Source organism: Diuraphis noxia, unplaced genomic scaffold (assembly GCF_037042655.1).
Source record: "Diuraphis noxia isolate RWA-SAM2 unplaced genomic scaffold, SU_Dnox_SAM2 contig0001, whole genome shotgun sequence".
In the NCBI taxonomy this organism is placed as follows: Eukaryota; Metazoa; Arthropoda; class Insecta; order Hemiptera; family Aphididae; genus Diuraphis; species Diuraphis noxia.
The window spans coordinates 48,770,455-48,842,543 of record NW_028301711.1 but is presented as its reverse complement, the minus strand read 5'-3'; the positions used below and the strand labels follow the sequence as shown (position 1 = coordinate 48,842,543).

The following is a 72,089-nucleotide window of genomic DNA, read 5'->3' as shown; positions in this document are numbered from 1 at the left end:
CAAGGTTTTGTTACCAGCTGCAAATCTCTTACAATTAGATTATGTAAAAAGTGCATGTGCTGAGTTTTTACGAACACAACTGAATCCTTCAAATTGCATTGGTATCAAAGTATTTGCTGACTTATATAATTGTACAGATTTGATGTCAAGTTCTAACGCATTCATTAACAAACAGTTTTTGTATGATTATACATCACCTAATCATTTAGATATGTCAATAAATCATATAAATTATGATCATAATTTTCAGAGAAGTGGTCAAAAGTGATGAGTTCCTATGTTTGTCTTATGAAAACGTGATTCAGATTATCTCCTCTGATGATCTTGCTGTTCCATTTGAAGAAAAAGTAAGCTAACTAAAATGTTTAATTGTTAGATGAAAGACGACTTATCTAAATACAAAGATTTGTATTTTTTAACCTAGTAATCTATTTATATTACTTTTATTTAAAACAGTTCTGTCATTTTCTAAGCTATTCTGTATTAACCAGCATTTAATTTTGTTTATATAACCTTACATTGCCTGAGAAAAAATTTAAAGTACAAAATATAAACTATTAGGTATAATATTAGTTTAAATGTACATTGTACTTAGAGATGTGAGCTTGAACATTTTGTAGATTCTGAACGAAGTGATGAATGTATTGATTTTACAATGATGTGTGTTTTTTTTTTCTTTGTTTTTTTGTTTAAGTGTCTGTGTACAACATAACTAGTCGAAATAATGCTTCAATTTCAAACTTTGGGGGTGGTTTCCGATGTAAAAGTGAATATCCTTGGTGCATTATACAGGTCAAAAGTAAACATTTTTACACAGTTTTCAAAAATATCGAGAAAAACAAAAAAAAATGACAGAAAAACGGGAATTTTTACGCAAAATCAGTTTTCGACCAAATCGATTTTTTTATATGGTTGTAATTTAAAAAGTAATCACTTTAAATACTTGAAATTTCACCAAATGTTTATGTTAGTGTTATCTATATACAGTTTAATTTGCAAAAATTTTTGACTTTTTTTGAGTTATTTATAGACCACTGAAATTTTCGATTTTTTTGAGAATTTTTTTTTGAAGTGTCGGTAAAAAAATTTTGGACGACCAAAAAAACTTGAAAATTTAATACAAGGTTCCTTATGAGTTGTTCTTATTGTAGCTAAAAAAAATTAAAAATCGTAAGTCACAATTTTTTTGTTATAAACGTTTATAGTTCAAAATTTTACGAAATCTGTCGAAAACGCGAAAATTTGCAAGTAATTTTGAAGTTGAAAATTCATAAAATTTTTTGCGTTTATAACTAAGGATTAAAAATACAATACTAAGTTCTCCATAAATTTTGCTTCTAGTAGGTATAGAGATAACTCGAAGCATCATTATAGGAAAAATTTTAAGTGCGTTTGAATTTTAAATTTTTGCGAAATAGCGTAACGATAACGATTTATCCTGAAACGATTTTAAATATTTGTTATTATTCAAAAAGTATAAGTCCTAGGTACTTGAAAATTTTACCAGTTATTAAGATTGGAATTTTCTTCACATGATTTAATTTTCAAAATATTTTGACTTTTTTTGAGATATTTATAGACGACTGAAATTTTCAATTTGTCTGAAAATTTTTTTTTTAAGTGTCGATAAAAATTTTTCGGCCCTATCAAAATACTTGAAAATTTAATACAAAGTTCCTCATAAATAATTCTTATAGTGATTAAAAAATTATAAGAATACATAGGCACGATTTTTTTTTATTAGCATTTGACGTTCAAATATTGACTTTTTTTTTTTTTTATTAAAAGAAACTTTGTAAACAATTAGCTTCGACAATTATGATTATAAATATTACATATGAAAGCAAGATTAACAACAAAAATAACATTACAGATAAATTAAATTTTTAAACCAGTCTGGTTGAAGAAGGATAAAAGTGAGGTAATAATTGGTACATTTGGTGAAGAGAGAATGGATTGAGTGTCGAGTTAAAAATATTGACTTAATTCGTAAAAATTACTGCAATTTTCAAATTATCTTAGATCGAAATTCATAAAAGTTTTTCTTTTTAATTGTAAGATTTGAGAATTTAATACAAGGCTCATAATATATTTTTACAATAGCAGTTGAAAAATAAAATAAATGTATAGCCACAATTTTTTTTTTACATGTATTCAAATTTTAATTTTGACAACATACGTAAACATCACAAAAATTCGTAAATTATTTTATCCTAGAAATTCATAAAAAATTTTCCTTTTATACCTAAGATTTGAAAATTTAATACAAGGCTCCTAAAATAGTTTTACAATAGCAGTTGAAAAATACAAGAAATGTATAGTCACATTTTTTTTTTACAAGTATTTAAATTTTAATTTTGACAACATAGGTAAAAATCACGAAAATTCGCAAATTATTATAAGCTAGAAATTCATAAAAAATTTTCTTTTTAAATCTAAGATTTGAAAATTTAATACAAGATTCCTTAAAAATTTGTCAATCTTTATCACAAAAATAATGTCAACCGGAAATTCAAATTAAATTTTTATTAGCACTTGAATTTCAAATATTGACAGAAGTTCGTCAAAACCATGAATATTTGCAAATGATTTTGTAGTTCAAAATTCATAATATTGTTCGTGTTTATATCTAAGGTTATAAAATTTAACACCAAGTTTTCCATAAGTTTTGCTTCAAATAGCTATAGAGAAAATTTGAAGCGTCATTATAGGAAAAATGTTTTGAGCGTTTGAGTTTTAAATTTTTATGAAATCGAGGTAATGATAACGATTTATCCTCAAACCAGGTATTCGTATATCTATGATAATAATATAAGGTATTATGAATTATGATGACTACATGATAACTACACTAATTGATTAACCATGCCTTATGCAAAATGCGTCTTAATTGAAAAATCAAATATTTGTTTCAAAATAGAATATATGACAATATTTAAATATAATATATCCTAGACTGACAAATCATCTCCGTTCATTCATTTAGTACTCTTTGTTTTAAAATATCACAATTTCTTTATTCAAAGCAATAAACATGGCAATTTGATGCATTCTTTTACCTCATATTCTTGAATAACTTGCGCATTTGTAAAACATTTTGGACCTTGCCTAAAACAAATTGCTTCAGGCCTTGCTCCACCTTATGGCTCTGTATGTAGTGTATATTGTTTATTCATGAAATTAATCGCAATAAACCAATGGTCTGTAGTTATTAAATAAGAAATAATGTGTTAAATTGAATTCAACTACCTTGTAGGTTAGTTAATGTTACTAGTATATAAATAATAAAATGTAATCCAAATATTATTGAAACCATCATAAATTTGAAATTGGATTAAATTGCTATACTTTACTATCTAGTTTGCTATAAAAAGAGGTAACCCTAGATCCATTATCAGACTCTGTAATATAACAGATTGAATTATAAATGAACAGGTCAGGGCAAAAAAAGGTAGAAGCTCCACTGATGTTACGTAATTGGATATCTTTTGTCATATTTTAATTTAATTGTATTTATTTCTTATGTAGGTATTTGAAGCTGTTATTAATTGGGTAAAATATGATTTGAATCAAAGAAAAGATTTTTTGCCAAATTTAATGGAACACGTACGTTTGCCATTAATAGCATCAAAACCAGATGTATTAAAAAATATAGTTGAAGAACCTCTTCTTAAAAATAATCCTGAATGTAAATGTTATTTTTATAAATATGCCTTCATTATGAATTTATGTATTCAATATTATTTATTATTATGATTATTATAATTTTGTTAGGTAACAAATTTGTATTAGAAGCTTTAAATTTTCATTTACAAAAGTCAATTCAGCATTTCATCATTTCTCATTCAATTCGTTGTAAACCTAGACAGTTCGATAGTTTAAAAAAAGTATGATTCTATTTTAATTTATTTATTATTGCAATTATTTAATTCATTTAATTATATTAGATCATTCTAACATTCAATTGGTCTGATACAATGCCAAAGTGTTATACAGAATGGTATGATCCAGCGACCAACTTGCGGAGGAGCGCACCAGAAATGAAAGATAGTCGTAGGAAATCGGGTGTAGGTGTCATAAGAGATCAATTTGTTTTTGTTCTGGGAGGGGTGAATAGCTCAAGTGCTCAATCTGTTAATATGCTTGATGTATCTTCACCCTCACCATGCTGGGTACCGATGGTCAACATGTTAGTTAGTCGAGCATATTTAGGAGTTGGTGTTTTAAACGATTGTATATATGCAGTAAGTTATACCAATAGAATACACATCTTATATTATACATATACATATATATATACAGGGTGTCCCACAGAGATCTGACATTCTGACAAATGAAATAAATTTTGTTCTAATAAATATTTTTTTAAAATTTCTTTTAAATATAATTCATAGACACTTGCGCTACATTTTTTATTTTTTAATACTGAAAATAAAAAACTTAAAATTGATAAAAAAAATTTTCGAAATATTCAATATAGCCAATTTGTAAATCTGATTTTTAGAAAAATTGATATGGTAAAAACACTTATTTAAGTCAAATGGCTGAATTTTTGCAATTTTTTTAAATATCAATATTTCCGTTAAGTAAATTACGATCTAGTTTATGTTAGAAACCTTGTAATTTCAAATAATAATAAAGTTTTTTTTAAATATTTTATAAGAACATTTTTAAATAAGTGCATGTTAAAATTATTTTTTTATTGTATTTATTTTAATAATATGTGATGTATAAACTATAAATTATTATAATTTACCTAACGAAAATATTGATATTTAAAATTTTTTTAAAAAATCAGCCTTTTGGCTTAAATAAGTGTTTTTACCGTATACATTTTTCTGAAAATCAAATTTACAAATTGGCTATATTGAATATTTTGAAAAAATTTTTATCAATTTTAAGTTTTTTATTTTCAGTATTAAATAATAAAAAATAAAAAATGTAGCGCAAGTGTCTATGGATTATATTTAAAAGTAATTTTTTTTAAATATTGATTAGAACAAAAGTTATTTCATTTGTCAGAATGTCAGATCTCTGTGGGACACCCTGTATATATAGGCATTATATTCATTATATTCAATTCTAGGTTGGTGGATTTCATGGTTTTGTCTCAGTAAATAGTGTAGAGGTCTTTGATTCCAGTATTCAAAAATGGAGAATGGTAACTAGTATGACGACTAATAGAAGTCTTTTGGGTGTTGGTGTACTCAATGATCATTTATATGCAGTATGTAAATATTTTGTTTTTTTTTTTTTTTTATCTTAAAATTGTACTTGATACATTTCATTTACTTCTGTAGATAGGAGGCTTTGATGGTTATGATAGCTTGAAGTCTGTTGAATGTTATGATCCCTTACTTGACACATGGACACCAGTTGCAGAACTATCTGTATGTCGCAACAGTGTTAGTATTGGGGTCTTGGACGGAGTAATATATGCTATCGGTGGTATTGATGGATCGGTGAATCTTAAAAGTGTTGAGGCATACAGACCAAGTGATGGAGTATGGTCTTTCATTGCTGATATGCATTTATGTCGAAACAATTCTGGTGGTGACTATTAATAATTTGATAATAAAAAATATTGCAATTAAATAACTTTTTTATAGGAGTTGTGTCATTAGATGGTTTATTATATGTTATTGGTGGAGAATCTGAAGAATCAGTTTTTGATACTATAGAAGTGTACAACCCAAAAACGAATACCTGGTCTTTGAGAAAATTGTCAAGAAACAACAATAATGTTGCTGACATCAAAGTTCATTGTGGAGTAGTCGTTAATAGACCACCATATTTAACTAATTAATATTTTATGCATTATGTTCTATTTTTCTCATTATATTACATATTTATTTATGTATAATTTATAGGTAACCATTTATTTATTTTATAATTTTTTGATTTTGTGAGTGTGCAATAAAAAGGTTTTTTTAATTTAAATCAAGTATTATATTCAAATTAAATAAATACAATATAATATATTTAACAGGTATGTTCATAATATTATATAATATTTATTTTTCACAGTAATGCTTGGCTTTAAGCTTCATATTATCAAGTAAGAAACATAGACCTTATACTTATAGATGTAAAATGCAGTAGTTTACTCGTGTTGACGATATGCTACATAGCAATCAAGCACCAAAGCACATCGCACATGCGCACTTATGACACGCAATAAAAATCCATATCAATATATTGTACAAATATTGTACGACTGCTGTTATCATTATTCCTTCCATACCTGTTATTCGTTTTTTTTACTTTTTTTTCCACTTTTTGTCCATTACGGCAGTGCAATGTCCACCTCAAATTATGTGTATGTATTTCAAACTTGTATATATACCACCTGTTTACATATATGTTTTCATTGAGGATTAAGGTCAGAACAAGGGCAGTAAAGCACTAAAGCTAGTTCGCCACGGTTAATATCATTAAATAATAATTGTGAATTATGGATATTTTTAAATCTATTATCAGAGGTGGATAATGGCATATTTAAATATTTTGTATTTTGTTTAAACTCCATAATATTTAAAGAATACTAACCTAGGCCCTTAACGATATTTAATAACTTTTTTGTGTTTTAGACTTGACTACTTCAATTAATTCTCAAATTAAAAATTTGTAACTATTACATTTTATTTCTTTTCTTCTATATCATTCCAGTGTTTGATACTTGGTAGGCACTAGTCTGTTGTAGGTAGTCTATAGAGGAATACTAATAGGATAATAGAGTTTTAATCTATGAGACAGTCACAGTTCTCAGTAGTTGTTTTTCGCGCGCCAATATTATCTCAATAGTGATTGTGTAGAAATTAAAAAAAAATAATCTTGTTCCGAAGAATAGGCATCGCTGCATCCAAACTTCTCCTGACTGTACTAGCACACAGAGAAAGATATAGAATCTATATGTTCCATCTATAAGTATAAGCATAAGGTCTATGGTAAGAAATTAAAAAAAAAAATTCTACATCATAGCAAACTGGCAACTGCATATATAAGTATCATGTCAATATATTCAATAATGTACCTACTCATTGTACTATCATTAAAAGAGATAGTAAAAATATAACTAGCTAGGCATAATTTATAAATCGTTGTTTTTTACCCTGAACAGTGAACATTAGTATTATGGTATAAACCTACATTTCAAAAAATTAGATATAATAAAGTTATATCTATTTTGTTTTACGTGTAAGATAATCTGACAGCCTATAATACTATGTATCTATAGGTATACTATTTTTTTTTTAATAATATATTTTATTACAAAATATCTGATATTTATTTACTTTATTTTTATATTTTTATATTGAAAATATATTTCAAGATAAAAACTTCAAAGACTCATAAAAATAGAACGTGACTAAAGAAATTTGTTTTTTTTTTTAAATTTATTCTGAATAACTTTTTGGTGGTGTCCCGATAATATTGAGCGCTATAGCCTATAATATACGCCGGTATCTATACACAGTAATACAGTATACACACCGCTAGAATTCGTTCGCACTGGTTGCGAATACCTATAAAACCCGCCGGATAATCTGTATGTTTGATTAATATTATGTTCGACAAGGTTTTATTAAATACAATTTCCGATGATGATAAGGCAACAGTAGACGTATGTGTTTCTTACCACTGGGTAATTATTTTTTAATATTTTAATGTCATAATAATGTTCAATGTACACTGAACACTATTCTTTTTTACTTTTATTAAATGTGTTTTCAATTTATTGTATTAAAGATTTTAATTTTTTTTTTTTATAATAATGGAATTTATTAAAAGTGAAAATGGTTGAGACCTTCTGTGTTACAATGGATATTTTAATATTTATATCGATTTGACAAAAATAGTAGTTGCCAGTTGGCGATGTATCATATGTATCGAATGTTTACGAAAATATGTCGTGGTCATATTAATTTGACGGATGATTTGACAGAAATTATTAATGGCAGTGAAAAAGAGCACAACAATACACCCGATATTTCAAAAGTTTAAGCGAGAAAAGCAGTGCAAATTTAAAAAAACGGCTAAACATACTGAACTTAGTACTCAAGCGATGTTTTAGTACCTACTCAATAAATTCCACGGATATTAATTTTTTCAACTACAGAAAATCTATAATGATTAATTGTACATTTATTTACAATGCATATACATTTTTTATTTGATATTTTGTCTTGCCTTAGATTGACCACACTATATGACTAAATATGAATTATAAATCTACATAAACGTTATTTACAATAAACATATAATATATATTATATATATAACATACTATGGCTTATACTAAGGTTTATATTGGGCTATATTGTCTGCGCTCAATTTCTTGGAACCTGCATTACTATTTACTTTGTAATTTGTATTCAATTTTCAAGATTTTTGACAAAGTATTAATTTTATATAATTTACAATGGTGTAAGCAGTCACAAAAAATTTTACCTATAATTTATTTTATTTATTTTTACTAGCCCAAGAAAGCTGGCAATTTATTTTATGTTTTTTACTTTACAAAAATTATATAACTGTATACTTTAGGATTCAAACAACCTCCCTTACCCTAAAATGTATCACGACAATTATTGGTTATTTTCACAAATAAATACTTATTTTTTTAAATTAATATTTTGTAATTTTGTCGTTAATTTTGGTGAATATAAGTATAAACAACAGTGCTTTCATTATTTATAAATGAATACATTATTTTTCAAACAACTTAAAATTAGTAATACCAAAATTTAAATTTTAAATATTATAAAAAAAATACTTAAATAATTGAATTGATTTTAAATATTAATAAACAAAGATTATAAAAGCCATCAATGGCAGCCTGGCGGTGACAGCTGACAGTGTCTGTAGTAGCGCAATGTCGTATCAACAAAATGAGTAAAATAAATAATACAATGACGTCGATTAAAATCATGATGGTTAAGGCTCTGTTAAACAGAACGCGTTAAAGCGGTAAATGGCTCGTCGGCGTGGTGCTTTCACGCGCGTAAATAACGCCGCGTTGAAACAAATTACAAAATCACGCGACGTGAAGACGACGCTTTCTGTTTGACAGAGCCTTAAAGGCGTGTATCGCTTTTGAAAATCGCTTATATGTCTGCAGTACCGCCACCTATTAAGTTTCTATATTATACTAATTCCGATCATAGATAATAAAATAATGGATAGGCCATCAGGCCTTATCGCACGGGCATAAACTATGAGGTTACAAGAGGTTTTATCAGTATAAAAATATAAAAATAGCTATGAAATAAATGATAATACACCTTGCGGCCCGTTCCACATCCACACACAGACTTCTATATACTATACGCGACGTATCGTACGCGCGCGTTTTCAGTTACATATTTAGTTAAATGCATACGCGCCACTCCGACGATGATGCGTTTCCCTTGCCAGTGAGAGCACTATATAAAAAGCAGTCTCTCTCTCATCCACATTCCGGCGCACCACAATCCCCTATGTTGTTAATATAGGAACGGCCTATCCAGTGGCGCCGAACCCTATGTTAAGGTCGGGCCATGGCCTGACATATTTTGAAAATTTAAGATATAGGGGCCGCTTCATATTGACCATTTTCCTCTCCACGGTATGCCATTTTTTCCGATATTAAGATGTTGGGCCTCTTGAAATATTTTTCGTCCTACTAGATTTTTAGGACTTCGGCGCCACTGGGCCTATCCATTCTTTTATTATCTATGATTCCGATGCAATTATTTTTATACTTTACTGTAGTAGTCCTTTACACAAAATAGGAAAGGGAATTGGAATCACTTACACAGTTACACGCAGTCTCGTCTGACGTATACTTATCATATTTATAGAAAAGCATTGTTGAACTTTACTGTGGTTTGTGTGCGGAGGTTCGCGGGATATTATACCGAACATAAACGATACTCGGCTTGTCATCAACCGACGGCTAGAACGCCCGAAACCACCGATGTTATTTTTAAATTTCTAGCAAATTAAAATAATAAATAATAATTAATGATATTATAACTATTTTATTTTGTAATATTATTAAAATTTGATAGAACCGGTTTACAACTGAAACTGTATGCAACGCTTATATGCACGCCACGTCACTGCGTATATGAATGTATGTTGTCATGATATATATATATATATATATTTCGGTGCACACGAATTGCGTACCAAAACAGGATGACGAACCCTTTTGAACGAATTGCGCCCCGGATGCAATTCGTGTTACCTTTTCATCACTTAACATTTTTTGAGGTTTCCAGTGGTTTTAAAATTTATTTTTAATTTTGATATTTTTAAATTTTTAACAAAATAATAATAATTAAATATTTATTATTAACATAATATTATTATATGAAAACTTATTATTAGTCGTTTGTACTTTTAGGCAAGGCTGGGCAAGTTAATGATTTTTTTTAACTCAGTTAAGTTAAGTTAAATTAAAATCTAAATCAAGTTAATTGTTAAAAGTTAATTCAAAATGTTCCATCAATTGAATTAAGTTAAGAGTTAACCAAAATTTAATATTAACTTTTTAACTCAAGTTAAGTTAAAAAAAGTTTCTTGTTTGCTTATAGGTAAAATTAAAATAATCGGTACCTAAAATCTTTCATGTTATTAGACCAAAGAACTATTACTATTTTATGTGTGCAAAAGCTAACAGTACACATTTTGTTAGCATATACTTATAACCTTATAAAATGTGTACCTACCAGCAATTTGTATTCCTACAATAGTTCACAAAATTAAATTAAATTAACTTAACTTGTTTAAATGTAAAATTAACTCAAGTTAATTAAAAGTTAATTCAAAAGCTCCTAAAGTTATTAATTAAGTTAGTAAACATAAAAAAAAAACTTATTAAGTTAAAAAGTTAAATTAACTTAACTTTTTAACTTATTAACGCGTTAATGCCCAGCCTTGCTTTTAGGCCGGAGCTATACACGGCGTTTTCGCCGCGTTTCGAACGCAGCGTATTTCGCGGCGTTTTCTATAGAATTAAAAATAAACCAATGCATTTTTAGGACAAGCGGCGGTATACGCAGTGTAAAGCAATAGCTCAGACCAGATGGATATTTTCGAAAAAAATATTAGGGACTATACGGACTTCCCAATCGATAAGTAATTATGGACTTATGACTTATAATTTATATGTTTTATGTTTATGATAGTATTATATTTTTTACAGTTCAATTTTAACTTTTTTATAAATAGGTATGTGATTAATTATGACATATAATTTATATTATTATGACATTATTATATTTTTACAATTAAATTTCATTATTTTTATATGACCTGGCATATCTTCATTGTGACAATATCGTTTTAGGAACCACTTACAATAATTAACTGTAGATAAAAAACTAACACGAATTGCATCCGGGACCAGAGGCGTATTTAGGCACAGGCCCTATAGGCACGGGCCTAGAGCGGCAACATTGGAGGGCGGCAAATTTCAACAATTTTTTTTTACAAAATTAGAAAAATTATTTTTCATTTGATGAAATCAAACTCAACTAATTTTTGTTCGCTCAAAATTAATCATATATCTACATATATCTCAATGTATCTTTTTAATATAATATTATAATATAATAAATTGTATATTTAAATACGTTTTAGAAATAATTGTAGGAAGGATGAAGGGGGAGGAAGGCGGCGAATTGGAAAGTGCCTAAAGGCGGTAAACCCTTAAATACGCCACTGTCCGGGACGCAAATCGTTCAAAAAGGTTCGTCTACCTGTTTTGGTACGCAATTCGTGTGTACCCATATATTTATATACCTATTATATAATCTGTGTATAAGTATGATCCCTTAGTATGATCCCTGTGGTTGTTTTTTTGTTGATTTGGTCCCCAAAAACTGTATTAAGTGAACAGGGGCACATGCAACGGAAATCATCTCCGGGACTTCGCGGCCCGGCGCGCGGTGTGAGTTCCGTTTCATCAGCACACAACATCGAAAACTCATCTCCGCCAACTAAAACCCTGGTACCACTGGTACCAGGTACAAATAAAAAAGTCATTGTCGGCTGGTTTGTTGCCGTAAAGTGGGTCATAATTTTCAGTGTTATTTTGTTTGGAGCAATTGAAGCAGTGGCATATTTACGGGGGGGTCCCCGGGTCCCCGGGTCTCGACCCCCCCCCCCCCCCCCCCAAAAAAAAAAAAAAATGTTTAAAAAATTATAATTAGCTTGCTACATAATGGTATTGAGAAAAATAATATTAATTTATATTATGTATTTTAATGTTTGTATTACAATATTTTTAACCTTTGGTTATTTTTTTTTATCGCATCGTCGCCATCCGACGACAACAACAACGACAATAACGACGTAATATACAATATTCCTATATAATTATATTAGTACGCTATATATTATAGACGATAGTAGACTCGTATGTATTTAATTATAATATTATAAACTTATACTTGATATTTAGACCCCCCCCCCATAAAAATTGAAAATACGCCACTGAATTGAAGTATATTATTTTGTATTTATTTTATATGCCTATTAACATAGTACATTTTTGTGTATTTATACCAACAAGCGAGAATACACAAAATAAAAAACAATATTATATAAAAAAAATATTTGAATTTGTTCACTGCTCGTCTATGATGTTTTGTAAGAAATGCTTTTTTTATTTTACTTTTCAGCAACACTGTAGTACTGAGTGCATTTTGAAAAAAAAATAAAACGCACTTGGTATCATACCAATAATTAAGCGATACAACAAATCGAAAATTCATTTTTTAAATCCAGTGAAGATAAAGAGGAATTTCAGCATGTTTTCAAAATTAAAATCGGAAATATTGGCACTGGGTGAGTATTATTTTTCTTTCACTATTTGGGTCTTTTGCAGTCTTTTTTGATCGTACAACATAATGACGTGTGAGAGTGTGACTAAGCACATACACGCTTCGGATTTCCAAGAATCTATTTAAATCTAATCTAATCTGTTTTAATACTAGGACTAAATAAACCTAACCTAATCAGTAATCAATAGCAACTGTTTTAATAATGTAATATATAAATTATAAAAACAAAAAAAAAAATTCAATTTTCAAGAGTCAGTCGAAACAAAATATACGTGTCAGCCGCCTCATAGGCTATAGCAACCTGTATTAGACTTATAAAAATCTGAAAACATTTCTCGAATCTCTAGGAATCTACTGTTATAATATATTTTTATTAGGTATAACTCGGAATAACAAGCATACTAACTCACTATTAGCTTTGTAATTTAAAAACTAATAAGTAAGATTGACGAGTAAAAAGATTATCACATGGATCGATTGGATCGTCGTACACAGTGGTTTGACGGAGACTCAATATTGATAAATTAATGAAAATAAATATAATATACGAAAGACGGATTGCATGCACAAATAGTGCATTAACATTTAATGAATCTATAATGAGCTAATGATTTCTTAAAGCTATTGCGGACACTGTACAATCTTTCCGTCAAAAACTGTACATTTAACTTCAATTCGGGCCGATCATTGAATTGAAGCGATAAGACTTCCGACAATATATATGAACTCGGCATGAAGTCTACTATATATCGGTCGGGTGTCGGGTCACATTTTTTAATTTTGCCCCTTACATTACACAAATTTGATTTACATTTTTATATTTTTTAGTACTTATAGTGTTTGAAATATTAAAACAGAAAAAGTGGTCTGACCGATGTCAAGTAGACATCAAACAGTTCAAACTGAATTCAAATTAATTTTCAGAAATGTCAGAGATATCGGACTAATTGAAGTAAAATTAGTAGTATTAGACTGAAAAATGAACAGTAGCCGTTATAACCGACTTGTGAGTGCGCAAACGAGAGTCAGCCATAATAACGAATTGGACGGGTGTAATGACCGTAGGGTGTAAGATACTAACAACACTCACTTAGATGTTCATTTAACACAGAAACACCAGAAATTGCCTACCGACAACTCCTTAATTACGGCCAATACCTCATCGCCTTACACGATTTAGTAACTCATAATATTGAACTTCCCTAATTTTTTGTCAAATTAAATCTCAGTAAGCAATTGTATTAATTGTATTAATAAATTATTTATGCAACTTGTCGTGCTGCCAATAATTGTACATTACATATTATTATGTTTCCTAGGAACGTGGTCATACTTATTCCATTTGAGAAAAACATATTTTAATTGATACGAACGATTTATTAATGTGAAATTGTATGAATTTATAATTTTATCTACAAGATGAATGTAACAAAAGACAAAAAGTCAAAGATTCATGATAACCAAACGCGATTTCAGATTCTCAGAAATCCCGAAAAAACTTCTAAGTTTGAAAACCACTCTGAAACTCCATTAGTAAGTAAACATTATACCAACGTTTCTCAACCAAGGAGTCGCGTAGGTCAAAAATAATAAAACGCTGAATTAAAATTGATATTGATAATGATAGGATATTTTTACTGTTAAAATTTTTACCTAATATAGATGGAGGGAGAGGGGGTCAGGAAGTGATTGGCCATATTTTATAATACCTATTTTGGGAGTCGCGACACTAAAAAGGTTGAGAAACAATGCATTATACTAATAATCATAGGAAGTATTATTAATTTAAGTTTAATTTGCTTTTATAAAATTTATAATAAATTAAACAGGATCATTTTTTCACTTATTAGTCATTTCCAGTTACAAACAATTAATGATTTTTTTGTTAAAAAAAAAAAAGATATTTTATTAATTTGATATATTTATAAGACTGTATTATAATATATTTTAAGCAAAACAATGTGGGCAAATGAGAGATCCAATTCTATACAAAAGGTGGGTTATGGTAATGGATTTCTTAAATTTTACTTCAATGATAAAAAATCATGATGATAATATTGCTATAAAAATAATTCATACGTTAGTATTTTAGTAAAAAAAAGTAGGTCGAATTAAAATAAATAACATTGCGTGTATAAAATATGATAATATACTTAAAAAGTTCTTAGGTGTCTCGAACGATAATTTAAAAAAACTAGCTACTGTAATTACGCATTATTTTTCGATTTAATATCTATAAAAAAAAATCTAGATTTTAAGAGGATATGATACCCACATATTATAAGTATATTGTCACATTGTTATACAAAAAAGTTATTGAAGTTTGAAAAATATCAGATTTTTAAAAGTATTATAGCTTTTTTCTTATTAAATATATCGAACAAATAAAAAGGCTACGTCACAGAAAATATTATCTTCTACATTGTGTTAACTTTTGACGTTTCTCCTAACCTCCTAAGAGTAAAGACTGAGTGGTCTATCCCGCTACCTTGTTTTACATTTTCAACCTTTTTCTATAAAAATTGAACATTTTATCCGATTTTAAATACAACATAATTTGCAAATTTCCGTGATTTTGATGAATTTTGTCAAACTGTAAATGTTTTAGATTCTGAACGAAGTGATCAATGTATTGATTTTACAATGATGTGTGTTTTTTTTTGTGTCTGTGTACAGCATAACTAGTCGAAATAATGCTTCGATTTCAAACTTTGGGGGTGGTTTCCGATGTAAAATTGAAGATCCTTGGTGCATTATAAAAGTAAACATTTTCCAACAGTTTTCAAAAAAATCGAGAAAAACAAAAAAAATATGACAGAAAAACTGGAATTTTTACGCAAAATCAGTTTTCGACCAAATCGATTTTTTTATATGGTTGTAATTTAAAAAGTAATCACTTTAAATACTTGAAATTTTCACCAAATGTTTATGTTAGTGTTATCTATATACAGTTTAATTTTCAAAAATTTTCTATTTTTTTTGAGTTATTATAATAGACCACTGAAATTTACGATTTTTTTGAGAATTTTTTTTTGAAGTGTCGGTAAAAAAATGTTGGACGACCAAAAAAACTTGAAAATTTAATACACGGTTCCTTATGAGTTGTTCTTATTGTAGCTAAAAAAAATTAAAACTCGTAAGTCACAATTTTTTTTAATAAGCGTTTACAGTTCAAAATTTTACGAAATCTGTCGAAAATGCGAAAATTTGCAAGTAATTTTGAAGTATAAAAATCATAACATTTTTCTGTTTATAACTAAGGATTAAAAATATAACACTAAGTTTTCCATAAGTTTTCCTTTAAATAGCTATAGAGAAAACTCGTAACGTCGTTATAGGAAAAATTTTAAGTGCGTTTGAATTTTAAATTTTTACGAAATAGCGTAACGATAACGATTTATCCTCAAACGATTTTAAAAATTTTTTATTATTCAAAAAGTATAAGTCGTAGATACTTGAAAATTTTACCAGTTATTAAGATTGGAATTTTCTTTACATGATTTAATTTTCAAAATATTTTGACTTTTTTTGAGTATTTATAGACAACTGAGATTTTCAATTGTTCTGAAAAATTTTTTTTGAAGTGTTGATAAAATTTTTTTGGCCCTATCAAAATACTTGAAAATTTAAAACAAAGTTCCTCATAAGTTATTCATATAGTGATTAAAAAATTACAAAAAGCAATATGCACGATTTTTTTTTTATTAGCATTTGAAGTTCAAATTTTGACTAAATACATAAAAATTACGGCAATGTTCACATTATCTTAGATCGAAATTCATAAAAGTTTTTCTTTTTATACCTAAGATTTGAAAATTTTATACAAGGCTCCTAAAATATTTTTACAATAGCATTTGCAAAATAAAAGAAATATATGGCCACATTTTTTTTTTACATGCATTCAAAGTTTAATTTTGACAACATACGTAAAAATCACGAAAATTCGTAAATTATTTTATCCTAGAAATTCATAAAAATTTTTCCTTTTATACCTAAGATTTGAAAATTTAATACAAGGCTCCTAAAATATTTTTACAATAGCAGTTGAAAAATAAAATAAATGTATAGTCACATTTTTTTTTTACAAGCATTTAAATTTTAATTTTGACAACATACGTAAAAATCACGAAAATTCGCAAATAATTATAAGCTAGAAATTCATAAACAATTTTCTTTTTAAATCTAAGATTTAAAAATTTAATACGAGATTACTTACAAATTTGTCAATCTTTATCACAAAAAAAATGTCAACCGGAAATTCAAATTAAATTTTTATTAGCACTTGAATTTCAAATATTGACAAAAATTCGTCAAAACCATGAATATTTGCAAATGATTTTGTAGTTCAAAATTCATAATATTGTTCGTATTTATATCTAAGGTTATAAAATTTAACACCAAGTTTTCCATAAGTTTTGCTTCAAATAGCTATAGAGACTATTTGAAGCGTCATTATAGGAAAAATGTTTTGAGCGTTTGAGTTTTAAATTTTTATGAAATCGCGTAATGATAACGATTTAACCTCAAACGAGTCAAACGAATTTAAATATTATTTGTTGTACTTCAAAAATTATAAGTCGTAGATACTTGAAAATTTCACCAGATATTTAGATCGGAAATTTAAAAATTGAAAATTTGTTCAATAATTGTACCATAGATTATAACACGTCATATATATTAGAGGAGATGATTATATTGTGATTACTAAATGTTTTCATGGATATTAGAGAAGAATTTGTTTGAAAATTTAATACAAAATTCCACATAAGTTATTCTTATATTGATTAAAAAATTATAAGAATACATAGGCACAACTTTTTTTTATAAGTTCAAATTTTTACGAAATCTGTGAAAATTCGAAAATTTGCAAGTAATTTTGAAGCTGAAAAATCATAAAAATTTTTGTGTTTATAACTAAGAATTAAGAATACAACACTAAGTTTTCCTTCAAGTAGCTATAGAGAAATCTCGAAGCGTCATTATAGGAAAAATTTGAGGTGCGTTTGAATTTTAAATTTTTACGAAATAGCGTTACGATAACGATTTATCCTGAAACGATTTTAAATATTTGTTATTATTCAAAAAGTATAGGTCGTAGATACGTGAAAATTTTATCAGTTATTTAGATTGGTATTTTCTTTACATCGTTTAATTTTAAAAATATTTTGACTTTTTTTGAGATATTAATAGACAACTGAAATTTTCAATTTTTTTGAAGGGTTTATAAAATTTTTTCGGCCTTATCAAAATACTTGAAAATTGAATACAATGTTCCTCATAAGTTATTCTTATAGTAATTAAAAAATTATAAAAATACGAAGGCACAATTTTTTTTTATTAGCATTTGAAGTTCAAATATTGACTAAATACGTAAAAATTATGAAAATTCGCAAAATATTTTAAGCTAGAAATGTATACAAAATTTTCTTTTTAAATCAAAGATTTGAAAATTTTTAATTATCTATAATATATCCTAGACTGACAAATCATCTCCGTTCAGAATCGTTTTTCGTACACAATGATACCTATCATTGCATTCAAATTTAACCTACCCTAGTCAGAGGTCCACCCCACCACCTTAATGTACAGCAGAGCGACATCCACTTGCCCGTTTTTTTTTTTGTTTTTTTCTTTTTTAAATCTCACTTTTAATATATATACAATAATATTATATAAAATATAAATAATATTAAATAAGAAATAAAAATAATATCATTTATTTTTAATAATATTTTTTAACTGCAATTATAATATCTTTTGAGGAACTTTATTATATTCAATTTTCAAGCTTTACGAACAATGGAATTTTTTGTCAATATTTATAGAAAAGAAACTAAAAAAAATTCCAATAAGCGTAAATAGTTAAAATAAAATCAAAATATTTTAAAATGTTATAGTGCATCTACCTACAAAATTATTAAATTTATAGTCATACGTTTTTGAACTAAGCTAAATAAGAAAATCGTTTATGAGTAAAATCTATTTTTATTTTTACCAATTATTTTAAAAAGAAGGTACTAATTTTCTAACCCCTCAAACAAAAAACCTGAAACTCTTATATCATCTGATTAATTATATAATACATATAAAAAATATAATATTGCACAATCCTCATACAGTCATACTTTTGACATATCATACAGACATACAGTCCTTCCCCATATATCATTCTTCCATACAGGCTATAATAAACGGATATGTTCATATATATGTATTATAATTTATTTTCTGTGAAATTCATATTTTTAAACAAATTTTTCTTAAACATATTTTATTTGGATATTTATATAATATGTATTATTTATATGATACAATAAACATAAAGGAATTCATGCATTTTAATCATATAAGGAAATATTAAAAATTCCCGATTTTTATTGTTTTGTTGTTTTTCCCAACGCTTTTTTAAATAACTTGAAATGTTCTGCTTTTGACGCCCCATATTATCAACTAGATTACCTAACCTAATCTAACCTTTTCTATTTAAAAAAATTATGAATTTGAAAGTCCTATTATTTAACTGCTCTAAAAGTTAAAGTTAGACAAAAAAAGGCATCATTACAAATTCAATACATAGTTAAAATAATAATTACTATTATTTAATAATCATTACATTAATTTTTTTTTATTATGAATACGAAATTTCAAACAATTATTTTTTTCTTTGTCAACTCATTAAAAATTTTGATGAAAAAATCGAGAGTAGTATTTTGAGTGCAGAAAACGTAAAAAATATATAAAATCGATAGTTCAAAGCAAGGTATACAAAACTAGTTCAGAGCACCGTTTTTTCGATAAACAAAGAACGATTTTTATATTGGTTTAACCGCACCATTTGAGTGCTGAGGTTTAGTTTCAAACCCGTCGTCTTAACTGTCTTAAACTAAGCATAATTAAAATGGTGGTTTTACAGTGCTGTTGTCGGTTAACTATCCTTAGATTTATTCTATTTTTAACTGTACGATTTGGGTTTATTTGTTAGTTAAATAACTATTTTATGATACAAGTTTTTATCGTGTGATCTGTACAGTACATATTAAAATTTAAAACGCATACTTGGGTGAATTATTGCCATTGCTGATTAAATGATATGTAAAAAATATAAAATTACTAAATTCGTTTTTTTTTCTTGTTTTCCCTGTTAGGTTCAACATTTTATTCTTGCTACGGGCCACGGGACATCTAGGATTTATTGATACAATTTTATTAATATACCTATTTGACATTTTATAGCCGCATCAGTTAAATTTGTATACTTAACTATTTATTTATCTTATTTTAAATAGGAACCTGCGTGGTCTTTTGGATGGAACTGTAAAATTGGATTGAAAAGTATCTTAATCGAAGAATTGAATGAAAATAGATTACAGATATTTTTTGTTAGTGATCAATTTGGTATTATACTGGAGTACAATACCATAATTAAAGAAAACACGATGACCATGTTGACTGGTCATGTAAGTATCTACAGAAACACTGATTATTTTTGACAAAAACTTAAGAAATTAACATTTTGTAATTTTGTATAGCTAACTATCATAATATTATTGTATATTATGTGTACAATACTTATACATTGTGTTTTATTCATTATGACTAGTGGAGTCGGTAAGTATTATTTAGGAGCAACAATTTACTCAATTTCTAGTTTACTGAGTTCATACAACACAATAAATTGTCGTACATATCTGCCACGAACAAATTAAATCAGTTAATTTTAGAAACAAAAAAAATGACAATTTAGGTAAAAAAACGACCATGCCTTGTAGAATAGTCAGATTTTGCAGTATAAATTTATTTTTATTTAAAAAAAAAATATTTGATTCACGTTTAAATTTTATTCAACTTTAAAATTTAAATAACGCTAAAAAAATATTTAAAAATTCTAAAAAAATTGTGATATAATATCAACGTGTATTACAACTTTTGAAAATAAATATTTTAAAATCAGATTTTGACATGGATGAAATCTTGATCTTTTAAATGAAAAAAATATCATAACAATCAGACAATTTCGCGAAGCATGCGAGTATTTTTCCTAGAAGGCGAGTTTTTGTGCTAAATCGCGTTAGCTTTCCAACATCCATAAATACCAAACTGTTGAGATTTTAGTCACTCCCTCTATTTATGACTATGGTTAGGTCATTATAGATAAATATTTTGTTGAAGTACCTATGCGTATCATACATTATCATGTTCTAATTTTACTAAATCAAATATAATATTTAATACCTCTATGGTATAGGTACTTGTTTTATATTTATTATAATTTATTTGTGTTGTTGGACTCCAGCGCAACTTCATTAGTAGTTTTGATGTAAATCCCGACGGTCGTTGGTTGGTCACAGTTGACAAAGGCAATAACGATACAATGTTAATAGTTTGGAATGCTTCACTCAGGTATAACGACTTAACAGTTAAATTATTTGTCACTGAATTATTGTAAAATTTATAAACATTTAATATCAATATTAATATAATATAATATATATGTTACGGTAAAAGCACGAATATCGGCGAAACCTAGGATTTGCCCGTAAATCCTAGGTTTCGCCGATTACTGTTGGTAAATGTCCGAACTTTGGACATTTACCAATTGATTTCGATAAAACCTAGCTAGGATTCACAACATTGTTTGGTCAAACCCCGAATGATTTTTGTGGTTCGGACGTTTACAAACGAGATTTGGTAAATCTTATGATAAACAATCAGTGTTAGTAAAAGTCCAAAAATGTTGACCAAAGTTATTTATTATTAATATTATTTAAGTATATTAGGTAGGTACTACATCAATGACTAATATATTAAATACACACATTTATATTATTATTATTATATATTATGACAACTAAACTGTGATCGGCTTTTATCTTGATTATCATAATTATTATTATTGAAGTATTGATTTTGGGAATTTTCATTTCGACTTTCATATACATCATAATAATGGAAGACCTTGCACGTGTACCTATATACTCAATACTCATACAATCAAATCATTATCAATAGAATCAGAGCTTGCGTTAAAGAAATATTAGAACTGCACAATTTACTGTTTGTATTACAGTCTACAGAAGTATAAAAATTTGATGATCGCTTCGCTCGAACATAAAAAAAATAATAATAATAATAATAATATTATATTATACGTCATAATGTATACATTATTTTATGACCGTAGTTTTAATCTTTTGATAATCATAGATAAATATTTATTATTATAATATGCATTAAAAAAAAAAAATATGTAACAAATATGCAAGAACATTTTTTTTATTTACATAAAATTCACAAATTAAACAACTTACAATAATTAATTACTTAATTAAACTGAGTACTTAAATTAAAAATTTTCATTTTAATATGCAATATATTTCGATTTTTATTAAAATATACAGAAATATACAAATAAAATTTCACCATAAGATTCAAATTATTACGCTTTGTCGTTTTGTGACAAAGATACAAAACAGTAAAAAGGAAAAATTTTTGCAATTGTATAGAAATTAGTGAAATATTAAAACTATGTTAGTATTCATTGTAATTTGCCGTGATATTATGTGATATGTCTTATGTCTATGACCAAACGCTTGATGGTCGGTGATTGATTGTCGTACAATTAGACCGTAGGATATTAATGATATTAAAAAATAAATACTCCACGCGTTGTCTTAAGAGGACGCCACACCCCGACACCCGTATGTGTTGTCTCCGTCTTACAAACTTATAAGTTATAAGGGCTCGGAAGTTGTGGCACTAAAAATGGTAATTTTTAGCTCCTTAATAAGCACTAAAAAACTCCAAAATATGCGCTATAAATAGCATGAAAAATCAAAAAATATGCATTTAACTTGAAAAAATTATAATTATAAATTTATTACAAAAAAAAATGAATATACTGTTACATAATTATTATTTATTATACTGTTTTATAAAACGTTTATGTTCATTGACGGTTCAGAGACTGGCTGGACTGGTTGAATTAAAACTGTTAACAAACATGTTAAATTATTTAATTATGTGTGCTTATAATTAAATTAATTCATATATTTACCCTGGGAATTACACTGGATTATTAAATGTTTTCGTAAATTTTCGAATTTGAAAGACCTGCGGTTATTTGATAGTATAGTCTTGTAAGTAGAAAATGACCGCTCAACGTCAACGGACGTTATTGGTGCGTACTTATAAAATACCAAGTCATTACAGTTTAGATCTTCAGGTAGCCCGTCTAGATTTTCAGATGTTTCACCCGTTAAAATATTAGATATTTGTATTAAGGCCGACAAACCATGATTTTTTTCAAGAACTTGGTGTAACTTTTTGTTCACAGCTCTCCCATTCTGATCCCTCAAAGTTTCAAAGCTTCTTTTTATATATTGAACTACTTTAATGGACTCGGACAATGGTATATTTTGCTGTTGTAAATTATCAATAGCCATAGTTAATTTAACAAAGTTTGATTTAATGTACGTAAGATTATTTTCTAAACCAGGTTTTACAATATAATGTTGTGCATCTCTTATACTGATTGCTTCGTCTTTATCTAACATAAAAATAACATGGTGTATAATCTTGAAATTTTCACAATAATATACTGCGGCATCAATCCAACTTCCCCAGCGGGTGAGAATTGGTTCTGGGGGTAAGCTTATGTTTGGTGCTTCTGTTTTAAATAGTAGTAAACGACTTGGTGCTTTTCTAAATATTTTTTTCACACTCGAAATAATTTTGTCGACAGTACTAAATTGACCTCTTACTTCTTCCGCGACCCTGTGGAGCCCATGAACTGCACATGTTACGTGAATCATTTTTGAGTAAAACGATTTCAGAACTTGACCCGCTTTGACCATGTAAGGTGCGGCATCGGATAGAAACAAAAGCACGTTATCATGGTGGATACTACCTGGCCATAGCATATTCATTGATTTATCAAATAGTTTACATATGGTAGAATGGTTAGCTTTATCCAACTCATCAGAATTAAGTAAAAAAATTTCACCTGAACAATGTTCTTCAAGAGTACCAACAATTACATTTGCGATGAAACGACCGTCGATATCAGTGGTCTCGTCAATACTGACCCAAATCATTTTGTTGGAAATTTTTTCTCTGATAGCATTCAAGGTCTCCGTGTAAATATCGTCTACATATCCTTTGCGTAATGTGGCCTCACAGGGAATTTCATTTTTTGTATATGTTTCTAAAAATATTTTAAATTTTGGGTTTGATAGTTTATTTAACGGAATGTTTGCGGAGATTAGAGCTTCACACAAATCTCTATTAAACGATGATTTTTTAGAGATATTAACAGTCATTAATTGTTGTTGTTTTCTTTGTGTTTGTTCTTTACATCGATTAATGCCCTTGAGATGTTTGTCAGTTTTTAAATGTTGAGACACGTTATATTTTTTATCAGAATTTACTTTTGTTTCACAAATTTTACAAAATAAAATACTCGAATCAATTTTAAAAATATCGGAACCGAATTCATCAACATAAAAACGAAAGCGATTAATAATGTTTTTTTTTCTTTAGGCATTTTTAATTGATATTTAAATACGTATCTAGATTTACGATTTATTTCACGACGACAAGGTTCGACAACGGCGGAATCGGGAGTACTAAAATTAAAACTATAAAGGATAAAGTATATACCATACAGACATATCTGTAATCGTATTTAATTGTTTTGATAATCTATTGCAATGATACAATAAGGGAATAACACTGACGTCACGAACTATTAATACATCGGACCGTCGATGAATTGTAGAACGGTAAAAACATGAAATATTATTCGCTTTATTTCCAATAATTTGAATATTTTTAAAAATATAACCAAATAAAATCGTTATTTTCAACTAAATGTGGTTATTTTCCAAATTATCTGATAATATAACCAAAAATAGCACTAAAAACCTTAAAATGGCAAAATAGCAATAAAAATCATAAATATGCAAAAAATGGCAAAATAAAATTTCGTGTATGACATCAGATAAGTGTGAAACATATTTGTATCTTACTTTGGGTGTTCTAGGACAAACCAAAAAAAATATGCATTTGCCACAACTTCCGAGCCCTTATAAGTTATAACATAGCAAAATCTGTTTAGCACGGGACAACTTTTCTCCTTCAATATTTATAATGGAATTTTCAGAATTTCAAGAACTTTATCTGTGTCATAGCGTCGTTATTTTTTTGATAGCACAAACCAATAATTTTAAGTAATTTAATGAAAAAATAAAAAATAAATGTATTTTCTTAAGCTTACAACTTTAATTGTATTTATGTTTTAAAAAAAATAACGACGCTATGACACAGATAAAGTTCTTACCTATGCGTTGTGGAATTTTGGTAATTCTACTATAAATACAAAGGGAGTAAAGTTGTCCCGCGCTAAACATATTTTGCTATGTTATAAGTTTGTAAGACGGAGACAACATATGCGGGTGTGGCGTCCTCTAACACGTTGACTGCAGCATGGGTACAATTCAGTGATAACCATGTGCGGAAATTTTTGTATAAATATTCAACACACGACAGTCCAAGAAAAACAACATAATATTATAACTAAATAATATTATAATATTAATATTTCATTGGCTAAAAGAAAATAATCATTGGAGCTCAACATGGAGCTATTTTCGAATAATAATTTGTAATAATAGTTTATTAATGATATATTTATAATATAATGAATTGGTTATCTTACTTGGAAAATCGAGTAGAAATAATATAAAAATAGCTGGAATTTAAAAGGTCTACCCTATGCATTTAACATATTATTACAATCCGTCAATCCACATTAGTTCATGGTTATATCCTAATGTCTCGATAATATAATTTGATTATTATGAATTATTATAACATTAATACAAATCGTTTTGGTCTATATTATACTATTATCTATAGTATATTAATTATTGTTTTACAATACTAAAATAGGTAGGTAGCAGTAAGTACTGCACAATTAGCGTTTTAGAAATGCACATTTTATTTTAGAACTGCACAATTTGTGTTGTACTGCACATTAGCGCAAACCCTGAATAGAATCACAATACAATCAATAAATTAGCCAAGAAGGAACCTAGGTATGTGATAAAAGTTGTTTATACTTAATACTGTGTTGCACATAAAATTTAGTTTATGATATAGAACAGGTTTGATAATAGATTGATATTGATTATAGATTGAATAGATTGAAAACAACTCGAGATGTAACAGTAGCCAAGCATGTACTAATAAATAATTGAATAATACAATTAATTTATTAATATGTATAAACCTAACCTCCAAAATTCGGACATTTACCAACAGTAGTCGGTGAAACCTAGGATTTACCTGTAAATCATAGGTTTAACCGGTATTCGTACTTTTACAGTAACATATACATATAGTAATATTGTTACTTTAATATTATTATTCAAATTAACGGCACACCTCACGACAGATACATCATGTTATTATTACCTTATTTCTTATGACTACTATCTACATTTTTCCGTTATTAAAATAATCTAATTTGTTATAATATTATATGTGACATTGAGATTTGTGACTGAGGCGAGTGTCTGTAGGTTATTAAAATAATGGTAGCAATGCGTATTCATTTTATTCATTTTTTTTTTTTTTTTTTTTTTTTTTTTTTGAGGTCTCCAGTCTTTTCAGTATTATCACCATTTGAAATGGGAATCTCAATTGTAAAGTTCAGCATCGATTTACAGTATGTAATTACAGTGTCGGTTGCAGATACCAACGGTGAACAGACGATCGACTTATGGGAGTGGAGATCGGGCAATGAAGAATCAGTTTGTACGTAACAACTGGCAGAAATGTCGACATGTGTATACTAGTGTTATAGTGTATACATTATTCAAATTATATATTATAAATATTATTATATATTAAATATATATTTATTACATATTAGATATATTATATTCGTTAAGACACATAATCGGTAATAGGTTCAACAAAACTCGACAAGAGTATTGATATGGTTGTGCATCTAGCATGTTGCTATGATAATACAAAATTCTATTGTCTGACAACCGAAAAGCTCGTATTTTTTATGACTCTGGAAAGAATGGATACAAATATAAAAACAGAAAAAGAAATTCCACCAAAAAATGTAGAAAATGTGAGTAAAATAATAATCACTGTCCCGACCCAAGATATAATTCAGAAAAAATATATTAATACACAGTCAACGTATTTAACAAACACCCGTCAAGTTGTATCAGCATCTACTGGAGGTAAAAGAGATAAATGTTTTAAAAAAAAATTGTTTTAATTTATTTAATATCTTGAATTAATATTATTTTGGTGCATTATATTTTATATTTTATTACTATTAGGTTGGGTAACTGTATGGGACGATAACAATTATAATGTGTTGACAATTAAAAATGAACTGATAACGAACAACAAGCAATATTTAAAACACGTCAAACTGGACGAGCATGCTATTACTACTATAACTTATATCGAAACGTATTTACTACTGTTATGATGTCATTTTTACTTTTATTTAATCGAATTGTTTCCAGGCATATAATTACGGGAAATACGAACGGTGATATTTTCTTTTACGATAAATCATTGCGTGTACAGTACCACTTGAACTTGTTTGTTGGAGATCCCATTACTTCTATTTCCATGATTGGCACTCAAATTCATGTAGAAAATGGTTGGTATTAAGATTATTCAGCGTTATAGCATATTATAAAACTTTATCCTATTAGGGGGAGAAGATTCTAGTACGTATGAAAAATCAGAAAAAGTTACGCAAAAGAAAATCCTGTTCATTGATGACTCTTTGTCTGAGTGCGACAATAGTCCAGAAGTCGGTGTCGATTTTACCACCAATCAAGATTTTAAATTTAGTCCATTTCTTATAAGTACATATATTAAATACGTATTTTTTTTTTACTACACACTGCGTTAATCGATCGGATGAAATTACTTTTCTTTAAACTTGCGCATTTTTGTATGTGTCTACATTAGGCACAAGAAACTGCAGAATTTTTCAAATCGATATTTCCAATAAAAGTTCTGAATGTATATTTGATCAGTGTGAAGTAGAATTTATCACCGCATTGGCAGTAAACCCTAATCGGTAAACGATCGCATTTTAGCTGTATATACCTATACTAGAATTATTATTATTCTCATTAAAATAGGAGAGATATAATAATTGGTAATTCAATTGGTGGGCTCGTTTTGTATAACCATCGAAAGAAAAAAACTATCATTAGTCTTATCGGAAATCAGAAGACTATAGAAGACCATCGGATCACCTGCATCAAATATTCCCCAAATGGTACGTATTATTGAATAATTGAATGTGACAAACCAAAAATCGCCTATAATAAAATTGCATAATTATATAACAAGAGTAAGTTTTTATTTTTCAGGCAATTATCTTTGTTACGGCCGTTCGGATGGATTGTTTCAGTTTCTAGATCCTTATAGTTTAACGTCAATGGACAACTTATCGTACAATTGGAACAAATCACCAGTTCAACACATAACGTTTAGCGAGTCTTCGATGTATGTGGCTAACACTGTAAGTCTCACTGTTGTATATGTAAATAAATTCATAATCTGAATTATAATTAGAAAATGGTTTCAAAAAAATATAAAGTAAATGTAATATAGGATTTAGTATTTATTATAGCAGGTATATTTATACCATATTTACAAATTATATTAATAATAATAGATATTAAAATTATATTGGATAGATATTTAAATTATATATTAATTAATATTAAAATAGATTAAAATCGCTAAAATATTCAAATCAACATATCCCCCATATTTTCCATATCCATCATAATAGACTTACTATTAAAAACTACTCGTTAAAATTTTGATTCTCATACCCAAAATTTCCAAAAAAAATATCTGCTAATTAATTTAGTGTGGAAAATAGGGGGTTTCGTTTAAAATGTTTTTTTTAAATTTTATATTTTCGTAGTTACTACGAAAAATGTCAAGAATTAAAAAATATATGGTCTTTAAGTATATTTAAAAACGTTCAAAAATTATGTTTTGAATAACTATAAAAAAGATTAAGAATTGTTTGGTGAAATACCCTGTATATATATTAGACTATTAGAGTACTTACCTATAATAGTATAAAAATAAGAAAAAATTCTTAAGAAGAATATTGTTTTATGTTGTAATTTAATATAGCTATTTTTTCATTTTGATAGTATTTGATAAACGTTATAATATAGGTATAACTAATGGATACTGGACAGTAATTATATGTCATATTATAAGCAATCATATTATCTACAATGTTTCTCTGTTTTTAAACTTTTTAACTGTGGCAACCCTCAAAAGAATATTCAATTTTTTAGCCTAAATATATATTTTTAATAGATTAGCATTAAAAATAAATATATATTATATGTACCTACCTATGAAAAAATCTTAAAATATCAATAATCATTGATAAATTAAGATTCTTAATGGTTTTGTTGATGTTGATGACCTAAAATGCGTCCGTCCATCTTTGGCTTAATTAAACTTATTAAACTTATTATTTTTTTTTTTTAGTTTTAGAATTTAGCCACATATAAGTATACGATTAGCATGATCTATGCGTGTTTATTATAGAAGAATTATTGTATTGTCTTTAATTATAATTATATGGTGCCCTTATCGATATATCACTATTAATGATATTAAAAATATTATATAATATTATATAGTATTTATTAAAAATGCTCATAGATACATTACATTTTCTAATTTCCAAATATATTACGTTGTAGGATAATTTGTTTGGTATATACTTGTATGGCATGGTACAGTTGCAGAATTCGAACGAATTCAGTGTTAACTACTATGGGTGTTTCGAAGTCCACAGTAAATCTATTCGAAGTATTTTAATGTTCGAGTACAGTTCCAGTTTAATGATTTACAGCGTCGGGGCGGATCACAAAATCGTTGCATTAGAATTTGATAAAACGTAATTATGATCCACACACTTATGCAAAAATATAATAAACCATTCCAATAATTCTGAATGCTATACAAACTTCTTAATAATACCCGGATTGTAATAAAAATTACATAATATTGTTATCACGTTATTTCCTAAGTAGTATATCGACATACGATAATTATATCAATTATCAGCAGTGATAATTTTGAATTTTTTACAGAAAAGAAAAAGAGCCTCCCAAAATCGTACAAATCATGAAAACAGAATCATTCAATGAACCCCAATGCATGATGAAATCGACCATTAATCACAGGCAGGAATTCAATTTTTTGATTAGCGGCAATGATGTAACCTACTCAGCGTTTTACTAATTGTCTGATTTTACATATATTATTATTTTTTCATTTAATTTCATGCAGTTTTATATATCATAGTTACGGTTATCCTTGTGGGACAACAATCGGTGCATCTGTACCACTCTAGGAGTCAACCTCAAAAGTCCGTTACGAGTAATGAAAGTAAATATTTTACTTATTAAAAACAATATCAATATACTAAGACTAACATCTAATACGATAACTATATAGAATATACATTATACGTGTATAACAATACAATCATCACTTATCAAGTCATTCAAAGCGTTTCTGGAATTTTTATATTTTTGTATCTTTTATAAATATTATATCCTTTATAGGTTTCTTGTAGGTATTCCATTCATTTTATCGCACATGTTCATGTCATCGGAATTAGCCCTTCATACAATTATATATTAACATTATTTTGAGACTTTCAAATTTAAATTTAACACACGTGTTAGTCGATCGTTTTTTGCTCATATATTTTTCAAATATTTCATGAAATTTTTGATTAAAGTGAATAATATTATATTTATTTTTCAATTTAAAGTGTGCTATAGAATCTTATCCCATTCCGGCATATCATGAGTCATGTTTTTTTCATTCAAATATAATACAATTTACTAGTGCCACGTAAAAAATGTATTTTCACCAATTTAAATACTCAAAAATATTTACAATATTAAATATTTTATTTTTATTTTTCCAGTATAGTATTGATCGATGTTCTTACAATTCCGTTCCAAATCTAAATATCGTGTATGGAGTCCAATTATGATAAAAACTTAACTTTACCTAACTTTAAAATAAATTAATTTTATAAAAGAAAAAAGCTTAGAAATATGCATAGTATAAATCATGGTTGAAATATACAAAGTAATTCCATGTATATCCCTTCTCAATCAAATATGGAAGCGTAAAGGAAGCCAATAATAATCTAGTATAAGGACTTTACGCTTTGAGCCTGATGATGAAAATTCGAGGATATATAGTATATACAATAATCTGTGTATTTAACCATGCTATAAATATAATACATACATATTATATGTATAATATATATATATGTCTTACATGTTACATCGATCCCAATCAAACCTTTCGAAAGTCGATCTAATTGATTAAATTTTAATAATATATTCTACCACCAAATACTATCCGATATGATAAATGTCAATTTTATGGTCAATAACTGCAGACGTACATCGATGTTAAAAATATTTATAATAAAATATATTTCCAGGAGTCTCCAAAGTTCTGCAATAATGTATTTTTTTGCAATGACACAGATATTGGGATATTACGACAGCCCATCGATGGAAACCCGTACAAAAACGCAGCAATTCTCTGTTCCGGAACAAAAGTAATTTGGTTCATGTTGTCATAATCGTATATTCGTCTACTTATAAATTATAATATAAGTATATAATAAATATCTACGATAGATTCTGCTAGTGAACTATAATAATATATACTAGGTACCGTCCTATAAGTTATAACATTATAAGCCAGTATTATATAAATCATTTAGACGTCATAATACCTATTGTATTTTTTAAATAAGTCATTATATAATATATAATAATTACATAAGATAAATAAACATATCATAATATCATAATGGTTAATGATTTATCCAAAAAAATACAAAATATTTGATTAAATTATCCTGTAAACATTTAATATAATTATTAACCATTCGCTCGGATAAATATATTTTTGTTTTTTAGATTATAGACATTGGTGTATCAATGGATAGCATGTTCATCTTTAGTATAAGCGAAAATAGCCCTTCGATGATAATGTGGTCTGTGAATATAAAGTAATGCAACACATCTTTTATAAATTACAATTCTACAAATAAAAGGTACATACCTAGTTAATTGTATTTAAATGCAAAAAACACAAGACTACGTACCTACCTATATCGTATAGATATTATAACAATATGTTAAAATTTAAGTTTCTGATGAGTATGTATAATATAATAGGTATAAATGTTGTACATCATTGCATAGGTATTTTATTATTACATATTTTACATTTTAGTGAAATTTGTTTTACAACAATGCTCTTTTTTATGGTTTTAAAAACCTTGTTTTGAGAAGTCTATTGTACATATCTTTATTGGAAATAGAGATGCCTTCAGAAAGTACTTTGAAAAAATTATTTTAGTAATTTCCCTAACGTTTCAAACAATTTGCTAAAAAAAGATCAAAACAATTTTGATAAAGTTTTTTTTTTTTTTTTATTGATCAAATAAAAACTCGGCAACTACATGGCCATTAGTTACAGTTGTGGTATGTTTACATGGTTTAAGATTTTTACAAAATTTTTTTTTTTTAAAGGGGATTACAATATTAAAGATAAGTTATAACAGTATGGTTTCTAAGTATTTATATAAGAAAGAAAAAAAAAAAAAAAAAAAAAAAAAAAAAAAAGAAAAAAAACAAATGTGAATCATTAAATTAAATTGTAAAGACCTGTTGACTTCAAAAAAAGGATCATCTTGTTGTTCTCCACAGCATTGGGTCCCAATGCGATGTCGAGGGTCGTGTCCAATCCGGTGTTTTGACGTTCTTGCTGGTATTTTAGGCATTCTGTTATTATGTGTTTCACTGATATTTGGACACCACATACTTCGCATAATGGTGGTTCTTCCTTAGCCATTAGGTGTCCGTGTGTAAGTCGCGTGTGTCCTATTCTCAATCTGTTGAGTACCGATTCTTCTTTTCTGTTTAAAGAGCTGTTTAACCACCTAAATGTACTGCTTTTAATTCTGTTAAGCTTGGTGTTTTGTTGTTTCCAAGTATTGAGCCATCTGGTGTTAGTTATGTCATTTATGTATTTTTTGAGATCGTTGTAGGTGGATCCAAGAATAATTTTACATACGGAGCTTGTGACTGCGAGCTTAGCGTGTTTATCAGCTAGTTCATTTCCTTCGATGCCGATGTGCCCGGGGACCCACATGAGAGTGATTTGTTTGTTTTTATGCAAGGCTTCATTTAATTTGTTCAGTATTTTTGTCGCTATCTCGCCGGGTTTGAACTGGTTTTTTATGCTATTAAGGGCGCCCAAGGAGTCACTGAATATTATGTGGTTGGGGTGTTCATCATCTAAGGTTGTTTTGATCGCCTCAAGTATCGCTATTGCCTCGGCCGTATATATGGAGCAGGTGTTCGGCAGCTTCAATGTTACGTTTTGGTTCCTTAGTATTATTGAAATTCCTACTTGGTCTTGTGTCTTGGATGCGTCCGTGTAAACTTCTTGATAATCTCGGTAATTTTCTAATATGCTTTGAAAGTGTCTTCTGTAAATTTCTGGTGGAGTTTGTTGTTTTAGAAAGGAGCTGAGTTCCGTATTTATGTCGAAATAGGAAGTCCATGCGGGTGGGGACAATTGTTCTCTCGTCATTGATTGATCTATAATAATGCCGTTTTTCCCTAGTTCATCATATAAATCGGAGTTTTCTGATGGCAGTGGTAGGTTGTTACATATATAGGATCTAACCATGTATTTAAGCGATAGGTCATTCCTTTTAATCTCAGGTATGGGTACGCCTGCTGTATTATATATGCTGTAAATTGGACTGCTGCGAAAAGCGCCAATCGCGAGCCTTAGTCCAGTATTATTGGTACTATCTATTGCATTTAAAATAGATCGGGATGCTGTTTTGTATATGTTTGATCCGTAATATATTTTCGATTGAATGGTTGCCTTATGAATTTTGATAAGTGTACTAGAGTCACCTCCCCAGGAAGTGTGAGATAATATTTTTAAAATATTAAGTGTTTGACTGGTAGATGTTTTAAGGTAGCGTATGTGGGTTGCCCATGTGAGCCTGCGGTCGAAGAAAATACCAAGTATTTTGACTGATTCTTTTGTTGGAATTGGAGTGTTGTCTAGTGTAATTATTAGTTCGCTAACATTTCTTTTTTTTGTAAATATGATGATGTTGGATTTAGTTGGTGAGAATTTGAATCCTGTCTTATTGGCCCATTCTGTTAAATTGTCGGTGGTTGTTTGTAGGAATTTTTGTATTGAACTTATATTGTTGCTACGACATGAATAACTGAAATCATCAGCGAACAAGTTGCATTTTACGGGTGGTGAGCAGCTTTTGGTTATGTCATTTATGGCTATAAGAAAAAGAGTTACCGATAATGCTGAACCTTGTGGTACTCCGTTTTCCTGGATGAATTCCTCAGAATAGTGATTGTTAGCTTTGACTTTGAAATGCCGGTCTATTAGGAAGTTGGTTATCAGATTGAGTATCTTGCCTTTGCACAGGATTTGGTTAAGCTTGACTAAGATGTTGTGTCTCCATGTTGAGTCATAAGCCTTGGATATGTCAAGGTTGACTAGCCCCATAATTTGTTTGTTCTTAAAGGTCTGATTTACTTCATGATTAATATGAGTAAGAGTATCGATTGTGCTTTTATTTCTTCTAAAACCGCATTGTTGCTTAGAAAGGTATTTGTCTTTTTCTAGTAACCAAGTGAGTCTGTAATTAATAATTTTTTCAAGTATTTTTGACAAGGTGTTTAAAAGAGTTATTGGCCTATACCCTTCGGGATTGAACTTATCTTTTTCATTCTTAGAAATTGGTATTATTGTGCCTTTTTTCCATGTGGTTGGCCATGAACCTTCAGTGAAAATTCTATTAAACAGTGCCAGCATTAGTTTTAAGGTGTTAGGTCCGAAGTTCTGAATAAAAATGTAAGGTATGCTGTCAGGACCGGGACTGTGACTTTTACATCTTGAAAGAGTGTATGTGATTTCTTCCATAGTGATTGGTAGGTTTAGTTGGCTTTGGTCCATCTTATTTTGGTCTATAGTATTTGGAATTGTTTCCAATTCGCATTTTCGTTTGTAGGTTTGGAACTGGGGAGAGTAGTTAGAATCACTACTGTTATTGAAGAAATATTCGCCCAATAGGTTAGCAACTAATTCTTCGTTACATAGTAGGTCGGAATTATTGACTCTAAGATTTATTTTCCGAGTTCTGTTGAGTCCTTTTAAGGATTTGATTTTATTCCATATTATTTTCGTGTCGGATTTTGCATTGATACTATTTGTGAAGCTTTCCCACGATGATTTTTTACTGGTTTTAATCAAGTACCTTGTTCTCGCTCTGAGTTTTTTAAGTTCTATAAAGTCCTCTTGGGATTTGGATAATTGGAATTGTTTTAAAGCCTTGTATTTTTCTTCGATAGCAGTTTTAATGTTATGATTCCACCAGGGTACTTTAGGTTTTCCATTCTTGGAGGTTGATTTTCCTATTGTTATATTTGCTATTTGTAGGATTGAGTTGGTAAAAGTATTTACAAGTGTATTGATATTTACTGTTTCTGTATCTTTTATACTTGTTATCTTTTCTTCCAATAGTTCAGAGTATAGTGTCCAATTGGGTTTTTTTAGATTCCACCTTTCGACCGGAGAAGGATCGTTAGTCAGTGGTATATATTTGATGATGATTGGAAAGTGGTCACTGCTAGTTATGTTTTTATATACAATCCATTCTAATCTTTGTGCTAACGATGCATTGGAGAGTGATAAATCAATGTTGGACATTTGTCCGTTGGCAATGTTTATGTGGGTGGGTTCATTGCTATTCAGGATTACTATGCTATCTTTACCAAATGCTTTATAAATTTCTTTTCCTCTCCTATCGGTGTTCATAGATCCCCACATGAGGTTATGGCTGTTAAAATCTCCGGTGATAATGAAGGGAGTAGGTATTTGGTTTAAGAGATTTTCAATGTCATTTTGGGTGAAGTCAAGTTGATTGGGGATATATATATTACATATATTAATTTCTAACTGTCTTAACTTCACTGATACTGCTATAGCTTCGAAATGCGTATTAATATTGATAATTTTGCTGGGATATTCAGATTTTACGTATATTGTTACTCCGCCACTGGCTCTAGCTCCGGCAGTTCGGTGTTTACTGAATCCTGTGTAATTTGGTAATTTTCCTGTGTTATCATATTTAAAATTTGTTTCTTGCAGACATATTATTTCGGGATTTGTTTCTGATAAGATGATTTTAAGTTCGTCGAGTTTTTTGAAAAACCCGTTCAGATTCCATTGTAGTATTAAGGACATGTAGATGCGTATGTTTTTTTTTTTTTTTTTTTTATATTTATTGCTTTATGGTAGGGTCAGTATCTAGAGTTATCTCAAGTAAAGAGTTGGAAAGTCTGGTTAGTCTATTTTTGATGCTAAGATTCCTTATCTTGGGGCGGATTGAATCCAGAATCTCGATCATTTCCATTGGTGCTATGTTGAACTCCTTTAGAACACTAGAGGGGTTCGGGATGCTAAGTGTGTTTTCTATTATGTATTTTAGTTGGTTAAAATTTATTTTAAGATTGGGTATTTTTTCGAATTCCAATTTGGCTGGTAATAACGACTCGTCTAATTTAACTATAATTTGTTCGACGGAGTTTGATCGTTTTGGTTTCTTTGGAGGCGGTTGTGTTGAATTGTTTGCTTTTTTTTCTTTGGATTGTGACTCTATTAATTTTGTTGCTAATGAGCTCTTATTGGTTGGTGTGTTTTGCGCGTTAGTTTTTGTTTGAGATAAATTAATTATATTTTCTGTGGGGGGAACATTATCCGTATGTAAATTGCTAGAAGTAGATGAAGGCGCTGGTCTTTTAACTTGTTCTACTTGTTCTTGTGAAGGTGGTTGGCTAATGTGTGAAGTGTTGGGTAGATGTTCAATATCGTGTTGTACATTGGTATTATCTGCGTCATAGCCGTCTGAGATAGTACTTTGGTGTTGCAGTTGAGAATCAGTAATTTTATATTCTGTTGCCTTACGGCAACGATTGGAAGTGTGGCCAGATTGTTTACATAAGTAACATATTACCGTATCATCTGATATGAAGATACGGTATTCAGTTTGCTCGAATACTATTAGTATTGAGCTGGGTAATTTATCATTATCGTCTGGGTTTATATATAATTGACGGCGGAAGCTGCCAATATGCCCGTATTCGTCATTAGCGAAGCCGGCCTTTATAAAAGTTATCGGTGATAGTATTCTAATTGACAAATTTTCGATAGCGTTTTTAATTACATCATGAGGGATAATCGGCTGCACGTTAGATAGTATTATTCGTTTGGCTGGGTTGATTAGACGACGGAATGTTATCTTTGAGTTATTAATGACGATGTGTGACTGTTGGCTAATGATTTGTTCCACGATATTTTTATTTGCAAAATAAATGCAAAATCTGTTATTAGATATTCTAGAGGCGAATGTTATGTTGGTTGGTGAAGTGAGTTGACTGAAAGCTTTAATATACTCTATTTGAGGGACATCTTCGATTGAGTTAAAAACGATTGCTTGATCTTTTTTAGGAAATTGTATATTTGCTGTGGTTTCGGCGAAAGTTTTAGTGTTGTTGGTTTGAGGAGCGTACTGTGAAAAGTCGAGGGAGTTGGGTTTGGTGAGGTCCATATTTTTGGATATGGAGAGAGTGTTTTAGGCACCTGCTGTAACTATGGATAACAATAGTGTGTCTACATACCTTCTTAATTGCTGTTCGTAGAGTATTACTGCTATCGGAAGCTATATAAATGCGTTTTACGGTGACCGTGGCACACGTGTGTGTCGGTCGGAGGTAACACACGTACTGGATAAAGTTTTATTAACCTAATTAAGACGTTAACTAATATATTAGAGTTAATTTGGAATGTTATCAAACTTTTAATTATGCGATGGTAAAATTTATCTTTGTGCTTTTAAATTTTAAATTTAGCATCTAGGTGGTGTTGTTCACATACATGTAATATAAGGCTCATAATACCTATACAATCTACATACTATTAGTTATACTAAATGGTTGACTACTTCGTAAATTTTTGAGTAAGTTCTAAAATATATATTACATTTTTCGTTAAGCTATTTAGATAAATTGGAGAAATATGGCGGAGTTGGATTAAAAGCATACAGTTATCTTCTAGAAGGTGGAAAAAATGGATCAGAAATAACAGAATTAAAAGAATATTTTTCTTGTGTTCAATTAGCAAACAGCCGAAATCCAGAGACCGCAGTTATCAGAGATGACGTGGACGTTTTCAACGTATCATTTCTTATGAGAGCAATGGGATATTTTCCTTCAGAAACAGAAGTAAATCGGATAACGGTCACATTCTTTACTTCTACCATTTTTGGTTATAAAAAATTCGTATACATACCTATTCCACGTTCAAAATATATTTATTGAAATTTTTAGGTTTTTTTGTTGTCATAGATTGGTACGGTGGTAGGTACTTATTTAAAATAAATGTATACTATATACTATATAGTACCGTATACAATTTGTTATTTCAAAATCGAAGTTCATGTGTTTATATGTAGGTATGTATACAAATATATAAATATATATCACATTTTGTGAATTATAAAATGTGTATAGAAAAATAGCTTTAATCTTAAAATAGTTTGATACAAATGTGTTGGTGATGGTAAATTAATATTCCAGCTGTCTAATATGCTATTCGAAATGTTCAGTAGAACAGGCCATCCTACCACAATGACATTCGAAGAGTTTGTTATTTTGTATCTGAATTATAAGCCACAATTGTCAATTAAATGTATGGAAATCCGGCAGGCGTTCAACAAACTAATACAAAATGATCAATTTATAAATGCATACGGGGAAAACAATATCCTTACCAGGGAATCGTTTGTACACATGATGAAAAATATAGGTTACATTTACATAACGGTCGTTGGTTAAATGTTCACTTTTCTAAATATGTTTCTGTCATAATTTAGGAGAAAAAATTAATCCTCGTGAATTGGAAATTATTTTAAACACATTGTTAAAAACGCCTAAAGACATATCGTCAAGTTCAAGTGGAAACGCTAACTTGATTCATTTGGCTTTACCATTCGTACGTATGTTTAAACAATGAATTTTAAAAAACCAACATTTAAAGGACCTTCACAATATCTGTTTTTTTGGCTAAAAAACTTTGTATTCAGGGAAAATTTTCACACCTCGTTAAGTGATCCGATTTCGATAACTTTTTTGTTGGAAAGGAAACAAAGTCCAATCTGTTTCTTTAAAAAATCTCCACCCTCAAAAAAAAAAAAAAATAATAATAGTGAAATCAAACTACTCTGATAGTACGAGGCTTGAGAGTTTTTTTTTTTTTTTGTAAGGAGTGTTTTGAGCAATAAAATCATGATTATAAGAGGACATCGTACCAACATGTGTTGTCTTTTTCTTACCAACGCGTGATATTATTTTAATATATCGTATAATAATGTATAATATCTAGCAAACAGCAGTTCCAATTTTTACATTGTTACCTTAATTTTTTTTTATACTTTTATTATTAATACATTCTTTATACAATTATTATAAAAGCTTTAATGTTAAAGTGAATATTATTATGTGGATTTTATTATTAAACTCAAATGTATAAGAATGTTCTTTCGTTGGTTTTGTACGGTAAGTGAGTTCTGAGCATTTTTAAATATTAACAGCTTATATCATTTTTACATACTCAAAATTCATATCCAATACTAAATTGGACCAATTATTTTGGTGTATTTTACATTATAAGATGGAGACAATACATGCGCGGGTACGGCGTCCTCTTATAATTTTTTATCGGCGCGTGCCATTGATATATTGTGTGCACCTATTGCACGTGCGTTGATGGACTTTTAGTCTCCGGTATCCGTATATAATTACTTACCACACTGTCCGCACTCATATTAACCATCGATTAATCATTTACTATGTACTAACTCAAAATTACGGATGAAGGCGACGAGAATACAAATTGCCTAAATAAAACCCCTTATTATTAACTATGTATTGTCTATTACTATATAAACTATTTAAGTTTCCGATTAATATGCTTGCCACTCCATTTAAAAACTATTGAGTGATATAATGTTATTGTGTCATATTTAATGCATTTAAGTCAATAGTTTTCGTATATACATAAAAAATACGCTATATGAGATAAATATAGAAAAATATATATTACGCAGCATACTATATTATTTCCGATTCATTGACGCTACAATAACTATCTAATATTTAACATTTTGCGAAATTTTTAGATAGGTACCTATGTAATTTATTATAAAACTTTTAATTTAATGAATTGTTATATTTTACATTATTAAATAAGAATTAGGTACATTGTTTATATGCTTAATAATTTTCAGACATACACTTTTGAGGAAATTTACTCAGATTTATTAGGATTCAAAGTTCACGAATGAACGAAAAACGAGAAAATAAAAATATTATATATATTGACTTGTCTATTTTTAAATATACATTGGTATTAAATGCATGGTTTTTAATTTTTAATATTAATAATAAGATTCAATAAATAATAGTTTCAGTTATTAATAACTAATAAGTTATTATTCAGCAGTTATATGTGCTACACTAAAATACTAATGTAGTATACTAATGACTAAATGAGTTATGACTTTTATTGTACCAATATTACAATGTTCTCCGTTACGTTATACAAAAATTTAATGTGAAAATAAATAGTAAAATATTTTCCATAATTCGATAACTAAAGTTTAATAATATACTATTTACTATATTTTATTATATTGATTTTAGTATGCTATTAGTGTATTACCCGCAGATTTATAGCATATGAAAAGACGGAAAACAATAGTATCTTAGTTAAACAAACTGTAAAGTGCGTATATTGTTTGATTATCCATATTAATATTTTATATCTAATTATTTAAATGTCTCTTTGATTTGTTTATTTAAATTATTACCCAAAAATTAATTATTATTAGCATAACAAAAATGAGCGAAAAAAGTCATTCAGTTCGATATCATTTTAGATTATGTGATTTCGCCCCTTTTGCCAGATTAAAAGCCAAAAGGTCTATAGTTAGGTACCCCTATGGTCTCTTAGATACGCCAAACTTTAAATTTAATAAATAAATATTACCTTTATGCATAAATTGTTTTAATTAATTTCAATTAACATTTTTTTTGAACTGTGATTTTGTTTAAAAATTATTTTTGGTGAAGTACAATAACTATAATTTTGATACACATTAACTGATCAAGCCACCATTCCGTTTTACTTATGTATGTTTGTGACACGGGACTGTAAATTATAATCCATTTCAAATTAAATGGTATTATGGTAGTAAGACGTTTTACACCCACCAGCTTTCCAAGAAATGATAAGATCTATCTATCTATTCAAAATACAAAAATATAATATTTTGATAATAATAATATTCTTGTCTGTGAGTAAATAACTTGAAAATATATGTAGATAATACAAGATTCCTAGTCAGTATTGCTCTTACAAAAGTAAAAATAATATGAAAATGTCAATATTTTAAATTATTGTAAGTTACCAATTTGATTTTACTATTCATTGTTTTATTATTCGTAAATTTATAAAAAAATATTATTTAATACCTAATAGATTTACAATACAATATTTTTCATAAGATTTTCTTATAATATAATTATATGAAAAATATTTAATCCACATTAAAATGTTATAAGTGTTTAAAAAAAAAAAATGTTTCCTTTTTAAGAAAAACATATAATATTATTATAATTCAACTTATTGAAAGGAATGAAAGTGATGATTGAATTACAAATTCTAGATTATACCTAGTGTGAAACCATTATAAGGAAGCTAAGCTTAAAATTTTAAGTTACTATAGCAACACGGAAGGTGCACCAAAAACCGTTGAATTATTTTCGTTACAGCATATAATATACATTTATACTATATATTTTTAGGAAAAATTAATTTAGTCTACTGTATTACTAATAGAACTGAAAATATATAATATATTCTATTTGAAGTATAGACTAACAGACTGCTTCGCCGTTAAATATTGTTTTAATTTGTTGTTTACACATAAATAAATAATAAGCAATATTTATATAGATGATAGAATATTAAGAACAATAATCAATGGCATAAAGTACATGGAGAGGAGACCAAACAGAAGCAGATCCTCTACGATACCTACTATAATTAATGTACGTATACATAATTCTGAATTACTCTTAAAAATAATTGGTAAGTATAAACTTATAACACATTAAAACGCCATAATATTAAAAATATAGTGTTCTTGATTAAAATATAATTTCATTTTATTATGTAATTAAAAATATATAAAATATTACACATTTCTAAAATGTGAAACAATTATGTTTTATTGGTTTTTTAAATTGTTATAAGTTATATCATTAACTCATAAAAAAAAAAATCAAGTGGCTTGATAAAATTCATTATCTGGTATTCCGGTATATACCATAGCGATAGCGTAATATATTTTTATTATACTTTTGTTTTATACAAATTTGATAGTACCTATATACAAATATAATATTGTATTTTAAAACCTAATACCTACCAACCTACCTATTATATATTAATAAACCTATCGTGTTATATAAATTTACTTTAGTGTAGACGCAGCTTAGTTGCAGTGTAAAACATCTACTAAAATATATTTACATAATCATAGAATTCATTATTATTTTCTTAATGGTTTCTTCTATTCATGATTTATTTCCTTGGCATTTTACGTGTGAAGTTGAAACCCGAACGTATCTCATTTTCTATAGTGAATTTTCAGTTCATCAAAAATTTACATTCTGAATTAAGAGCTACTTATCAACAAATAACCAAGTAAGTTTATATTATAAATTTAATACTTTAGTAAAATTAATATTAAAAGTCTCTAATCAATACACATTAGTGCATTTTTTAAATTGTAAATATATTAGTTAGTTAGGAAGTTTAGTAGTATTAATAATTTTAGGTAGAAAATAGTTCTATTCAATATTTTTTCCAATTCTGATGTTTAAAAAATAACTTCTGAAAATTAACCAGACAAAGTCATTAAGTATTTGTTGTTAAGTAGATATTCATTGTTTACCTATTTAATTTTAATAAGACTACATCAAATTAAAACGTATATTCATCTAAAAAGTTCATAAATATTTTAAAGATTTTTACTATTTATATAACATTATTAATGTAGGTATACTAAAACTTTAAATTATAAAATATTATACATAGCTTCAAAAGCATTGAACAATTTAAAATATATAATTTATAAATAATTTTTTTTTTTATAGTTTATAGTTCAGTAAGTTGTACTATGACTAATTAAACTTTTTAAATCAGTCAATACAGAGCATCAGAACATAAAGAACGTGTACCTATATTATTATTGACTTAATGTTTGGAATAATCGGAGTGGTGTAATGACTTTTTGAGGTACCCCTCTACCACCTTATTCTACTCAACTAAACTTTAAATGATTAAAAGTTATAAAATTATGTTATAATTAATGAAATCCTTGTACAAAATTTGATTTTTTTTTAAACTGGAATACTACAAATAATATTTTGCTTAGGAATATGAAATTAAAAATGTATGATGTCACTAAAAATAGTAAAAACTTAAAAATAACAACGATAAAAATATTATTTTTTTCAGAGTTGTTATAATAAATACATAAAATTACGTAAAACTATATTTCAAGAAAGTAGAAACTTTTTGAATAATTATGGTTTAGATACTTAAAATTTGAATAGATCACTTATATATATACCTGCAGGTACGTTATTATAACTTGAAATTGATTATTTATACAGATATGTTAAACTAGGTTGACATACCTACCTCTCCACTCGTCATTGTTTTTCATACCTATGCAATGATTTATAATTGAATTAAAATTTAACATAATATCCATCACAATGATATACTTGGTTACTAAATAATATTGTACATTACAGCAGTACCCACTTGTCCGTCTTTTTAAATATATTCTTCTTGCTTTTATAATCAGTTTATTTTTAAGTTTAAAATCCAAGTTAGTTGATCAGTGAATACTGAATAATAATATTACCTTACGTTGAAAGTATTATGATGGTATTTTATAGCTACCTATTGAAGTATATATTATATCTAATTATCTATTCTGGATCTATAAAATATACATATAACGATTGTTCGTTAAACCTATCTAAAAATACTGTAAATTATATTTTACATGAGAAAAGAAACACGTGCCTATATAATAGCTGTATTGTGGAGATAACATATAATATATGTATACAAGTATTCTGTTTTGAATATTTTAATCATAACATAATGTATAAATATAATAATACCGAGATTTTGGTTTTTGACTTACAAATTGAAATGTATTGATACCAACATTTCCTAAAAGTGGTTTTCTATATATATATAAATATATTTTTTTTTATTTCTATTTTGATTTGAATGGTATAGGTACCTACAATAACAAATCGAGGTTCCATATATAGATTTCATTTCATTTCACCATGGACCACTGGCCAAAAGACGTCGGAATATGCGCTATTCACGTCGTCGTACCGTCGTTGTACGTCGATCAAGCCGATTTGGAACGATACGACCGAGTATCCGAAGGTAAATACACCGTCGGTCTAGGCCAAAAGCAAATGGGGTTCTGCACGGATCTGGAAGACGTGAACTCGCTGTGCCTAACCGCGGTCAGTCAGCTGATCGATAACAACGGCCTCAGCTACTCTGACATCGGTCGCCTGGAAGTGGGCACCGAAACCATTGTCGACAAGTCGAAAAGCGTGAAAACGGTGTTGATGAAGCTGTTCGAGGCCAGCGGAAATTTCCAGGTGGCGGGCATCGACACGACGAACGCCTGTTACGGTGGCACGGCCTCGCTGTTCAACGCCCTGTCGTGGATCGAGTAGAGCGCGTGGGACGGCAGGCTGGCCGTGGTGGTGGCGGCAGACATCGCGGTCTACGCCGAGGGCAACGCGCGTCCGACTGGTGGCGCCGGCGCCGTCGCGATGTTGATCGGCCCGGGCGCAGCGCTGGTGGTCGACCGGGGCCTGCGAGCAACGTACATGAAGCACGCGTACGATTTCTACAAGCCCGACCTGTCGTCCGAGTACCCGATGGTCGACGGCAAGCTGTCCGTCGATTGTTACCTGAACGCCCTGGACCGGTGCTACGAGTCCTATCTGAGCAAGTGTCACGGCGACGACGTCGGCCTGAACCGGTTCGATTCGTTCGTGTTCCACGCGCCTTACTGCAAACTGGTGCGCAAATCCTTGGCCCGGTTATACATGTACGACTCCGTCAACGGCGTCGGCGCGAACGACGAGCAACACCAACAACGGGACTGGACCGGCGTCGAGAACACGTACGTGGAGCTCAGCAGGACCGTTTTCGAGGACAAGACCGAGCCGTCGCTGTTGCTGGCGTCGCGCGTCGGCAACACGTACACTGCGTCCGTATACAGCGGACTGGCGTCGTGTCTGTTGTCGGTGCCGCCTGAACGTCTGCCCGGCAAGAGGATCGGCGTGTTCTCCTACGGTTCCGGTCTCGCGTCGTCCATGTACTCGATCAGGGTGGTAGACAACGGTAGCCTGCCCGGTCTGATCGGCAACCTGAAGAAGAGCGTCGACCGTCTGGAAGGACGGACGCGCCTCACACCCGAACAGTTCGCGCGCGTGTTAGACGTCCGTCAGAAGTCCCTGCACCGAGCCCCGTACGTGCCGACTGGCGACAGGAGCCAGCTGTTCCCGGGCACTTGGTTCTTGTCGAGTGTCGACGAAATGCACAGACGGTATTACGAGAGAAATTAATGAGCAAGAAACATTTTTTCCATTAACAATGCCATATTTTTCATATATTTTTAAATTTTTGATATTTTCTTTTATTACTTACAAGAAGCGACCTGTGTATAAGCGTGAGTCTACCGTTTTTCCAGAAATTATTTAGTATATCAATTTTTCAAATATGTCGATTCTAGGTTTGTAGATGTATTATTTGAAATAACAGAAACTTGAATCTCCACAGTAAACTCCTTAAATAATAAATAATATCAAAATAATAATTACGAATAATTAAAAAATATGGTCTTTAAGTTTATTTAATAATTAAAATAAAATAATTAAGTTGGATTTTGAAGTAAGTACATAATTGAAGAAAAACGAGGGTACCATGTTTGGTGCATCACCTTAATGCATAATATAATAATTTATTTACCAAATAAAGCAAATACATACTTAATATTTATATATTACCGCAGTAAATGTCTATTATTACTTAATATTATCGCGTTATTCTCTGCAGTATATCAAGAAAATGATGATTGGTGTTGGTAGTGTTAGTACTTTTTGAAATGCGTAGTTTATTTTAAGTAAATCTTATTGTATCCTTTTAGTTTATACTTACATTTATTTTATACATAATATTATGCATACCTATATGTATATAATATAAAGTGTATTTTCTATCAATGTTAGACTCTCGGTGTGTGGATTTTATGATCAATATTTATTATAACCAATAATAATATTAAGTCGTTGTTGAAGATATTATTCAGTTTTATTTTCAATTAGGTATAGAAATAAGAAATTTAAAATTTTTCTTTTGATATTGTAATACCTAATATTTAAATGATTATTCGCTGGTTTTAAAATTAAAATGTATCTTATAATCCATGTTAAAATATGTTAAATAAAAATATTTTAGCGAGCAGAAATTTTGGTCATAAAATTGTATTCATCATGATTATCTTCATAATTCCTCAAGCGATCAAGTAGGTGGCTACTATTCGGATCTGTTAAATACTTAAGTGTCATCGCCCATTGAATATGTGACTGTATATATGTGTTAAATTCGAATTTAATAATAAATTATATCATAAGAAAAACATAATATAATAAAGAAGTGTTAGAATGTTATAGATAAAATAATAACGGATCGAAAACCCATTAAAATGTACAGTTTCAGATAACGTACCTATTCGACAATTAAAATTATTATAATATAGTTAATGAGGTAATAAAAATTGGACTATGGAATAAGCTGTTTGTTTGGAACAGCTGTAAGGAATATGATTAAAGGATTAACTTATGAGGAAACTACAGAAATAAATTTTGCCAACGACTTATCGTTAGTGTGGCTATTAAGTAATTGGATAGTATTGTAATCGGCGACAGAAGCGTAAGGAACTTTGGGAAGGTGAGGAGGGGGATTTTTAAGATAATGAGATGAGACTATGAGAGTACTACAGTACTACAGTATTCGGATTTTGTAGTTTTGAATGAGACGTTTTGCTGTTTTCTACATAAACATATTATATTTAACTGTATAATGTACTCGTATAGCAAAACAGCCAAACAGTCGATCGCCGAGAATTTCAAAGTCAATTACGTCAGAATTTATTTTTAGGGCCATGCGCACGAAAATTAAGCGATAAAGTAGTGAACAAATTGTCGATAAGTTTTATCCGTATGATTTTAGATTCTGAACGAAGTGATGAATGTATTGATTTTACAATGATGTGTGTTTTTTTTTTTTTTGTGTCTGTGTACAGCATAACTAGTCGAAATAATGCTTCGATTTCAAACTTTGGGGGTGGTTTCCAATGTAAAACTGAAGATCCTTGGTGCATTATTGAGGTCAAAAGTAAACATTTTCCAACAGTTTTCAAAAAAATCGAGAAAAACAAAAAAAAAAAAGCGGGTAAGTCGTGGATATCGCTCTGCTGTATAATAGTAGCTAGGTTACAAGTGGGTTACTGTAATGGATGGAATTAAATTTGAATCCAATGATATTATTATATCATTGTATACGAAAAACGATTCTGAACGAAGACAGTTTATCTGTTTAGGATATATTATAGATTATTAAAAATTTTCAAATCTTAGATTTAAAAAGAAAAATTTTTATGAATTTCTAGTTTAAAATAATTTGTGAATTTTCGTGATTTTTACTTATGTTGTCAAAATTCAAACTTTGAACGCTTGTAAAAAAAAATTGTGCCAATATATTTCTTTTATTTTTCACCTGCTATTGTAAAAATATGTTAGGAGCCTTATATTAAATTTTCAAATCTTAGATATAAAAGGAAATTTTTTTATGAATTTCTAGCATAAAATAATTTACGAATTTTCATGATTTTTACGTATGTTGTCAAAATTCAAAATTTGAAAGCTCGTAAATAAAAATTGTGACTATATTTTTATTTTATTTTTCACCTGCTATTGTAAAAATGTGTTAGTAGCCTTAAAATGAGTTTTATATAAAAAAAATTTTTTGTAAATACATATTATTATTTTGATACGTACTATGTATAATTTAGATTTGACTGATTTGGAACTATGTGTGTAGTACGAAAATTTGAATACTTTAGGGACTGGTGGCATATACGCATATATAGTCCTATAAGTTAATACTTATTTTTATTTATTACTGCTATAACCAAAAGAACCGGTAAGAATCGTGTAAAGAAAATGCCAATCGTAATAACTGGTAAAATTTTCAAGTATCTAGGACTCATAATTTTTGGATAATAACAAATATTTAAAATCGTTTCAGGATAAATCGTTATCGTTACGCTATTTCGTAAAAATTTAAAATTCAAACGCACCTAAAATTTTTCGTATAATGATCCTTCGAATTTTCTCTATAGCTACTTGAAGGAAAACTTAGTGTTGTATTTTTAATCCTTAGTTATAAACACAAAACATTTTATGATTTTTAAACTTCAAAATTACTTGCAAATTTTTGCGTTTTCGACCGATTTCGTAAAAATTTGAACTATAAACGTTTATAAAAAAAAAATTGTAACTTACGATTTTTAATTTTTTTTTGCTAAAATAAGGACAACTCATAAGGAACCTTGTATTAAATTTTCAAGTTTTTTTGGTCGTCCAACATTTTTTTACCGACACTTCAAAAAATAATTCTCAAAAAAATCGAAAATTTCAGTGGTCTATAAATAACTCAAAAAAAGTCAAAATTTTTTGAAAATTAAACTGTATATATATATTACTAACATTAACATTTGGTGAAAATTTCAAGTATTTACAGTTATTAGTTTTTGAATTACAACCATATAAAAATATCGATTTGTTCGAAAACTGGTATTGCGTAAAAATTCCCGTTTTCTGTCATTTCTTTTTGTTTTTCTCGATTTTTTTGAAAACTGTTGGAAAGTGTTTACTTTTGACCTATAATGCACCAATGATATTCACTTTTACATCGGAAACCACCCCCAAAGTTTGAAATTGAAGCATTATTTTGACTAGTTATGCTGTACACAGACACACAAAAAAAAAAAAACACACACATCATTGTAAAATCAATACATTCATCACTTCGTTCAGAATCTAAAATAAATTACTGTAGTATCATTTATAAATATATTTCCATGGTTTAACCTATAATAATTTAAATTAATTTATATAGCCTAGTGCATTTTTTTGAGTTTTTAAGTCATTTTTGCATTTTTGAGATTTTTTAAGGACATCAAAATTCCAGCCATAGTTATTACATTATTATATTTTTTAAATCCTAACGTAACCTTTGTAAATTAGTTAAGAATTTATAATTTATATTTTATTTTATTCATACTTCTTGTTTTCGTTGGGTACCTATATTATAATATATCTGTACCTAAAACAAAAACGAGTGAAGCGAATAAAAGAAAAAAGGCGTGTAAGTCGTGGATGTCGCTCTGCTGTACAGTAGGTTACAAGTGGGTTACTGTAATGGATGGAATTAAATTTGAATCCAATGATATTATATCATTGTATACGAAAAACGATTCTGAGCGAAGACGGTTTATCTGTCTTGGATATATTATAGATTATTAAAAATTTTCAAATCTTAGATTTAAAAAGAAGATTTTTTATGAATTTCTAGTTTGAAATAATTTGCGAATTTTCGTGATTTTTACATATGTTATCAAAATTCAAACTTTGAATGCTTGTAAAAAAAAATTGTGACTACGCATTTCTTTTATTTTTCAATTGCTATTGTAAAAATACGATAAGAGCTATGTATTAAATTTTCAAATCTTAGATATAAAAGGAACATTTTTTATGAATTTCTAGCTTAAAATAATATATGAATTTTTGTAATTTTTACGTATGTTGTCAAAATTCAAACTTTGAATCCTTGTAAAAAAAAAATTGTGACTATGAATTTATTTCATTTTTCAACTGCTATTGTTAAAATGTGTTAGAAGCCTTGTACTAAATTTTAAAGTTTTTCTACCGAACAAATAAATTTTTATCGATATTTATAGAAAAAAAAACTAAAAAAGTTGAAAAATTAAAATGTCAGTAAACAGCTCAAAACAAATCTAAATATTTTGAAAATGTTATCAAATATAGAAAATGTCTATATAAATATTCAGAGAAAATTTCAAGAATCTGCGGTCATTTGTTTTAGACTTTTAGAGTTAAACCAAAATAAGAAAATCACTAAATGTGAAATCCAGTGGATATCCAATGTTGTAAAAATTTAAATTTCAAATGCTCATAAAAATTTAATTTTAATTTCCGGTGGAATTTTTATTGGTGATAAAGATTCAAAAACTTGTAAGGAAACTTTTATTAAATTTTCAAATCTTAGATTTAAAAGGAACATTTTTTATGAATTTCTAGCTTAAAATAATTTGTGAATTTTTGTGATTTTTACATAATATGTTGTCAAAACTCAAACTTTGAATGCTTAAAAAAAAATTATGAGTATGTATTCCTTTTATTTTTCAAACTGCTATTGTAACAATATGTTAAGAGCCTTGTATTAATTTTTCAAGCTTTTCTGCCTTACAAATACATTTTTATCGTTATTAATTTTAAAAAAACTAAAAATGATCGAAAATTTCAAATGCCTATGAATAGTTCAACTTAAGTCGAAAAATTTTGAAAATTGCATGGTGGATAGAATTTACTTATATAAACATTCGATGAATATTTCATGTATCTACGGTCATTCGTTTTAACGTTACATCAAAAACCAAAATCGATTTTGTCGAAAAATGAGTGTGCGTAAAATTTCCCGTTTTTCCCTTAATTTTTAGTTTGTTTTTCTCGATTATTTAGAAAAGTATTGAGAATTTTTTACTTTTGACTCCCCAAAGTACCAACTAGATTCACTTTCTGATCGAACGAGGTACTGAAGTCAAAAATTGAAGCATTTTTACTGCCCCAAAACGTGATGACAGACACAAAAAAAAAAACACACATCATGGTAAAATCAATACATTCATCACTCCACGATTTTGTAAAATTTTGAACTGTAAACGCTTATTAAAAAAAATTGTGACTTACGAGTTTTAATTTTTTTTAGCTACAATAAGAGCAACCTATAAGGAACCGTGTATTAAATTTTCAAGTTTTTTTGGTCGTCCAACATTTTTTTACCGACACTTCAAAAAAAAATTCTCAAAAAAAGTGTAAATTTCAGTGGTCTATAAATAACTCAAAAAAAGTCAATTAAATTAAACTGTATATAGAGAACACTAACATAAACATTTGGGGAAAATTTCAAGTATTTAAAATGATTATTTTTTGAATTACAACCATATAAAAAAATCGATTTGGTCGAAAACTGATTTTGCGTAAAAATTCCCGTTTTTCTGTCATTTTTTTTTTTTGTTTTTCTCGATTTTTTTGAAAACTGTTGGAAAATGTTTACTTTTGACCTCTATAATGCACCAAGGATCTTCAATTTTACATCGGAAACCACCCCCAAAGTATGAAATCGAAGCATTGTTTCGACTAGTTATGCTGTACACAGACACAAAAAAAAAAAACAAAAAAAAAAAAAAAAAACACATCATTGTAAAATCAATACATTCATCACTTCGTTCAGAATCTAAAATGATAGAAAAACGGGAATTTTTACGCAAAACCAGTTTTCGACAAATCGATGTTTTTATATGGTTGTAATTCAAAAACTAATAACTGTAAATACTTTAAATTTTCACCAAATGTTAATGTTAGTAATATATATATACAGTTTAATTTTCAAAAATTTTTGACTTTTTTTGAGTTATTTATAGACCACTGAAATTTTCAATTTGTCTGAAAATTTTTTTTTGAAGTGTCGTTAAAAATTTTTTTGCCCTATCAAAATACTTGAAAATTTAATACAAAGTTCCTCATAAGTTATTCTTATTGTGATTAAAAAATTATAAAAATACATATGCACGATTTTTTTTAATTAGCATTTGAAGTTCAAATATTGACTTAATACGAAATAATTACTGCAATTTTCAAATTATTTTAGATCGAAATTCATGAAAGTTTTTCTTTTTAATTCTAAGATTTGAGAATTTAATACAAGGCTCATAATATATTTTTACAATAGCAGTTGAAAAATACAAGAAATGTATAGTCAAATTTTTTTTTACAATCATTTAAATTTTAATTTTGACAACATACGTAAAAATCACGAAAATTCGCAAATTTTTATAAGCTAGAAATTCATAAAAAATTTTCTTTTTAAATCTAAGATTTCAAAATTTAATACAAGATTCCTTACAAATTTGTCAATCTTTATCACAAAAATAATGTCAACCGGAAATTCAAATTAAATTTTTATTAGCACTTGAATTTCAAATATTGACAGAAGTTCGTCAAAACCATGAATATTTGCAAATGATTTTGTAGTTCAAAATTCATAATATTGTTCGTGTTTATATCTAAGGTTATAAAATTTAACACCAAGTTTTCCATAAGTTTTGCTTCAAATAGCTATAGAGAAAATTTGAAGCGTCATTATAGGAAAAATGTTTTGAGCGTTTGAGTTTTAAATTTTTATGAAATCGCGTAATGATAACGATTTATCCTCAAACCAGGTATTCGTATATCTATGATAATAATATAAGGTATTATGAATTATGATGACTACATGATAACTACACTAATTGATTAACCATGCCTTATGTAAAATGCGTCTTAATTGAAAAATCAAATATTTGTTTCAAAATAGAATATATGACAATATTTAAATATAATATATCCTAGACTGACAAATCATCTACATTCAGAATCGTTTTTCGTATACAATGATACCTATCATTGCATTCAAATTTAATCCCATCCATTACAGTAACCTACTGTACAGCAGAGCGACATCCACTACTTACCCGCTTTTTATATTTTATTCTAGTTTTGTATGTAAAATGTTTATCGTTCACCCACATTAATTTCACTGTGTTCATTCGATGTCTGTTGTATTAAATTTATAATAACTATTTATGTTCTTTAAAATTTATAAGTATGAGTGCACAATGGCACATAAGGAACAAAAAAAAACATATAATATTCATCAAGAATGGGAAATAGATTTTTTACAATAGCGCTGCAGAAAAACAAGTGTATGACGTGTTTGATATGTCGAATGACTACAATAAGTGTAATATATACAGCAAAAAAAAAAAAAAAAAATGGTAACTTAGAAAGACATTTTAGATATATGCATTCAAAATTTGATGCAGATTTCCCTCCTAAAACTGATGTACATAAAACACTATTAGAAAAATTTAAGCATGGAATTGATAGACAACAATTGATTTTTACTAAACTGATTTTAGAAATCCAAAGCAGTAACAAATGCTTCATTTCGAATTAACCATGTTTTAGTTAAGAATAAAAAAATCACTTCAAACCGGTGAAATAGTAAAGCGAGCTTTTTTAGAAGACGCAGATGCTTTATTTGAAAACTTTTAAAATAAATCAGAAATTTTATCAACTATAAACGATTTACACTAAACAGTTATCTCGTAAAACTATAACTAAAAGGGTTGAATCTATTATAGGAAAAATTTGTAAATGTAAATCACTAAATCGATCATATGTATTGTAATCGCGATCATGTATTCCTATATAACAGGGTCGTAAGGTGACTTGTATAATATAAAGCCGACCAAATGCACACCACGACCACACTGTTGGTAATGAATTATAGCATTGTGTATGTGCATTTATATTATTATAATATGCATACGACGTGTTTATTTCGTAAGAAATAACCATTGTATTTACTCATATTGTATATTTGTATAGCAGGCAATTTAAATTTCATATTTATAAATATATGGCGGTTAAATGTATTGAAATATTACTTATTATTGTTATTTTAAGTTGTAATCAATAGATTTTTTATTTTATCTTTTGTCGATCTATATCATTATTATTATTATTTTTTTATTTATAAAGTTTTCCTGACAATTGCTCATCTAAACTTAAGGCTTAAAGAATATAATATTTTGACATTTTGAAAAAGGTTAACATAAAAAATTTACAAAATCAGTATTATAATATTCTCATTCAACATGCATAGTGCATACTATAACAAATTGTATGTGTATGACGTATATATCTACTCTATACAATATAATATAATACCAACCACGTAATTTAAGTGTCTGGGTTGTTGCCGTCGTTAGTTCCCAAATGTTTTAAAATATTTTTAAACCATTACTTAATATCTAAAGCAGTGGTTCTCAACCGGTGTGCCGCGGCACAGAGATTGTCTAGGTGTGCCACGATAAATGTTATTAAATATGACATTTTTTTTTTAATACAGCAACAAAATAATATTTTAAGAACTAAATTATTTAAAGTAAACAAAGGAATATTATATCATAAAGTTAATAGATTTTTAATTATTAGTGAGAAACTTGAGCTTGTCGTTTCGTACACAAAAGTTCAATACGTGGTCGAGTTGAAGACAAGCAGACACGCATTCTCTGATCAACGGAAAGAAGCCTCTCCCGTTTTTTTGTTTTTTATGTTTGTTAGTGTCGAAAAGCCTAACTTTCCGATGTTGTTGTGGATGTCAAGTGATGCGTGAGTGTGCCGTGAAAACGTGTGATGTATAATAGTGTGCCGTGAACCAAAAAAGGTTGAGAACCACTGATCTAAACTATAGATTCACCCGCACGCACATTCACCCCACCAACCCCTCTGTAATTCGAACCGAGGTCACGAGAATTCATCTGCTCCGCATTGTCACGACACAACCAGTTTCGTCGCCGCGCCGTCGTCTGGTGCCTGCATTCTTTGTTAGGTTAAACCCAAAATTCCGAACCAGTCGTTCTACGCAGTTGTTGGCGAGCCGTCGCTTGTTTCTCGTCTCGTAATACCGTACTGCAAGACAAAATAATACTCTCAACGCCGCGTGCCACATCGACGACCGACATAAATCGTTGTAATCGGTCCTATCGATAGACAAATAACGTCATCTTCACAGGACCCAGGCACTATATCTACCTTGGTATAAGACTACCTATATAAGAGATGTACAAATCACTGGCTACGTTCACGAGAGCCCTGAACTGGCAGTCAACGTTTTTAACCTGCCGCACGGTTATTGCAGCATGTCGAGAAAATCACTTTCGGTAAGCGCAGTAGCCGCCTCGGCCATGGTATATTATAAACCGTAATTTTTATAATTATATATACAATTAAATAATTATATAACATTGTTCATATCATATCGTAATATTAGGTATAGTATTTTTTTTTTTTTTTTTTTTTTTAACGTTTATTTAAATATACACAATCTGTAAATGTTGTTTTACAATAAGTGCATGTGAATCATGTGATGGAGGTGATATGGCTTTTGAGAGGCTGGAAATAAGAAACCGCCCATTGGAGGCACTTAAGGTTAGGATTTTAGTTTGCTAGTAGGAGAGGGTGTGATTACAAAATTAAGGGAGATAGAGGTATAAACAATTTTAGATTAGTAGGTCACGACACCAGGTACGTTTTAGCCGCCTTCTGGGGTCACCAGGAATAGTGTTGGTAGATAGTTATAGTATTTTAAATACCATATATCTCGTTTTTCAGGTCTATGAGTGTCATTCGCTCGCCGCCGTTGACTTCGGTTATGACCGATACATTGATCAGCAAGGACGAGTTAGAAAATTTCATGGCAGTGTTCCCAGGCATAGTCAAGGATCTGACGGACAACAGCTTTAAGTTGAACGTGCCTGATGTCACCGAGTGGCTAGAAAACGTATATGCAAACTTCCGATGGCTTTGTTTTGTAGCTAAATTATTACAATTATGTATTTTAAGTTTTTTTTTTTTTTTAATGTAGATGTTACAGTACAACGTGCCTGGTGGTAAAAATAACCGAGGATTGATGTTGGTAACGTCATTCAAGATGCTGTCCTCGCCGTCCAATCTGACCAGTGAAAATCTTAGACTGTCCTACATACTAGGATGGTGTGTTGAAATCGTAAGTCTTATATTGATTAGTAACTGATGGAGTACACTTTTATCGTTTTTAAATCAATGTATTTAATTGATAGTTTACTTATTATAACTGATTCAAAATTTATTTATAATTGATACCAAGGTCCGTTTGTTAGGGATTGGTTTTGGGGGAATCTACCGGTTGGGGGAGGAAAGGGGAGGAACACTATTTTTTAAGTTTTATATAATATAGTGATATACATATATGGTTATTTTTAGTATGTTTTTTTAAGAATATAATATAACACTGGTATATAATATTGTAATAAAAAAAAGTGAAAGTCACTCAGCTGTATAGAAGATAACGAGTAGGTATACTTAATCACTTATTAATCATTGATAAAAACTTTGTAATGGTTGATGGGTGTCTTAACAAAAGCTTAAATTTGAATTCAATGGTAAATATCCTTCCATAGGTACGAAAAATAATTTTGAGCAGAAAATGTCTGCTAATTCTTAGGATAATATATTATAATTCTATTGTTATTAATTATTTATTTTTATAATGGCTATAGGTTATATTAAACTAATTTACCGAAAATAAATTGCATAATATTAATAATACCTATTAATTTTCGAATTACATTAAAAAACAAAAATATTTTTTGTCAAAAACTGGTTTCACGTAAAATGTATGTTTTACCTTAGTTTTATTTTTATTTTTACCAATTATTTTGATAAATACCAAAATATTTTTCATTTATTTTTACTTTTATCCCTGCCCGTCCAAAGCAAGGACTAACTAGATCATGTTTTCTACAAGAGACCATCCTTAAAGTTAAAAATTGAGAATCATTTTTACTGCTTCAATAAAAACGAGAATATAAAAAAAAAAAATAATTTAAAAAATGTGGACAAATGGGTACTAGCTATTACGCTGAACAGTATAGTTGTCGAGCATGTCGTTGTAATATTTATGTGTCATATTTAAATTTAATAATAAATCATTACATACGAAAAACGATTCTTAGAAAAGATATATTGTATCAGTCTAGTATACTTTTATAAATAATCAAATTTTATAGTTAAAAAAAAAAATATTAACAATTGAAAATATATTATGGCAATAAAAAGTGACGTAGTTTTCATATGAATTCAAAAGTTGACAAAATTTATCAAAATTTAATATTTGACATGTTCAACACGCAATGTGCTTATGTGCATGGGAAATTAATAAATATATTAATTGGGTTTGTTTTTATTTTAGTTGCAAGCTTATCAATTAGTGTTGGATGACATAATGGATAACGCTATCACTAGACGAGGACGTCCGTGTTGGTATCGGCACAACGACATAGGTCTAATCGCAGTGAATGATGGAATTCTTCTCAATCAAGCCATTTATCAATTGCTTAAAAAACACTTCAAAGATAAGCCTTACTATACACACATTCTGGAACTGTTCTATGATGTATGAAATAATAATGATAAAAAAAAAATGGTTTTGCATTCATTTTATAATGTTAAAATTACTCAATTCAAAGTCGTCCGTATAAAAGAATATTAAGCCTTGGGTTAAAATTATTTTCATGGCTTATTTAAATTAATCACTGACTTAAAAGCAAAAACTTTTAACTTTTAACTTTTTCTATATGATTTAAATTGCTGACTGAGATGTAATTAAATTATCACGTGGGCTCGGGGCTTCTTTGAATTGAATACGGCCCTGACACAAATATTAATAATTATATTTTTTATAGGTTACAATGAAATCTGCGATGGGTCAGTGTCTTGATATGTTGATTGCGAAAAGCTTCAAATCTACAAAACTCGAAAAATACACTCTGGAAAATTATACAGCTATTGTGAAATATAAGACTGCGTATTATACATTTTTTCTCCCTGTTTGTCTCGCCATGCGCATGGTAAGCATTAAGCGAGATATGTTAGTAATTTTATCTATCGGTTTGTAATAATAAGTAATATACTTTGTAATAATAATTTTACAGACAAACATCAATGACCCAGAAATCTTTAGACAGTCGAAGGCCATATTGCTTGAAATGGGTCAATTCTTTCAAGTTCAAGTACATACTGTTAATTTAAATAAATTATAATAAAATAAGTAAAAAAATAATTTCTTTTAGGATGACTATTTAGACTGTTATGGAAATCCAAAAGTTACGGGGAAAATTGGCACAGACATAGAAGATGGAAAATGCTCATGGTTGGCTGTAATGGCTTTAAAAAAAGTTAATCCTGAACAAAAGAAAATTATGGAGGTAACCTAATGTTACATTACTGACTAATTACTGACTACTGTATATTATTTGAATGTTTAGCTGATTTATTATTGTTTTAGGATAATTATGGTATTGACGATCCATTCAATGTCGCAGTCATTAAAGATTTATATGAACAGTTGAAATTACAAAACACGTTCCTACTCTACGAAGAGGAAAGTTTTAAATCAATAGGTACCTGTATTAAACATTTGTCGCGAGGATTATCACAAGATATGTTTTTTAAATTCTTGGAAAAGATTTACAAGAGAACTGTCTAATTTTAAATCATTACTAAATTTATTAATCAACATTTATGTACTTACATAATATATTATAATTATTACCTAACCTTAGATTTAGCTAATTAGTTGTGTCCAGTTTTATAAAAGCAGTGTGCTCAAAATTGTGTTGAGCTTACTATTTCAACGAATAATCATATTTTATCATTCCATTATTTAACTCACAATTCTTACCTGCTATTTATAAATAATGTTATAAGTTTATATATTAACAAAAATAAATAATTTTTAATTTTTAAAGAATTCAAAACAAATTATATATATTTTTACTACACATAATGTAAACACTCCATAATTATTATATTTTCTTAAAAGTTGAAATCCATGTAATTGTTGTTAACATTATAATAATCTTACAACATGTTACCAGTATTACCTATACCTATGGAATAACTCAAATCTAAAATGTGTTGTATTATTGTAGAGGCAGTAGAAAACAATGTGATCAAGTGGGTACCTTGAATAATCGAAAAATTAAATACTTTTATACATAATTCTGCGGTAAAAAATCGGTGGCGAAACGGTCGTAGCGAATCAGTTGCGATGAATTAGTCGCCCCGACCGTTTTATCACCGGACTTTATTTCGACGCCGCAAAGAGAATCTCCCCACAAAATATCAATTATATCGATAGTGTCAATGAACTTATCATTAAATATACATTAGATATACAAGAATTCTAAGAAAATGACATATAAATCATTTTTATAACACTTATTTTTGAATATGCACATAATATGACTTGCAATCTAGCATTTTATATTACGACTTTTATTCAAAAATTCCATAAATTATCATAATCATTATATACAATGTTCAACAATATGCATTATATTAAAATACTTTTTAAAAGTATTTGGAATAAATACTCGAATACTCATGAAAAATAGTATTCCGAATATGTATTCGAATACATAATAAAAATAATATTCTGAATAATGTATTTAGAATACTATAAAAATATTCTAAATACTTTTAAAATATTTTTTGTTATAGATATTAATAAAATAATATTTGCTTTTAGGAAACTATAGCCAATGTTTAAATATATAATATATTGTTTGTAAATTAAATTTATAATATACCTAACTATAACTATTACTATTTATGATTAACAATATTATATTATAATAATTGTTCATAATATTTATTAATAATTATCTGCAATTATTATCTTCTATAGTTCTATGAATAATATTAATAATATTATTAAAGCATAAAATCTTTCACCTGGACAGGCACAGTTTAAAACAATACATATTAAATAAGGAATGTAAAAAGTATTTATTTAAAAAAAAATAACCAGGAAATCGCAAAATATTAATTTTTTTTCCGATAGAATATCATCATATTTTTGTTTGAGTGATGTGATAGATGGCAATAAGTAACCAAAATACATATGTTTTTCCCCTTGTAATACATCTAGACACACACAGAGGCTCCATTACTAGAAAATACTCGTCTAAAAATTATATATCGGCTTTAGAAAAACGGTTAACTGTAACAGCATCACATACCTTTTAAAATTTAGAAGGGCTCATTTTAAAATTAATAGTAAGGAAATTCATAGCATCAAACCAGGAATTCCAACGGGTATCATTAGGAGATTTTAAGTATACATACAAATTGGTTTTAACTATGTCGGCCATTTGACTAGAACGGTTCTGTTAGTTCAAAATAGCTTGACATTTTGCAAATTTAGATGCTAAAATACTAAAATCCTAAAAAAAAGTATTGTTATATTATTAAAAGTATTCCGAATATAGTATTTGGAATACCTAAATAGTATTCCGAATACTACCCAAGACTGTTGCCCTACCTATTTTAAATAACATGCAAAATAGGTGAAAAAATAATAACTGCTCTGCTGTTGATGTTGTTAAAGCCATTAAGTCTTATGGTGATAAAAATGATCTCTACGTATAAATACAAGAGAATATTTTAATAATAATGAATACTAGTTTAATTTTCGACATCGTCAGTTTCTAAATGTTGGATACAAAATTAAAGTGATCTATTATAATTATATTATTACGTTACTACTTACACCTTATTAAACAAAAAATGAAACAAACATCTATACTTACTTTGAAGGTAAATATGCCATTGATAATTTCCAATTGAGCTATTTGAAACTTTAAAATAAATCACTCCTTTTGCATAGAAAGAGAAATAAATAAATCAAATAGGGACAAACATATTTACAGTTGTATACACAGTATAACTTGTGTTAAATTAAATATTGATGAAAAACTAAAATATTAACCGTAAATTTTTTTTTATTAAATAAAATATTATTAATTAATATTATTGTTTTTTATGGTAGGTAACCAAATAGTTATGGCTGGATGATTAAAAAAAATAAAATATGCTAACACTCTTATACTCATATGTTTGGATATTTATGCGAAATTGAAATTATTGAAATTGTTTAAATTTGATTTACTATAAATTAAACACATTATTGTAGTTCTTGCACAAATGTGTAGAGTGTAGGTACATCGTACATGATTATTAACTAATCACATTTACCTATGTATATATAATAATTAACCAATATAAACTTACCTATATACCTATGACCTACCTAAACCTAACTATAATATAATATAAAAAGATGAGTGTCACTCGGGGTGAATGCCGTGGTGAAGCTATATAATTGATACCAATTTTGTAGCTATGTATCATGTATTCGTGTATGATATTAATTTAAGTTACACTTTTTGAGCGCAGAAACCGAAAAAAAAAATTTTTATAAAATAAATAAAACGTTAATATAGTTAATATATTTTTATTATTATAACTTATTTGCATTCATTTTTATGCATGCAGAATAGAATTACTTACAGTTCATGTATTCATGAATTTGTATCATGGAAACATTGGAAACTATATAGGCTTATGATAATTGAAATATGAAACATAAATTTGAGACTTAATATCCATATTTTGTGGTAGAGTTTTATGGCTCATTATAGGTAGGTACATTTAAATTTAATTTTTCTGAAAGAAAAGTTGTCAGCCACTCTGACTTTTATTTTTTTTTTTCAATATTTATTATTATCTATAATAACTATAATATAATAATTGCATAATTGAATATTTAAAAAAAAAATATTTACAGACGGTTTTAAGTTCTGTGACGGAACGGAGGATGCCCGCCGGTTGGGTGTCTGTAGTAGTGGTCACGCTTTTTCGTTACGAAATTTTTTTTTCGGTCATCACTCCACTACGTCAGGCCCGCGATAAAAGTTTAATAATATAATAAATAGTACCTACATAATATAATTGAAAATACAAAATAAATACTTTAATGAATGGTGTGTGAGTAGCCGCCATGGCCATCTAGTTTCTATTCACCAGTCTCAACACGCAACGTTTTCATCGTAGTTTTAAGTTAATTTTAAGTGCCCATCTCATTGTAAGCCCTGCTGCGTCATTGCACCACACCGAATCGACCACAGGGCCCCCCAGCCCCCATACATAATCTATACCATTCTGCTTCCCATGTAACCTATTTCCGTTCCTCTGTCGTACAACCGTTGATCCGAACGGCCGCCGTCATTGTCGTACATTATAAATCGTCGAGTAGTAAGTTTAGTTGCCTATTGACATAGTTGTAAGGGGTATCGGGAGGACATGAGAAGAGTAAGTTGCCTATCCAGATTAATCACGGGCTCTCCACACATCGGCTTGTGGCAATCGGTCTCGTTCGGCACCAAATCAAGCCACATAGTACCCCTAACAACTATATTATATCGAAAAAAAAGTTTTTAACGAACTTTTTTGACTGATGGTAAAATGGTCAATAATGAAAATTATTCCTATATAATATATACGCAACTGCACTTGATACTCGAATACTAAAATTTCAATATAACAATAACACATCACTCAAAATTCTAATCAACATCACATGTCATAAAATTTTATGATTCTGAATTTCCAATACTATAAATAATAAATTACTTACCTTTTTTTCCATAATGGTATTGCCAGCGTGTGACTACACGTACCAACGTCAAATCTTAGAAAATTATGGGAATCCATATTATCTTTATATTATAAGAGTCGTTTTATGTGGACGCCAATTATTGTTATATTAATATTATAGTTTATTAGTATATATTTTTCATTTTACAATATATCACGTAGTACTTATTCCAGCAGCTGTTGCTTTTGTTATTGTTATAATTGCAAAGACCAGCGCTCCTAAAAAGATCAATTTTTTACAAAAATATAACACGCGGCAACTTGTCCTGTACATAACAGGAATATTATAACGAGAGATTGCAAGAACTGTAGCCGATAAGCGCAAAATATGACACAAACGCAATCCAAAAATCCAGAAATAAATAATCCATAAGCGCAAAAAAATTAACTTTTTAATAGCCCACACATAAGTGCAAATTAATTTCATAAAAATGTGTATATTCTTAAAATCTTCATTATTATTAATATTTAATCAAGCATTAACAGTGATATAAAAATTAGTTTAAAAATCAGTAAAAATAAAAATAATAATTTTGAGTATTATTATAAATTAGTTAAACAAGTATCATAAATATAATAAAATTAAACTAATATAATAATGAGTGGGTACCTCAAAATTAAATTTAAAACTTGAAGCCAACTGTCATCAAGTATTCCAATCTGGATTTTTTTTATTTATTCAAGATCTAAATTTATGTATTGAAGATGACTATAGATTTAGAATTTATTTTAGCGCTTTTATCTTACTATCAAGGTACAATAACGCAAATTTGTTTTGCGCTTTAGAGTTATCGAAAAAAAAATGGTTGATTTGCGTTTTTAGGTTGCACCGACTGTAAGTTCCAACACAATACCGGTTATGTAAAAAAGGTAATGAAAATTTAAAAACGTCTAATGTAAACTACACCAGTTTTATTTTTTTATCTGTAATATAGGTGTTTGGGCATAGTAGTATAAGGTTTATGATAGAAACCAATATATTTGGATATAATAAGGTATTATAATATTTATATAAGGAATTCTTATATTAAATACCTACATTGACATTCGTTGCAACTTGCAATTACATACATTGAAGTTGACGAAGTTGTCATGGTTAGATCGATCCATTTATTTAATTTTATCTTCATCATATCAGAAACTGAGCATATCTAAAAAAAATACGTTTCAGAATTCTATAAATCGATACTCTAGAGAATTAATATCAAGCTTAGAATATTTAAAAAGTGTGCCGCATCATTATAGCTTACATATTTGATATTATTATAACATAATATCAACATTATTTATTTACTATAATATTTTTATATTAATTATAAGCTCATAAACATTTAATGTGGTCGATTATTAATTATTATTATGAAAATAATGATTTTTTTATAATAGTGATATATTGTAAATTGTATTGATTTTATACTGGATATACCAACTTGAATTTCTTCACAAGCTGCAGAGTTTATATACAACATTCCACCTGATTTTTTTCATTGGCGTAGTTTACATGAATCCAATTTACCTGTTTTTTTTTTCTAACGAGATTTACAGTAAAAAATGGTTGTTGTGCCAGATTACATGCACCCATTATAACATTGTAGTACAACAACTGTACAAGTATGTATAACAACATTATAATAATATGGCTCCCGGATTAGCGAAAATCTGCAGGGTTCTTAAATACTCGTTCGTTCAATAGTCACAGATCACAATTATTATTATAATAGAAAATTATATATATATATATATATACATGTATATATTATATTATAGTTAATATTTGTTTTGTAATACAGAGATTTATATAAAGTGATCTTCGCTCAATCGCTCAGAATTGTTTTTCGTATGAATCTTTGAAGCCAAATTTACATGTATACGATAGTCGATAATACAGTGACTTACTCACGGACGACTTAATTTTCAATTTTTAATTTTTTTTTTGGTATTTACAACATTTATTATACCTATGTGGCTATGTATATTAGATGGATTATTATGGAAGTATAATTTTATAAAATACAGGTGTTAATGTGATAACTGTAATTTTTCAATATATTTCGACAATTTTACGACACAAATTGTACTCTGGAAATTCACCACTGCGACCATAATAATATAAATATGCAATTATAATTCTCTATAGCCATATTCGAGTTGTTACCCAGTGGTGAATTTAAGGGGGAAAGCGAAAGGCTGCAAATAAACCAAGTGGCAAATTTTTTGGTGTGGCAAAAGATTCTAACTTTTATATATTGGTATATATTTATATATATTTATATATATACTATTTATATATATTTTTTTTTGTAATGAGGGAGAATGGAAAAGTTATTTTGCCCCTAAACATTAAATGCGCCACTGTAGTTATCCGTGTAAAAATAAGTGAATATTATAATAATACAATATAGAATTGGCTACGCAGCATGTAGGTGTAGAAAATGGATGCCACGTAGGGTTTAAGAATGTTTTTGTATTATCTTGGTGATATATTTGGAATGATATGGGATGACATACGACCGCACACGGAAATTTCACTGCCATAAGAATACATGGTGTCCAGTCCCATTGATTTATTATATTTTATATAGAGCAGGGGTGTCCAACCCGCGGCCCGCTGGCCGCATGCATTCCATTGTAGATTTTGATGCGGCCCTCGCTTCAATTTAAAAACCATGAAATTGTAGATAATATATATGAATATCACGATACAAATTTATTTTAAGAATATAAAATTATAAAATATCAAATAAACTGTAAAGGCCGATGCACACGTTTATTATAAATAAATATTGTTTTCTGTGTACTTAAGGTCTGTGTGTAAGAGGTTAACGCAACTCAGTACAATTCAAAACAAAAGATGCCGACTATTTATAAAATTGGTGATTATGTAATGATCACTAATGTGGACGTGACTGTAGGACACAACAAGAAATTACAAGAAATATGTAGTACGTACAATTTTAGATCATGATAGATACGTTATTGGTGATATAGATGGGCTTCAGGTAACACAACGCCCGTTTGAAACTATCGTCGGTCCCGATAGAATGAAAATGTGGATTAAGGTCTAATTTTTTTTTCTCATTATCTATAAAAAAACGAAAAATAAAACATGCTTAATTGTTGTTACATAAAGGAGCGCAGATAACACGTTTTCTTTCACCGTTTCAATTATTATTATTATATTATAAATATTTTTTTTTTATTTATTATTATTATTTTATATCATATTGTTTGTATTATATTTTATTTGATTGTAAAATATCAAATTATTTTTATTATGTTTTATTTCATTGTTCATAATTACTACAAACCTTGTTTGAGACGAACAAAATGTCAGGATTGGCCGAACTGTAGTGATTTTAAATATGATTATTATTATTATTATGTTGAGTATTATTCTGTGTTATCGCCGTGCGTTGTGCAGACCACAGCGACGGTATTAACAGTCTATTTTTTGATTGTTCGATTTACTTTTTATTATAATATTATTTTGTATATGTTGTCGTCGTGCGTCGATCGACGACTCGAACCGACCACGACGATAAGGATTATTTTTTTTATACATTTTTATTATGTCTGTAGTATTGTCATGGCAGTCTGTCTACACTCGTTTGCCGAGTAGGCCGAGTACTGAGTAGGACACTTTATTACAAATGTACGAATTTTATGTGTATGTAATTGCAATTATTATATATTTTTTTTAAAATATACATTCTGACAAACATTTTAAATGAAGGTGACCACTCTCCCATCACTTGTAAAAATATTTCTGCTTATTATTTGCTATACTAAAATTATTAAAAAATGTATTGTTGTATTATGGAATATAATTTAATCATTAAATTTGAATGTATTATTATTAAAAAAAAATATGTGGCCCAGTCTTCACAAAAGGTTGGACACCCCTGATATAGAGCATCACAAATAAGGCGACTGAAGGAATTCCGTCTGGGAATTCTATTCAAATATATCGGTTAATATAATATAAAACAGTATTATCGTAAAGATATGGAAAACTAATAAATTCTTGAAATATTATTTTCATCGGTGTACCGGATAGACTTTTGCGAATCAGTGGAGAAATCGTATATACACAGGGGTCCGATTTTAAGCCAAACTTCGTTTAAAATCAGAAAGAACCATTTTTAACCAATTTTAAGAGCAATTATAAAAATAATAATTAATCAGTAATCACTTATTATAGTATGTATACACTAGAGTTTAGACAAAATTAAAGTATTATAAAAAAATATTGATATATAAATAATATATAATATAGGAATCACGATAAAAAAGTATTAAAAATGTAACAATAGTCAATAGTTATCTCTATTGATTATACAGGGTATACGCTAAATCAGTAAACTGGTGGTAGGGTATACGTCGTATACGCCAATACACCTTTATGACAAAGTTATTTGATTGGCCTGTAATCATCACTGTGAAACAACCTTTATAAATTATAACTATATTATAATCATAACATATAAAATGTTTATGTACATGTAGCACTGCTTACGAATTGTGTCCAATATAAAAAGGTACAAATATGAAATAGGTACCTATTTAGACTATCATATAGAATAGGACATCTAAAATTGTTATACCTTTTTATACGGGATGGAATTCGTAAGCAGTGCTACATAAATATAAACATTTTATATGAGCAATAACCATATATTATTATCACTTATTAATCATTATTTCTATATTTTTTACCAAATTGTACAGTATTAGTTTTTTATAGTTCCTTTATTATAACTTATTATTATCAATTATTTTAATATTTTAGTATTTTCGATTTAATAAAAACAATTAATTTAAAGCTTTGATAATTTTTTTGTAAGTTACGTTCTGCCAACGAACACAACTATTTTCGCAGTGCAGTTAAAGCCCCTAATCCACACGTAGAACCACGTAGTATTTACTAAATCAAACCTACAACTTTGATAATTAAAACAAAACATTTTTTAAAACAGATGTCAGATGACACACAATAATCACTCAAAATAATTTTTCATAGAATTCAAATCATTCATCATAATATGTTCTATATCTATACCTATATACGCCTATACTGGAGGTGGCCAACTTGCAGTTCGCAAGCCGCGCAACTCTCGTCACAGTCGTATACAGCTCATATCTTATTTGAAAAAAAAACCAATATTTTTTTACTAACGATAAAATACGATAAATCATAATAATTAGAGATAAAATAATATATTTATAAAAATGTTGGCTCTTTATATTATTGTATATTTATCCATGTGGTTCGTGCAGTGGCGCCCACACGTTATACTAAGTGTGGCTTAAGCTACACTTATTTTTGGGGTGGGTGCCTGGTGGCATTTGGAAGTTGGAACATTATAATTTGTGGATTTAATAGTTTAAAATAAAATTATGTAATATTGTATTATAACTAGTATAAGGTATAACTAATAATTAATGGATGATTTGTAATACGTGTAGAAATATAGATTAATAAAAAGATTCAACAAGACAAGTGAACAAGATATAATAATATATTAAATAGGTACATATTATTATTGATATTATCTATACATCTAGTGATTATTTATTTTTAGACATTAGACAACGACTGACCAACTATTTTCCCTCATTCTATAACTGTCATTAATAATTATCATTTTGCCATTTTGGCTTGGCGGTGGTGGTCGAATGTCGACAATCGATAACAAAACAAGTAGGTATTGAATGTTATTTTTAAAAACTTATTGGGATTTTGAAATTATTATATTATCGTAATATTATTTGCTATCGCCTATCAGTCAGTGGCTTTAGTCAGTACTCAGTACTCAATGTGTGTTAGTGTTAAAGTGTGTAACGTGTGTTTTGAAAGAAAAAACAATATCTACGAGAAACGAAAATACGAACATAGAATTTTTAATTTTCTGTTATATATTTAAAACGGTGACCGGTAAGTAAAAATTATTTAATATTCATTAATATCCAAATGAACCTATCAATCAAAGTTTCAAATATTTAATACCTATATTGGTTTATGTTTGTTTCATAATTTCATAATATATTTTAAAGTTGATTTGTGAACAATGAAAAATTGCGAAATTTGTGGACGCGAAAGAGGAGTCATGAACTTTACGAATTGGACCAGACATGTGAAAAGCTGTAGTTTAAAAACTCCTATACCACCTAAACCAAAAAGAACTTTAAATAATATTTCAATAAAAGATTTTTTCTCCAAGAAAAGAAAATTAGAAAGAATTGGTAAGCTTAAAATAATTATGATGCCCATAATATATTATAATTTGGGTATTTTATAGTCAAATTTGTAGTATGTTTTACATTAATTAATTTAATACCGATATTTATTTATTATTAATTTTCAAATTTATCATTGAACATAATTATATTATAATAGGTATACCTATTAGCCATTAGGTCATAATTATTGTTAGGTACCTAACCTATACATACATTATTAAAATTATTAATTATTAATTAACATTTTTTTAAAATAAATATATATAATATTATAATAACACATTTTAACATTTAGGTATTTTAAGTTTTAACTATAAAAAAGGCGGGTATGTCGTGGATGTCGCTCTGCTGTACAGTAGGTTTCAAGTGGGTTACTGTAATGGATGGAATTAAATTTGAATCCAATGATATTATATCATTGTATACGAAAACCGATTCTGAGCGGAGACGGTTTATCTGTCTAGGATATATTATAGATTATTATTACTTATTAGTTATTATTAATACGGCAGTCAGTAAGTTGAACATTGCCGTAATTTTTACGTATTTAGTCAAAATTTGAACTTTAAATGCTTATAAATAAAATTTGTGACTATATATTTATTTTATTTTTCAATTGTTATTGTAAAAATATATTATGAGCCTTGTATTAATTTTCAAGCTTTTCTACCGAACAAATAAATTTTTATCGATATTTATTGAAAAAAAAACTAAATAAGTTGAAAAATTAAAATGTCAGTAAACAGCTCAAAACAAATCTAAATATTTTGAAAATTTTATCAAATATATAAAATGCCTATATAAACATTCAGTGAAAATTTCAAGTATCTGCGGTTATTTGTTTTAGAGTTACACCAAAATAAGGAAATCGCTAAAAGTGAAAATCCAATGTTGTAAAAATTTAAATTTCAAATGCTCATAAAAATTTAATTAGAATTTCCGGTGGAATTTTTATTTGTGATAAAGATTGAAAAACTTGTAAGGAATCTTGTATTCAATTTTGAAATCTTAGATTTAAAAAGAAAATTTTTTATGAATTTCTAGCATAAAATAATTTACGAATTTTCGTGATTTTCACATAATATGTTATCAAAATTTGAACTTTAAATGCTTATAAATAAAAATTGTGCCTATATATTATTTATTTCATTTTTCAATTGCTATTGTAAAAATATATTATGAGCCTTATATTAATTTTCAAGCTTTTCTACCGAACAAATAAATTTTTATCGATATTTATAGAAAAAAAAACTAAAAAAGTTGAAAAATTAAAATTTCAGTAAACAGCTCAAAACAAATCTAAATATTTTGAAAATTTTATCAAATACAGAAAATGCCTATATAAACATTCAGTGAAAATTTCAAGTATCTGCGGTTATTTGTTTTAGAGTTACACCAAAATAAGGAAATCGCTAAAAGTGAAAATCCAATGTTGTAAAAATTTAAATTTCAAATGCTCATAAAAATTTAATTAGAATTTCCGGTGGAATTTTTATTTGTGATAAAGATTGAAAAACTTGTAAGGAATCTTGTATTAAATTTTGAAATCTTAGATTTAAAAAGAAAATTTTTTATGAATTTCTAGCTTAAACTAATTTGTGAATTTTCGTGATTTTTACGTATTTTGTCAAAATTCAAACTTTGAATGCTTATTAAAAAAAATTGTGACTATGAATTTCTTTTATTTTTCAACTGCCATTGTAACAATATGTTGAGAGCCTTGTATTAAATTTTCAAGCTTTTCTGCCTAACAAATACATTTTTATCAATATTAATTTAAAAAAAACTTATAATGATCGAAAATTTCAAATGCCTATGAATAGTTCAACTTAAGTCGAAATGTTGTACTTTTGCCAGCATCAGCTGTTGCTTTTGTTATTCCCTATAGCCATATTCGAGTTGTTAGGTACTCGTTACCCATGTAAAAATAAGTGAATATTATAATAATACAATATAGAATTGGCTACGCAGCATGTAGGAGTAGAAAATGGATGCCACGCAGGGTTTAACAATGTTTTTATATTATATTGGCGATATACATGGGATGACATGGGATGAAGTATGGCTGCACACAAAGATTCCATTGTCATACGAATGAATAGTGTCCAGTCCCATTGATATTATTATATTTATAAAGAGCATCACGAATATGGCGACTGAAGGAATGCCGTCTGGGAATTCTATTCAAATATATCGGTTAATATAATATAAAGCAATATTATCGTAAAGATATATATAACTACACAGGGGTCCGTTTTATATGAGAGACGAGGTAGCACTTATTATTATTATATAGATGTATATAGATGTTCTAAAAGAATTTATCTTTTTAAAAGATGAGAGATAAAGGTCTTCTTCCCTCGACCTTTCCAATTGGGACAATTAATTCCTTTTTACCTCTCCTACTATATTTGATATTACGTGAATAAATTACATGCAATCGATACTTAAATCCTGTACTAGTGCCTAGTGGTACACTTACCACCGTACCATAGAATATATATTATGCATTTACGAATACCAGCATAATATAATTAAATATTATTGATTATTATTAATACTTAATTGTTTTTTTATTATACTATATAAAATACGCATTAAAGTTTTTGCAAATTAAATTAGATCTGTTGTGGTTGCAGTAAAGACCAACATATTTATTATTATAGGTATGTACAGTATATGGCAATAAGGCTGTGAAAGTTAATATAGAATAATATAAGTTGAATTTAAGTGTTATATGTTGTAAAACTTTTAAAAGTTACAAGTTAGAAAGTAGAAGCAAATCAACAAATATTCGTAATGTTATTATACAAATGCTTTGACGTTAAATTAATTTAAAAAATGAGAGTATGTGAGTTACACTCTGGGGAAGTAAAACTTCTTTCATAAGTATTGGGTCAGTTAAATCATAAGTGAGATAGGGAAGGAGTGAAAAAAACCAGTACGAAAAAAAACACATAAAATACACACTGAATAACATTTAACCATTCAAGCGATTTCTGTCGCAGTCATACACACGCATTCATACACCGATTCATTTTTTCGTGACGTTTCATTCTTTCGTGGCGTTTCATTTTTC

At 28.3% G+C, this 72,089-nt stretch overlaps 4 protein-coding genes and 1 pseudogene across 6 annotated transcripts in view; 4 read left to right on the top strand and 1 right to left on the bottom strand.

The window, feature by feature from the left end:
* LOC107161457 (kelch-like protein 12) overlaps positions 1-5,940 on the top strand; it is a 9,088-nt gene extending 3,148 nt beyond the window's left edge. Inside the window, exons 5-12 of one of the 2 annotated variants that reach the window (XM_015507872.2) lie at positions 5-180; positions 251-347; positions 3,529-3,688; positions 3,775-3,887; positions 3,948-4,244; positions 5,087-5,227; positions 5,301-5,553; positions 5,610-5,940. In XM_015507872.2, coding sequence (XP_015363358.1) covers positions 5-180; positions 251-347; positions 3,529-3,688; positions 3,775-3,887; positions 3,948-4,244; positions 5,087-5,227; positions 5,301-5,553; positions 5,610-5,806 — 1,434 coding nt within the window. In that variant the 3' untranslated portion in view covers positions 5,807-5,940. The remainder of the gene's footprint in view (positions 1-4; positions 181-250; positions 348-3,528; positions 3,689-3,774; positions 3,888-3,947; positions 4,245-5,086; positions 5,228-5,300; positions 5,554-5,609) is intronic. The other variant, XM_015507874.2, reaches the window with a different exon arrangement.
* Positions 5,941-14,252: 8,312 nt separating this feature from the next.
* Positions 14,253-40,422, top strand: LOC149060839 (cilia- and flagella-associated protein 251-like). The gene is made up of 20 exons (XM_089230756.1): positions 14,253-14,366; positions 20,120-20,290; positions 21,127-21,233; positions 26,488-26,648; positions 26,804-27,091; positions 27,194-27,329; positions 27,386-27,525; positions 27,581-27,736; positions 27,843-27,954; positions 28,019-28,158; positions 28,253-28,404; positions 29,624-29,820; positions 30,017-30,143; positions 30,231-30,314; positions 31,399-31,518; positions 31,886-31,977; positions 38,074-38,302; positions 38,657-38,885; positions 38,953-39,071; positions 40,366-40,422. Exons 1-20 carry the CDS (start codon positions 14,253-14,255, stop codon positions 40,420-40,422), a joined length of 2,931 nt encoding a protein of 976 aa, XP_089086882.1.
* On the bottom strand, positions 22,679-24,344 carry LOC149060840 (uncharacterized). The gene is made up of 2 exons (XM_089217746.1): positions 22,888-24,344; positions 22,679-22,821 (listed from the first exon to the last, which is right to left on the bottom strand). The coding sequence occupies exons 1-2, from the start codon at positions 24,149-24,151 to the stop codon at positions 22,763-22,765; spliced, it is 1,323 nt and encodes a 440-aa protein (XP_089073872.1). The 5' UTR covers positions 24,152-24,344; the 3' UTR covers positions 22,679-22,762.
* A 1,672-nt stretch (positions 40,423-42,094) lies between the features above and the next one.
* On the top strand, positions 42,095-46,543 carry LOC107172751 (hydroxymethylglutaryl-CoA synthase 1 pseudogene; annotated as a pseudogene).
* LOC107163395 (Farnesyl pyrophosphate synthase) lies at positions 42,095-58,951 on the top strand. 2 transcript variants are annotated; one of them, XM_089217116.1, is made up of 8 exons: positions 42,095-42,190; positions 55,844-56,012; positions 56,097-56,237; positions 57,462-57,665; positions 57,955-58,119; positions 58,204-58,281; positions 58,342-58,476; positions 58,557-58,951. In XM_089217116.1, coding segments are annotated over exons 1-8 (1,095 nt in total). In that variant the 5' UTR covers positions 42,095-42,188; the 3' UTR covers positions 58,758-58,951. The 2 variants fall into 2 exon arrangements, with proteins under 2 accessions (XP_089073242.1, XP_089073241.1); XM_089217115.1 differs by lacking the exon at positions 42,095-42,190 and adding an exon at positions 54,329-55,392.
* The last annotated feature ends 13,138 nt before the right edge of the window (positions 58,952-72,089 follow it).

What these genes read in the sequence shown, in the direction of transcription:
- LOC149060839 (XM_089230756.1), top strand. Translation starts at nt 14,253, where the DNA reads ATGAATGTAACAAAAGACAAAAAGTCAAAGATTCATGATAACCAAACG. An exon ending in TGTATCAGCATCTACTGGAG is followed by an intron (nt 27,092 to 27,193) that starts GTAAAAGAGATA and finishes TATTACTATTAG; the next exon opens with GTTGGGTAACTGTATGGGAC. An exon ending in TTTTGATTAGCGGCAATGAT is followed by an intron (nt 30,144 to 30,230) that starts GTAACCTACTCA and finishes TATATATCATAG; the next exon opens with TTACGGTTATCCTTGTGGGA.
- LOC107163395 (XM_089217115.1), top strand. Translation starts at nt 55,292, where the DNA reads ATGTACAAATCACTGGCTACGTTCACGAGAGCCCTGAACTGGCAGTCA. An exon ending in TCACCGAGTGGCTAGAAAAC is followed by an intron (nt 56,013 to 56,096) that starts GTATATGCAAAC and finishes TTTTTAATGTAG; the next exon opens with ATGTTACAGTACAACGTGCC. An exon ending in TTTGTCTCGCCATGCGCATG is followed by an intron (nt 58,120 to 58,203) that starts GTAAGCATTAAG and finishes ATAATTTTACAG; the next exon opens with ACAAACATCAATGACCCAGA.
- LOC149060840 (XM_089217746.1), bottom strand. Translation starts at nt 24,151, where the DNA reads ATGACTGTTAATATCTCTAAAAAATCATCGTTTAATAGAGATTTGTGT. An exon ending in AATCCAGTGTAATTCCCAGG is followed by an intron (nt 22,822 to 22,887) that starts GTAAATATATGA and finishes GTTTGTTAACAG; the next exon opens with TTTTAATTCAACCAGTCCAG.